The 72,089-nt window shown below is 37.3% G+C and overlaps 1 protein-coding gene and 2 non-coding genes across 3 annotated transcripts; 1 reads left to right on the top strand and 2 right to left on the bottom strand.

Moving 5' to 3' along the window:
• The first annotated feature begins 23,329 nt into the window (after window positions 1–23,329).
• Window positions 23,330–24,642, top strand: LOC107783127 (trihelix transcription factor ASIL2-like). The gene is given in 1 exon segment (NM_001325355.1): window positions 23,330–24,642. A coding segment is annotated over 1 exon segment (957 nt). The 5' UTR covers window positions 23,330–23,513; the 3' UTR covers window positions 24,471–24,642.
• Window positions 24,643–28,859: 4,217 nt separating this feature from the next.
• On the bottom strand, window positions 28,860–28,933 carry TRNAT-AGU (transfer RNA threonine (anticodon AGU)). The gene has a single exon. It is a non-coding gene; the product is annotated as a tRNA-Thr (tRNA).
• Window positions 28,934–31,403: 2,470 nt separating this feature from the next.
• Window positions 31,404–37,613, bottom strand: LOC107787315 (protein CONSERVED ONLY IN THE GREEN LINEAGE 160, chloroplastic). The gene is made up of 10 exons (XR_012704451.1): window positions 37,109–37,613; window positions 36,053–36,102; window positions 35,893–35,968; window positions 35,726–35,821; window positions 35,537–35,604; window positions 35,341–35,432; window positions 34,731–34,826; window positions 33,166–33,234; window positions 32,123–32,273; window positions 31,404–31,698 (listed from the first exon to the last, which is right to left on the bottom strand). It is a non-coding gene; the product is annotated as a protein CONSERVED ONLY IN THE GREEN LINEAGE 160, chloroplastic (transcript).
• Between the last annotated feature and the right edge of the window lie 34,476 nt (window positions 37,614–72,089).

A 72,089-nucleotide genomic window follows, 5' to 3' on the forward strand; every position in this document is an offset into this window, starting at 1 on the left:
TCATTGGGCGAAGGTTCATCATCCTTGTCGATGAGAGAGTATAAAGGAGGAGATAAAATCTCCACGACCGAAGTGGAAACAAAGGCGGGCACGACGGCAGGGGGTGTTAGAACAGAGATAGGATCAGCCGTAGTCTAAGCAGGGGTGGAAACTAAGGGTGTAGTGGATTTTTTATTCTGGAATGAGGACGTAGGACCTCTCGACCTTCTCGTAGACCCCCTGGCCGAAGTTAAGGAAAAATAGGAAAGAGGAAAATCAGCAAAGGTATACGGGCAAAGAAATCAAGTCATTGATGGTAGGGAAAAAGTTACCTGCCGAGGGAGGCGACAGCCTAAATCTCTGTGAGAAGCTCGACAAATTGCGTACCCCCACTATAAGAGGGAGAATCTGTCTAACCCAATCAGCAATATAGGTTATCATCTAAAGAGCTCGAGTAGTAGCTGCAGAAAGGAGAAAGCCGGTTAACCAACCCGTAATAAGGAGAACATTAGAAACAAAAAGTATGTAAGCTGATACGAGCACTCACGAGTAGGGTTCCAAGCATCGGGGGAAGTCTGTGGCAATGTACACTATATCTTCGGTCCTAACATAGAAGTAGTCAAGCTAGAAGTGCCGGCTAGCTTTATCGTCCATCCTCACCACCAAACATTTTCCTCCGCAGTGGAGATGATTCATCAAGGTCCCTCGGTATAAATGAGGGGCGAAGAGATGGATCAGGTGGTGCACTGTAATGTCGACGCCGACCAATTCGGTGAATTTCGTCAACATTATATCCACCTTAATGATATAAGGGGCGAGCTGTGTCGGGCACATGTTGTAATACCGGCATAAGTCTTCTATCAGTGACAGTAAAGGGAACGAGTAATCAATCAAGAACGAGTATGTGTAAAGTGTGCAAAAGCCGGGATGGTGAACCGGAACCTCGTCATCGCCCACTGGAATCAAGTCCGCGTGACAAGGCAGGCCGAGTCTAACCTTGAGCTCGGCTAATCGCTCAGATGTCATTGCAGATTTAAACCTCTATCACCACTTCCGGCGCCTTTTGGAAGTCCGGTTTGGCATCGGGATATCAGGGTATGATTTTCTCTACAGTTGGTAAACTTTCCTCCTCAGCGGCAGTTCCCCTATCCTCCCCCTGGTCAAGAAAAACAATAGGAAGTGGTGTTGCAGAAAGGAACGGAGTGATCTTCCATATGGATGTCTGATGGTTGCGAGGACATTGTTGCAGAAAAAAGATGTTGAAGCAAATGAAAATAACTTTCAAGAACAACAGGATGTTGCAAGGATTCGGCTTAAGAAGATGAATGAGTTTGGAAAAGTATAAAAATCAACAAACCATCCCCTAATTATAAGGCTTGGGGGTACCAGAATTGAAATGGCATGTCAAAATTAGCATGAAGATCGAAACGGTAGAACCAATAAAGGGTCACACTTGAATTAATGTGATACGTCGGGAAACGGCAAAATTATGACGCATGAGTGACATCATCTTCTTTCTTGGACCAGATGTCTACAACGGACCTCCTGTGAAATTCAAATAATTCAAAATGCGCGGCCCTCAGAAAGCCACGTTGCCCTATTTTCACGACCATGACCTATATAGCCAGCTCGATAAAATTATATCACAAACGATATTGTCTACTCATCGACCTCGTCTGCAAGGACGACCTCGATAAGCAGAGGGACTAACTGTATAGGCCAAAAATTATCTTTGATATAGACAAGCCACGTCACTACTATTATAGCCTTCATCAGCCACCACGTGCTATCAGTAAGGTCCCCACAAAGATCGGCCTTGGGGAGAAGTGGCCTTGAAGCGATTGAAGATGCGGTCGAAGAGTCAGCAAAGATCAAGGTCGCGAAGTCACCGTAGTTCAAGGTCGAGGTCGATCACTTTAGACAGAGTTATAACGGCTAGTTTTAAGATAAGACATAAACTAGAATATTCCAATAGATATTCTCTGCACATGTACTATTAGGATTATTAGGGACATGTTCCCTAGAAATAGAAAGAGACACAATGATAGGGGACATGAGATATTCATTTGTAAAATACATCTTGACTTTACAGAGAGAATCTGGTCTTATTACAAGCATACAAAAATAATATTTTTACTAAGAGTTTTGTCCACACTTTTCCACTAGATCCGAGAATAACTCGAATATTCAAAGGCTTATCAATCATCCATCATTGTCAGACAGAGCTTCCAGTGATTTCATCCTTTCTCGGGTGACTCACACGTTTTATTTATATAACTGTCATATATTGATATTCATCACTATTTAATGCTACATTTCTTCTTTTTGGGTCCTTGAATATTGTTATTATTGTGCACAATCATAACTTTCGGAATAGATATACGTGTTTGTTTGCCATAATACCGAGAATTTCGTCTTTAGGATATTATTATTAACCAAGATTAACCCTTATTTGTATAAATCTAATTAGTTGAACTAAGATTTATATTTTTAGTCAAACAACTAGCATTGCTTATTACGACTATTGTAGGTCCTGCACTCAAAATTTCATCGTATAGGTACAATGATAGGTTGATAATGAAAAATGGCAAGTGAATCTTTAATTTGATATTTGATGCAATAAACATAGTTTGAGAGCATAGTAATACGACAGATAAAAAATAAAAATAATTAGGGAGAATTTTATTTTTTTGGTGAAAGAAACATTTTATTGAACCCCACCAGACAAAGTTATTTACACGTGGTATATCCCTACCATAATCTATAGGCTATTCTATCTAGTTCAACACCAAAACTATATCTTCCTTGAGCATCCCTACTAGGTAGGTATGCCCAGTTAAATTCTAGTTCTACACTTTTGCATAGTTTTTGCTTTTTCCTATCTGTACAAATGATTGATCCACTCTATTTCTTTCCTATTCTTTCTGTTAGTCACTATGAGTTGCAGACTGTATTTGCTATCCTCTTTTATGCTCTTCCACATCTTTGTTGGCATTGGCACTTTCTGATTCCATAGAGCTTCATTCTTTGTTTGTCATATTCCATACATTATTGCTGGGATGATTGAGGTCACAAAACCTCGGCATATTCTCTATTTTATACATATTCCTATTTTCCTCCAAATGCTCTGCATATCTGGTTATTTTAGATTTATTCCCAACCAGTTGTATAGTTCTTCGATGCATCTTCTAGAAAGTTGGCACTCAAAGTACAGATGATGTACTGTTTTATCCTACATTCCACATAGTAGACATGTTCTCTCCTGGCTCAATCACATCATATGCAGTCTGTCTCTTGTAAGTAGTCTCCATCTCATGATCAACCAGCCTATAAAGCAGTGGTTTAAAATATTTAATCTATTCCAAATCCATCGTGCATATGTTCACTTAGGTGATGCTCCTCTTCTCCATTTGTATCCTTCATTTACTGTGTATCTATTCATTTGCCCCTTCCACCCTTTTTGTTCAAAGCCTGAAGAAAAAATTATTCTGATATTACATATCCTCTTCCAATACCATGCACTATCTTGTGGTGGATTGTATTGCCACCAATCCTTCCCCTTTATGTATATGTGATTTACCCATTTAACCCATAATAAAACACCTTTTTGCTCTATATTCCGTACATATTTTGCCAAAGCTGCTTTATTCCAGGCCAAACATTCTTATATTCCTAATCCTCCCTCTCTTTTTGGTCAGCAGACAAGGTCTCATGCTACCAGTAGTGATTTGTTTGTGACACTTTTCCCATCCCATAGGTAATTTCTACATATATCTATAATGTCTTTCATGACCCTTTTGGGAAGAAGGAATATGGATGCCCAGTATGAGTGCAAGTGTAGCAACACAGTGTTTACTAATTGAGTTCTCCCTGCATACGATAAGTTCCTGGATCCCCATCCCTTTATCTTTACTAGTATCTTGTTTATCAGCATTTCACAATCTACCGCACTTAGTTTCTTTGGGGATATAGGCACTCCCAAGTACTTAAATGGTAGTTTCCCTTTCTTATATCTTGTCATCTTACATATATCTTCTATCTCTCTTCCATTCATATTTGCACAAAAAATATTCGATTTATTTACATTAACTGTCATACCAGATGCATTTGAGAATGACTTGAGACCCTTTAGCATGAGCATTACTGATGCATACTCTCCTTTTCTAAATATTATCATATCATCTGCAAAATAAAGGTGTGTCAGCTTCTATCCTTTGCATTTTGTACGATAAGTAAAATTTTTCTGCTTAGTCACATGCCCCATGATTCGCGTAAAATATTCCATGCAAATCACAAACAGTAAGGGTGCTTTTATACATAGAGTAATAAAAAGGAAGGACATGATAGAGTGCTAAGTAGAATTGACAGGGTGATCACCAATAATGACTGGGTAAATAAATTGCCAGCATCTGAGGTTCTTTATATGCCAGCAGGAGTATATGATCACAGCCCTGCAATGATCAAATAGGAGGGAACATGTGCACCTAAGATGAGGATATTCAGAGTTTACAGAAGTAGAGAAACATGGAGATGAAAGCATGAAGAAGCTGGTAGAATGCCAAGAGAAAATACAAAAAGATCCCGGGAATGAAACATTAGGCAAAGAGGAGAAGGAATTAACAAAGAAATACATATACTGGAAGAAATCAAAATTAAACTACTTGCAGCAAAAGAGTAAAGTGCAATGGCTTAAATATGGAGACATGAACACAAGCTACTTTCACTCGGTGATCAAGGCAAAGTGAGCAGCAAGCAGAATATTCACAGCAAGTATCGGGATCCTCATCCCTGCATCTCAACGTCCCCTCAAGGACGCTACACTTCTCGATGGCCTGCACCATCTCATTGTCCCTCTTCTTCAACTCGTTCCTTAGGGCCTGCATGTCCCTTCCCTCGCGAAACCACCTGCGAAGATCCCGATACTTGCTGCGATACTCAAAATATTTATCATTCAGTTTCACGAAGATTTCTTTACGCTTCTTCTCCCTCTGGGCACTTTTCAATCTCCAAAATCACCGTCTACAAATATAAAAAGGAAAGAAAAAAAAGTCAGAGCAAAGGACGCCCTGAAAAATGGGAAAAAAGGTCGAATCACAAACACTCACCCTAAGAGCAAGGCCAGCAATGCTTCTCGACAAAGCACTGTCATCTATTCCTTAAGGGTCTTACCCTCAACTTTGGAACAAAGAGGACCGAGGACAGGACTGCCTCCTCGATGTTCACCAATAAGTCACGATCCATAGGGATCGCAATAGTCCAAGTGGGCCCCTCCAACCTTACCTCGAGCTGAGTAAGCCCCTCTTCAATCATCTTCAAGTCGTCTGCATAAACATCAGAACCTGACTCGTCGACTCTTCAGGGATGCATTTTTCCCTTCCGTCGGCAAGCAAAGAAGTATCAGCAGTTGTCTGAGAGGTCGAAGCCTCATCTCGCCGTGAAGGTTCAAAAACATCGGCAGTTGTACCCTCAGTCTCTACCCCCTCAGAATGAAGGGATACGTCTATGTTGACTTCAAGAGGCTTCAAAGCCTCGAGACTCGTCTTGATATCATCTCCCAAAATAATTGTCGTCGTCTCGTGCAGCGAAAAGTCCCCTTATGTTGTACCAATGGCCAGAACGACTCTGTCACTGGCATCCACGGACCTCCTCTTTTGAGGTTGGAGATCTCCATCACTGGTTGAAGGCTCATCATCCTTGTCGATGAGAGAGTATAAAGGAGGAGTTGAAATCTCCACGGCTGAAGTGGAAACAAAGGCGGGCACGACGGCAGGGGGTGTTAGAACAGAGATAGGATCAGCCGTAGTCTAAGCAGGGGTGGAAACTAAGGGTGTAGTGGATTTTTTATTCTGGAATGAGGACGTGGGACCTCTCGACCTTCTCGTAGACCCCCTGGACAAAGCAAAGGAAAAATGGGAAAGAGAAAAATCAGCAAAGGAAAAATGGGAAAGAGGAAAATCAGCAAGTGTATACGGGCAAAGAAATCAAGTCATTGATGGTAGGGAAAAAGTTACCTGCTGAGGGAGGCAACGCCCTAAATCTTTGTGAGAAGCTCGACCAATTGCGTACCCCCGCTATATGAGGAGAATCTGTCTAACCTAATCAGCAATGTGGGTTATCATCTGAAGAGGTCGAGTAGTAGCTAGAGAAAGGAGAAAGCCGGTTAACCAACCCGTAATAAGGAGAACATTATAAACAAAAAGTATGTAATCTGATACGAGCACTCACAAGTAGGGTTCCAAATATCGGGGGAAGTCTCCGGCAGTGGACACTACATCTTTGGTCCTAACATAGAAGTAGTCAAGCTAGAAGTGCCAGCTAGCTTTATCGTCCATCCTCACCACCAAACATTTTCCTCCGCGGTGGAGATGATTCATCAAGGTCCCTCAGTAGAAATGAGGGGTGAAGAGATGGATCAGGTGGTGCACTGTAATGTCGACGCCGACCAATCTGGTGAATTTCGCCAACATCATAGCCACCTTAATGATATAAGGGGCAAGCTGTGCCGGGCACACATTGTAGTACCGGCATAAGTCTTGTATCAATGACAGTAAAGGGAACGAGTACCCAATCAAGAACGAGTATGTGTAAAGGGCGCAAAAGCCGTGATGGTGAACCGGAACCTCACCGTCGCCCACTGGGATCAATTCCACGTGACCAGGCAGACCGAGTCTAACCTTGAGCTCGACTAATCGCTCAGCTGTCATTGCAGATTTAAACCTCTATCTCCACTTCCGGCGCCTTTTGGAAGTCCGGTTTGGCATCAGGATATCAGGGTATGATTTCCTCTACAGTGGGTAAACTTTCCACCTCAGCGGCAGTTCCACCATCTTCCCCCTGGTCAAGAAAAACAACCTCTAAAGGAACGGAGTGATCTTCCATATGGATGTGTGATGGTTGCGGGGACATTATTGCAGAAAAAAGATGGTGAAGCAAAAGAAAACAACTTTCAAGAACAACATGAAGTTGCAAGGATTCTGCGAAGAAGATGAAAGAGGAGCTTTGCTTAAGAACATGAATGAGTTTGGAAAAGTATCAAAATCAACAAACCATCCCCTATTTATAAGGCTTGGGGGCACCAGAATTGAAATGGCATGTCATAATTAGCATGAAGATCGAAACGGCAGAACCAATCAAGGGTCATACTTGAATTGATGTGATACGTCGGGAAAAAGCGTCATTATGACACATGAGTGATATCACTTTTTTCTTGGACCAGATGGCTCCAACGGACCTACCGTGAAATTCGAAGAATTCAAAATGTGCGGCCCTCAGAAAGCCATGTTGCCCTGTTTTCACGACCATGACCTATATAGCCAGCTAAAATTATAGCATAAACGATATTGTCTACTCATCGACCTCGTCTGCGAGGACGACCTCGATAAGCGGAGGGACTAACTGTATAGGCCAAAAATTATCTTTGATATAGACAAGCCACGTCAGTACTACTATAGCCTTCATCGACCGCCACGTGCTATCAGTAAGGTCCCCACAAAGATCGGCCTTGGGGAGAAGTGGCCTCGAAGCGATTGAAGATGCGGTCGAAGAGTCAGCAAAGATCAAGGTCGCGAAGTCACCGTAGTTCAAGGTCGAGGTCGAGCACTTTAGACAGAGTTATAACGGCTAGTTCTAAGATAAGATATAAACTAGAATATCCCAGTGGATATTTTCTGCACATGTACTATTAGGATTATTAGGGACATGTTCCCTAGAAATAGAAAGAGACACAATGATAGGGGACATGAGATATTTATTTGTAAAATACATCTTGACTTTATAGAGAGAATCTGGTCTTATTACAAGCATACAAAAATAATACTTTTACTAAGAGTATTGTCCACACTTTTCCACTGGATCCGAGAATAACTCGAATATTCAAAGGTTTATCAATCATCCATCATTGTGAGACAGAGCTTCCAGTGATTTCATCCTTTCTCAGGTGACTTATACGTTTTATTTATATAACTGTCATTTATTGCTATTCATCACTATTTAATGCTACATTTCTTCTTTTTGGGTTCTTGAATATTATTATTATTGTGCACCATCATAATTTTTGGAATAGATATACGTGTTTGTTTGCCATAATACCGAGAATTTTATCTTTAGGATATTATTATTAACCAAGATTAACCCTTATTTGTATAAATCAAATTAGTTGAACTAAGATTTATATTTTTGGTCAAACAACTAGCATTGCTTATTACGACTATCGTAGGTCCTGCACTCAAAATTTCATCGTATAGGTACAATGATAGGTTGATAATGAAAAATGGCAAGTGAATCTTTAATTTGATATTTGATGCAATAAACATAGTTTGAGAGCATAGTAATACGATAGATAAAAAATAAAAAAAATTAGGGAGAATTTATTTTTTTTTGTGAAAGAAATATTTTATTGAACCTCACCAGACAAAGCTATTTACACGTGGTATATCCCTACCATAATCTATAGGCTATTCTATCTAGTTCAACACCAAAACTTTATCTTCCTTGAGCATCCCTACTAGGTAGGTATGCCCAGTTAAATTCTAGTTCTACACTTTTGCATAGTCTTTGCTTTTTCCTATCTGTACAAATGATTGATCCACTCTATTTCTTTCCTATTCTTTCTGTTAGTCACTATGAGTTGCAGACCGTATTTGCCATCCTCTTTTATGCTCTTCCACATCTTTGTTGGCATTGGCACTTTCTGATTCCATAGAGCTTCATTCCTTGCTCGCCATATTCCATATATTATTGTTGGGATGATTGAGGTCACAAAACCTCGTCATATTCTCCATTTTATACATATTCCTATTTTCCTCCAAATGCTCTGCATATCTGGTTATTTTTGCTTTATTCCCAACCAGTTGTATAGTACTTCGATGCATCTTCTAGAAGGTTGGCACTCAAAGTACAGATGATGTACTATTTTATCCTGCATTCCACATAGTAGACATGTTCTCTCCTGGCTCAATCACATCATATGCAGTCTGTCTCTTGTAAGTAGTCTCCGTCTTATGATCAACCAGCCTATAAAGCAGTGGTTTGAAATATTTAATCTATTCCAAATCCATCGTGCATATGTTCACTTAGGTGATGCTCCTCTTCTCCATTTGTATCCTTCATTTACTGTGTATCTATTCATTTTCCCCTTCCACCCTTTTTGTTCAAAGCCTGAAGCAAAAATTATTCTGATATTACATATCCTCTTCCAATACCATGCACTATCTTGTGGTGGATTGTATTGCCACCAATCCTTCCCCTTTATGTATATGTGATTTACCCATTTAACCCATAATAAAACACCTTTTTGCTCTATATTCCGTACATATTTTGTCAAAGCTGCTTTATTACAGGCCAAACATTCTTATATTCCTAATCCTCCCTCTCTTTTTGGTCAGCAGACAAGGTCTCATGCTACCAGTGGTGATTTGTTTGTGACACTTTTCCCATCCCATAGGTAATTTCTACATATATCTATAATGTCTTTCATGACCCTTTTGGGAAGAAGGAATATGGATGCCCAGTATGAGTGCAAGTGTAGCAACACAGTGTTTACCAATTGAGTTCTCCCTACATACGATAAGTTCCTAGATCCCCATCCCTTTATCCTTACTTGTATCTTGTCTATCAGCATTTCACAATCTACCGCACTTAGTTTCTTTGGGGATATAGGCACTCCCAAGTACTTAAATGGTAGTTTCCCTTTCTTATATCTTGTCATCTTACATATATCTTCTATCTCTCTTCCATTCATATTTGCACAAAAAATATTCGATTTATTTACATTAACTGTCATACTAGATGCATTTGAGAATAACTTGAGACCCCTTAGCTTGAGCATTACTGATGCATACTCTCCTTTGCTAAATATTATCATATCATCCGCAAAACAAAGGTGTGTCAGCTTCAATTCTTTGTATTTTGTATGATAAGTAAACTCTTTTTGCTTTGCCACATGCCCCATGATTCACGCAAAATATTACATGCAAATCACAAACAGTAAGGGGGATATTGGGTCCCCATGTGTTAGTCCTCTTTTCCCATTTATTTTGCCATAACATCCTCCATTGAAATTTATGTTGTAGCTGGTTGTTGCGATACATGCCATAATCCACCTAATGAATAGACTAGGGAAATTTAGTGCATGCATCATTTTCTCCACAAACTTTCATTCAATAGAATCATATGCCTTTTTCAAATCCACCTTGATCAAGCAGTTTTTAGTAGTTTGCTTCCTATTATACAATCTGACCAAATCTTGACAAATCAGAATGTTCTACACTATTGTTTTCCCTGCCACAAAGGCACTTTGATTTTGTGAGATGATGTCTGGCAGTACCACTATCAATCTGTTACACAGCATCTTTGAGATTATCTTGTTTACCACATTACAACATGCTATGGGTCTATAATCTTCAACTGTTGCAGCATGAGAAGTTTTTGGTATGAGGGTGATCATTGTACTATTAAAAGCTTTGAGCACTTTCCCAGATTGGAACAATTCCAGCATAGCTGCAATGATATCCTCCCCTACAATGTTCCAGCTATCCTTGAAGAATTGACTGCCATACCCATCAGGTCCTGGTGCCTTTGTCCCTTCTATATCCCATAGTGCTTTTTTAACTTCCTTTTGTGAAAATTCTCTTATCAGCTGATTTCTTTGTTCTTCTTAGACAATTTGTCCTTCTTTGACTATGTGGCTTGCCGCATGATCTCTGTTCTGCTTGTCAGTGCCCAGTAAACTTGTATAGAATTCCTTGAAAGCATCAGTTACTGCATCTGTTGATTGGACTATTTCTCCTTGCATGTTCTAGATTGTGAATATTCTGCTTGCTGCTCTCTTTACCTTGATCACCGAGTGGAAGTGGCTTGTGTTCATGTCTCCAGAACCAGCTTAGTGCAAAGGTTGGATGACCTGGACCGCAGGATACGGTAGGCCGAAGGTGATATTACAAACATTAGTCGTGACTTTGAAGGAGACCGCCAAATGGCAGCCAAATTTTTCAATAAATTCGAGGTCCTCCAATAGGAGCGGACCGAGGATTTAGCCTATAGGGCACAAGAGTCATATAGGGTGACTACCATGCAGAAAACCATAGACAACTTGACAGGCCAGCTCAATATTGTCAATGCTGCACTACAAGGCCTACTTCGAGGAAGCGGAAACCAGATCGAGAGTGCTGTGAACCTTGCCCATGTGCTACAAAAGCTGAAGATTCCTGAGCCAAAATCATACAATGGAGCTCGGAATTCCAAGGAAGTGGAGAACTTCATCTTCGACATCAAACAATACTTCGATACCGTGGAGGAGTTAGAAGAAGCAAAAAAGATAGCAAATGTTGCCATGTATCTTCAGGGTGATGCTAAGGTCTGGTCGAGGGTGAAATACAAAGCCATCAGGGTCAGTGAAGACACTCTCGAGACATGGGCAGAACTGAAGGTAGCCATACGCCTACAGTTTTTCCCGAAATAGTGAGTAAAATGCACAGAGAAAGCTATGTGAGCTCTATCAGACCAAGTCAGTGCGGGATTACATGCAGGAATTCTCCAGACTCATGTTGAACATACGGGATATGGGGGACAAAGACAAACTCTTCACATTCCTGGAAGGGTTGAAACCTTATGCCCGTATGGAGCTGCAAAGACAAAGGGTAGACGCTTTACCCAAGGTGATCCAAGTAGCGGAATGCCTTGGGGACTATCAAGTGAGAGCTCAGAAAAATAGGCCTCAACTGCCTGTCCGGGGAGGATACAAAGGGGGCCGGCCTAGCAATGGTGGCCCTAGCAGAAGTGGAGGAGATCGGAGTGCAACCAAATCTAAGACTCCTTCCTTAGGCATCAATAATTCTGCTCTCACAACAACGATCGGGGGAGGAAGCCCCCTTCAGGATGCCATCATTGCGGCAGACCACATTGGACCAATGAATGCCCACAGGCACAGATGAACGCCCATCAAACTTATGATGATAAGACGGATGACGACACTGATGATGCTGACCAGACAGAACAAATAGGTGCCTTCAACGCACTTGTTTGTTCTATTTATGAGGCCTTAGAGGGAACCAGTGTTAGTATCCGTAAGAAGAATAACCCATGTTCAACCACTAAGAAAGGGAAAAAGAAGGCAGATAGGGGCCTCATCTTAACCAAGAGAAGACCTTGATATTCGTCGAGATGAAAGTTAATGGCAAGCCCATTCGGGCGATGATAGACACGGGTGCTACTCACAACTACTTAGCCTCAACTCGGGTAGAGTGTCTTGGTCTAGTTTGTGGGAAAGGGAAGGATTCGTGTCAAGGCTATCAATGCACCGCCTCCACCAGTGGGTGGAATAGCCAAAGGAGTTCCAGTGAAGCTTGGTCCTTGAGAAGGAAAACTCAGCTTGCGTGTGGTGATCATAGATGACTTCGAGATGATAGTTGGATTGGAATTCATGAGGCAGACCAACACCATTCCTATACCTTATGCAGACATTCTACTGATGATGGAAGCAAACAGGTCCAAGCCCTGCATTATCCCATACACAACCATAAAGATGGTCATGGAGAACACCCCGACCTTGCAGTTGAAGAAAGGAGTCAAAATACATTAACTTATGTTCCTGGATACCCTATGTATTGAAGATATTGAATGCTCTTCGGGTCCCATTCCTACACCCGTGAAGAAGCTTCTAAAAGAGTTTGAAGATATAATGCCACATGACATGCCAAAGAGACTATCGCCTAGGTGTATTGTGGACCATGAGATTGAGTTGGTGTCGGGTGCGAAGCTACCTACCCGAGCGCCTTACAGAATGTCACAACCCAAACTCACCGAGCTTCGGAGATAGTTGACAAAAATGCTGGACACGGGGATCATTTTGCCCTCCAAGTCCCCTTATGGATCCCCTGTGTTGTTCCAAAAGAAACATGATGGCACCATATGACTCAGTGTGGATTATCGGGCCTTGAACAAAATCACCATGAAAAACAAGTACTCTATCCCACTAATGGAAGACATGTTCTATAGACGGGGTGGTGCTATAATGTTCACAAAAATAGACCTGAAAATAGGTTACTGGAAAGTCCATATTGTTGAGGGAGATGAACACAAGACGACATGTGTGACAAGATATGGGTCGTACGAATTCCTGGTCATGCCATTAGGCTTGACTAATGCTCCAGCCACATTTTTCGCCCTGATGAACCAGGTCTTCCGAGAATATTTTGATGAATTCGTAGTGGTCTACTTGGACAACATTGTGGTATATAGCAAAACATTGGAGGAGCACCTGCGGAAGGTCCTAGCCCGACTGCGGGATCACGAATTATATGTGAAGCTATCCAAGTTCTGCTTCGCTCAAAAATAGATTGACTTCCTCGGACATGTCATTAAGGAAGGGCGGATCAAGATGGACTAATAAAAGATTCAGGATGTCACAGATTGGCCGCCGCCTAAGGATATCCACGCCTTGAGGGCGTTTTGTCCTATGCAACTTTAATCAGCGGTTTGTGAAAAATTACTCTCTCATTGTAGTGTTGTTGACAGAACTCCTAAAGAAAGCCACGCCATGGGATTGGAGTCCCAGGTGAGCAGTGGCCTTTAACGCATTGAAAGCGGCTATGTCTAGTAGCCTCGTCTTAGCCCTCCCTGATTTGGCCAAGCCGTTCGAAGTACAAACGAATGCCTCTGACTATGCTCTGGGTGGAGTCTTGCTACAAGAGGGGCATCCAATCGGTACGAGATCTGGAAGTTGAAGGATGCAAAATGGTGCTACGCCGCCCATGAAAAAGAATTATTGTTGTCATCCACTGCTTACGCCTTTAGAGGCACTACCTATTGGGAACCCCGTTCACAGTCAAGATAGATAACATGGTAGTTAGCCATTTCATGACCCAGCCAAAGCTGAATGGCTGACAGGTCAGGTGGTAGAAACTCCTAGCAATATTTCACTTCAACTTGGAGTACCGAAGTGGGAAGACGAACCAAGTTGTTGATGCGCTTAGTTGGAGGGCTGACCTAGCATCGATTTGCCTACTCACCATCCTAAGGGGGAGAGAAATGGCCACCACTATAAAAGACCAAATACAGGATCTACTCACCAAGGATCCTGCTCCACGGTATTTGGTCGATTTGGTAGGACATGGCAAGACTTACCAGTTCTACGTGGAAGATGGATTCCTAAAGGTGAAAGGGATTTGACTGTATGTTCCTAAAAAAGGCGATCTGCAAAGGACTCTTCTAATAGAATGCCATGATACTTTGTGGGTCGGCTACCTAGGTGAAGAACACACCATGGCGTTGTTGCGTCGTGCTTATTATTGGCGTCAAATGGTTGATGATGTTGCGCAGTATGTGAAGACTTTCCTAGTATGCCAGAAAGACAAGTCAGGTCGCTTGACACAAGCGGGACTTTTGGAGCCATTGCCTATTCTAAAGAGACCTTGGGAAAGCGTGTCTTTAGATTTCATCACTGGATTGCCCAAGGTAGGAGATCTTACAACTATCTTGGTTGTGGTAAATAGGTTTTCCAAGTATGCCACATTTATAGCAACTCCAAAATATATATCAGTCGAAGATACAGATCAACTATTCTTCTCTCATGTTGTCAAATATTGGGGTCTGCTTAAAGACATCGTTAGTGATCACGACTCTCACTTCACTAGCAACTTTTGGACTCAACTCTTTAAGTGTCTCGGGTCCAAGTTGAGCTACAGTTCAAGTTTCCATCCGCAATCTGATGGCCATATGGTGCGTTCAATGGCATGTTGGAAGAATACCTCCGCCATTTTGTTACCAGATCATAGAAGAATTGGGTGAAGCTTCTGGATGCTGCACAACTGTGTTTCAATTCAAAAAAGATCTCTAGTAGAAATAGAAGCACTTTTGAAATTGTTATCGGACAGTAACCGCTACTCCCACACACTATAAATGCCCCAAACATGTCGAAATCTCCTCGAGCTGCTAGTTTCTTAAAGGAATGGAAGCGAAATTTGGAGATAGTGCAGAGTTATCTTGTCAAAGCCCAAAAGCAGATGAAAAAGCATGCTGATCAAAATCGTCGCTTTGTTGAATACCAAGTAGGATACAAAGTGATGGTGAAAATCTCAAAGTGATACTTGTTTGCAGGGGTCTATGACCCTCGCCTGTTACAAAAGTACATTGGACCCTTGTCCATTGAGAAGCGCATTGGGAAAGTTGCATACCGGGTGGATACCCTAGCTTGGTGGAAGATTCCTCCAGTCTTTCATGTCAGCCTTCTGAAACCTTTTCGGGAAGACATGGAGGATCCTTCGCGGAGCCAACTCACAATACCCAATATTCAAGGCCCTAATTCAACAGGGAAAAGGCATGCAGAACTATTCTCGATGATCGAGTGATTCATGCTTCAAGGAAAGATCACCAATAGTTCCTGGTGAAATAGCAGGGATATGATACATAGGAGAATACTTGGGAGAGGGGAACAAACCTCAAAGCTTACAAGAGTCTGATCGATGATTATCTTGCAAGTAAGGTGTCTAGGACATCGCCAAATCAAGTGGGGGAGAATGTCATGGGCGGCTTTCCAACCATGCCCCATGACCCCTTGGACGCTCCTCATGGCGTCTTGGCAAGCCTCCCAACGCCTAGCGCCATGGACGGCCCCGTGGTCTTGGCAGCGCTAAGTGACAAGCGCGCATGTGCCTATGTCACCCTATCGATAGCCCACGCTAGCGCCCAACCACATGCAGATGCCAACAGCGTTGTGCGCACAGACAGCGCCGTGCGCGCAGACGTTGATGCTAAAGACAAGATTTCTGCCAATGGACCTACTTCTACTTTGTAAGAATCTAAGTCCTTTTCATCGTAAATATAGAGGAGTTTTACTTCATGTACTTCCATTATGTCTCTCTAGCTTAATTAGGTCAAGTCTTGTTACTTTGGTTTATTTTTTTTTAAGCATTATTAGGGGGGTCAAGCAATCAAACTTTCAAGTAAGCAAATAATTCTCTATACTAGTGTCCCTCCCTCTCGATACCGTGTTGCTTTCTGTAATAGATTTTATTAATGCAATCAAGTTTTCTTTCATTCTCACTCTCTTTTTTGTTCTCTCAATTGCTATTGACATTGGTTTTCTCATGCGGCACCGACAGTCTTGTCTAGCATACGGAGGGAAGCCCAGTTAGCGGATAGTAACCGCGGTGCGGACATCAGTTGCTTAGTCTTACATCGCTCTTCCAAGGAATCTCAGGAAGGCGTCGCGTATCGTGCCTTATACTTGATTGTGTGATTAGTTGTAGACGAGCTAGGAATATTTTCATTTTCTCATGTAAATTTTGTACACGTGATTTCAGAGTTTATAATACAAGGGTATTGACTGCTTGTCTTATTATTGCCCTTCTTTTCAAATTACATTTTTGGTTTATATTCAGTAATATTTACTGTAATGTGAACATTTTGGTTTATATTCAGTACAGGGGCGGCTCAAGAAGATTGGTGGCCTAAAGCCAATTTTTAATCTGGGGCCCTTCAGAAGGAAAAAAAATTCATCTATATTTTTAATTGAAGTCTATTTTTTTAGCTTTTTAAGATGTAAAGTTGTTAATAGTTTCTTTTATAAATAATTTAATCTCTCCTAAGATATTGTTGATCTTAGATAATAGAACCAGATTCAAGAAGTTTATAACTTGATATCGAAATAATTTTTGATGTACTAATATACTTGTTGAAACGCTTGAAACCTGAGGGGGGAAAAAAGGGGGGGAAAAAAAGAATGCGCAATATAGTTTTATTCAACGATACTCTTCAACTCTTGTTTTTAATAGAAAAAATAAAACTCTTTTCTTTCTACAAAGAACAATATAACTTATCGAGAACTTAAGCTTTTTTGCAGAATGTAGTACACATTTTCTGATGAGAAAGATAAAAAATAAGACTTGGACTATTGAAGATTCAAAAAAACGGATTCTAAAAGTTTATTACAGGTTTTTAGTGAAAAATGTAAAAGGAGAATAATAATATAGGTACCTCACTAATGATGTCAATCGTAAAATTTAAATAATGAAAAATTTTATATTCGCGACAAGGGTTTAGGGGGAGTGATTCTCTTTCTCCAATATTTGCTCAAACGGTTACATCAATACGAAATTTATTTATTTTTTTCTTTTAACATACCTAATATATGTAGACTCTTACTCTAAAGATTGTTGTGAGATGTATATGATCCAACCTACCTTAATTAGGTATATCGGGTTCGAGTCCCATGGTTAAAAAAATCCTAATAAAATGTGTTCTCTCTTTTGCTAGACTTTACACTGTACGAATCTAGATTAGTTAGAATCTTAATACAATTACGAGTAGAAAACAAAAAGAAAAATTTGGGGCCCTCAAAATTTGAGGGCCTAAAAGCCTTTGCTTTAGTGGCCTAAAAGCCCCTGATTTAGTAATATTTACTGTGATTTGAAGATTATGCTGATGGAGGACCTTTTTTTAGTCCTATACTTCTGGTTAGTGGTGGCAAAATGGATAAAAAAAAATTATTATTCATCTATATTATTCACTAAAATTTACCTTTAATTTGGGGTTGCTCAAGAAAATCATAAATACCAGTTTGAACCATGAAATTGTGTTATAGATGACATAAAAAGGTTAGATGGTTTGTACCCACAACGAACAACCCATTTGTGTTATAGATGACAATATAAACAAACTACATAGCCAAAAATTAACCACAACACTTGACCTCCGATCCAAATAGAAAGAAAAAGAACAAGGGAAATAATTAAGACTAAAAAGCTAATAAGTCATTACGTATTGCAAAAATAATATTAGTCACTACTGTCATTGAATTGATCAAAAGATTAGTCATGTGTTGGCGCAAATTAAACTGGAGCCCTACAAAACGGACATGCATTCTTTTGCAACAACCACTTCTGGACGCAACCTGCATGAAATTCATGGCCACATTGAAGTGTGCCAACGATATCTTCATCTTTATACTCAAGTAAACAAATGGCACATGTTTCTTGTTCCTCCTCATCATCTATATCCATTGCAAGAGCATTATAAGTACTTATTTCAACCTCAAACTTCTCTTCTTCTTCTTCTTCTTCTTCTTCTTCTAGTATTTCTTCATCCTCGAACTCGTCTTCTTCTTCTTCTTCTACTATTTCTTCGTGTGTGGGTAAGACTTCAGCATTCCTCCTTCTCAGCTGATCGTTGACGCAATCTACATGAAACGCATCTCCATATGGAAGTGTCACTATTAATATATCTTCATTCTGAAGTTCAAGACAACATATGAAACAATATGCTTGTTCCTCACCATCATCTATATGCATAGCACGAGCATAGTAATAAGTTGGTGGTTCCAAATATCCAAACATGTCGTGATCCACTAGTTCATTATTATTGTCTTCCTCCTCTTCATCTGTTTCTTCTTCATCAATTTCATCACTATAATTTATATCATGATCAAGAATAAGTTGTGGCACATAGTTATAATTCACACTCATTCGTGGCTTTCGAATAATAAGAGGCTGTTGTTGGTTCATTCTTTGCAAGTAAAAAACATCATCAGGTGGTAATGTACGAGTAGCAAAGCAAGAACAATATTCATGATCATGAGACATGTTTCTTGGAAGAAAAGATACTCAGGATTTTTGTTAGGTTTTGAGAAAACGAATACAAAGGACACTTTAATCTATCGTATTTATAGGACAAAGGAAGTATTACCGAATTTAATGGGGAGTAGGATTTTTAAAGTTTTTGTTTCCTTTCTAGCTTTACCCCCACGTTTCCTTTCCCCAACATGCTAGGAGTAGGATTTAGGTAAAGAAAATACACAAAATTATTCAAATATTTACTGCCAATGACAATTAAATTTTATTTACTAAAGTATAAAAAATCACAAAAATATTAAATTTTGTAATCAATATAAATATAGTTAAGTAATAATAGAATAGTAGACATCATATGTAATTACTTAATCATTACATGATGGTTTAAATATATTATTAAATATGTGTTAATGATATATGGATAGTTTAGTAAATATATCCGTTTTATGCAATTGTATTTATAGTCGAGACTTGAGAGACATATATGTTAATTTAATTAGAGAGTATACTTTAGAATATATAATTTTTTTAAGAATATTTTTGTTTTGAAAAAATAGTTTTTATGCTGCCATGCAGAAGTTATAGATTTCTGTTTCTTCTCCCGAAAAATCGATCATCCTACTATATATTCAAAATACTTTCTCTCAAAAGTGTGGTCATATACTTTTTTTCTCCAAAATAAGTACTCTTTTAAAGGGAAAAAATATAAGTATTTCTAGTTTCTACAAGCGTACCGTACGTCTTATAAGTATATGCGTTAGAGTTTTCATTCCTGCGATCAAATGTTCTTATAAACTCGGTATTATATTCACAATTTTAAACAAAAGAAACAGATAAAGAGACAATTATGAATGAAAGACGCAATTGAGTCAATAAAATCAAAGGCGGAACCCGGATTTAAAGTTAACGGGCTCAAACTACTATATGAAGTTAATATACAATAGTTTATGGGTTCACAATATAATATTTATAGATATTTAATAAATTTTTTAGTATAAATATAAAGTATGAACAAAAACTACTGGGTTCCAGTGAACCAGGTCTTCAAGCTCTACATCCGCCCCTGAATAAAATACCTTTTTGCTTGTAAATCGAGTTAGATCAAACAATCAAAGTTTTTCAGATCCCATGCTTTTATGATTCTTTTATTTTATTCTCACTAGGTGTCCGATATCTCCATTGGAGTCCCAACTAATACGAAAACGCTTCCTACTTATTTTTAGCTAATTTATGAAAGTGTCCCTTTTTAGGCATTTTGTTCATATTCTAATCTGTCATGTATGTACAAACTAACTAAATAGGGCAAATATTTGTAGTAAATTAATTATCATTCGAGGAAAAACTAATCCTTGCAAAATTGTTAAGTAGGTCAGGACGAAGCAAATTTGCATATCTTATATGTCCCTATCTGAGATAAATTTCAATTAACTGGGGAAAATAGAGGGTTCGTTGGACTAACAAAACTAATGCAAAATTAACATTTTTGAATACATCATTAGTCAACTATTCAGACCAATGGAAACTCCGAACTCGTCATGATGGTGATGATGTTAATTTTAAAAAGAAAATCAAGTTAATCAACTATGAAAAAAAATCAACTAATTAAAGGTAAAGTGAGTATTTTGAGAATTTAGGTGGACAGATAAGTGTCGGCTATTATAGAAGAGATTTCCACATAGAAATATAGAACTGGACCATTCTTTAAATTCTATATTCCTCGAATTTAATGTCCATAAATAACTCCGAATAGATAATTTGCCGTTAAATGGGGGGTTTGGTTGATTTTTGGCATGTCGAAATGGGCTAGTTAATAAATAGGCGGGTCAATGACCCACCCAAACATAACTTGGACTAAAATGGTGGGTTAAGGTGTGCTAAAATTTGGGTTATAGCCCAACCCACGCAACTTTTACCAAGTTTTAATTAAGGAAATTTTACCTCCTATAGCAAAGGTATACACCCTATTTATTATAAACCAAAATTATTTTAAAATATTATTTTCTATAGCTACTTTTTATATTTTATAGCAAAATAAGTATTTCATACCATTGAGGCATGAAATAAGGCATGAAATAAGCTATTTATGTTTTTCCTCTCTCTTAGACATCTGGACATACATATTTTTAAGAGATTGTCATTACTATATTCATGAATACATAGCGTGAATACATGTGAATACATGCGCGTACAGCTGGACTGTCCTGATTTTAGGCGCTTTTTGCTGCTGTATTCATGAATACAACAGCGCGAATACATGTGAATACACTATCGTAACAACTAAATAGTAGCTATAGGAAGTAATTATGTATATGGTAGCTATAGGAAGTTAATAGCCGCTAAACAATAGTGGTTTCTGAAAATTCCTCTAAATTTAATAGGTATTGTTTTCTTATAAATTGAATAATTATCAAATAAGATATTTTTTCTTTTGTTATGGTCATATATAATATCAAATAAAAAAAATTATTTTAAAGATATTCTGCAAAGTTACTCTTAGATTAATTTGGGTTAAAAATCAACCCCACTTTAAATAGAATAAAATGGATTGAGTCAAGATGAGTTGAATTTAATAAATAAACGGGTCAATAACCAGTCCAACCTTGAACGGATTGAACGAATCAAATGGGTTTGAGCTCAAATTGACACCCCTATTTGCTGTATATGATTTTTTCTATACCACTCCTTAGATTCTGTATTTAGTTAGTCCAATGAACTAAATGTTGCTTTTAGATGCAGATGCATGGATTTTTCTTTTTTACAATTAAATTTAGCCCCATAGGACTATTTTTTTTTTCTTTTCTGTGCCCATTGGACTTATGGAAGATAATTTTAATAGTGGCCTCAGAGAAGGCCATTTGTGCAAATAACCTCTCAAGTTCTCATAGTATAAAACAATTTTCGCTCTAAGGTGGTCAATTGCCCAAAACTCTTTAGACTCTAATAATACCCAATAAATTATAGAAATATGAGACTTTGTGGGATGGTCTTTAACTTTGGGAATCTTACTTAAATGTCCCAAATAAATTTCAACTTACCGACCTCTAACAATTAATCATATATTTATCAAAACTAATCAAGCACATATAAAAATTAAAAACCCAAATAAATAAGGTTCTTTCTCCAAGAATCAGACGCAATAATATCATTCCATATTTTTAAGCATGATTAGCAACATTAGATGCAAGATGGAAAAAAAAATTCATGGATGGGGTAGGAAACAAGGTGATGAAATAAAAAAAAAAAAAAATATATATATATATATATATATATATATATATATATATATATATATATATATATATATAATTCTAAATCAAATCGAAAAGAGACCTTTTTCAATGGGTATAGTTAAAATTCATTGAAAACATATAGATGAGTCAATATACAAATCTTGAGGAAGATTGGAGGTGATTTGAACTGATTTGGTATCAAAATTCATAGTTAAAATCGAGTTAAAAAAATTATTCTGCGACACATGTATCAAACATATATTACACATGTATCACACACATATGTATACATGGATATACATGTGATACACATTTGATACAAATATGATACATATGTGATACACAAATGATACACAAATGTGATATATATATATATATATATATATATATATATATATATATATATATATATATATATATATATATATATATATATATATATCATTTTTTTCATGTTTCATCTTCTAATTCGAATTTTCAATTCAAACTACCTCAAAACTCCTTCAATCATCCCAAAAATCGAGATTCAAACCCCTTAAGTTGTATCCAATCCAGCTAATTGGCTAATATTAGTAACATTTGGCTAATATTAGTAATATTTAATGAATTTGCCAATTTTTATCATAAGCTAATAAATTGACATAGTTGATAAGTTCTCTTTAACTTTTGACCTCCTTTGATCCATATGTATAACATCAAAGTCAAAAGTTAGAAGTGTTGTCTATGAGGTAAAGGAGGGATAATGCCTATTAAGTTTGAAGTTCTTCACTTGGATAAGCAGCGATAAAAATTCGAGACCATCCACTTTGATGGCTCTTCGTGCATTTCATCCAATAATACCGCTCACTCCAGCCAAGTCTAACCCAAATCGGCTTCAATACCTCAAACCCCAAAGCTCAAACTCAAACATGGGATAAAGTAAGAAAAATAGTCATTTTCCGAACTTAGCCATGGATTCAAAAGTCGTCGAAAAGTAGCTAATTTTTTTGGAATTTATAACCGTCTCAACGGTTTCTAACTTAAAAAGATGAAACTCCATGACAATATCGCGGACAAAATCTAGGACACTGTCATGAAATATTACTTTTTTTTTAGTTTAAAATCCTTGATATCATGGATATAAAAAATAAGGACATTATCTAAAAAAAAATTGTTTAAATTCGAAATCTTTTGACACTAATAGTTTGTTTGGCAAAATATCTCTAAAATTGAAGTGTTTGGCCAAGCTTTTAGAAGGAAAAAAAGTGTGAATAGAATCAGATATAGTTTTGGAGAAACAGAAAAAAATAGCTTCTTTTCAAAAGCACTTTTGAGAAAAATATATTTAAAAATATTTTTTAAAAGTTTGACCAAACACTAATTGTTATTCATAAGTACTTTTAAATTAATTAATTAAACATAAATTACTTTTCAGTACTTTTGAATTTAGTGGTTTTGAGAGAAAACACATATCAAAAATGTCTATTTTCCTAGTAACTTTCAAATATGGACTATTTTTCAAAAATTTGTTCGAAAAGGGGCTGGCCCATACAATTTTTACTCAAACTTGCCCACCCCGAACACCTCACCCTACTCCCCCCCAAGGTCACCCTCGTCGGCATATTTTTGTCGATGTACCGTCGACCCAACCACACTGTATACTTTTCACCCTCCCCCTCTTCTTCTTCATTTGCTAACCCTAATTCCTCCACCACCGTTCACCAAATTCAATTCCGCTGTCGCCGTCTCACCGTCGACTCCGATGTCCGACGACGATCTCGTCGCCAGTCCCTCCTCAAATAACAATTCTTCGTCTCTGCCTCCGTCTCCATCACCTCCACCGCCCTCAACCAACACCGAACTAGCTATTCCTCCGCCACCGCCGACGATCCAGCCGGCGTCAACTCGACCGGCAGCTTTTCCCGCTCGTGAGGACTGCTGGTCGGAGGCGGCGACTCATACTCTGGTCGAAGCGTGGGGGTCCCACTACCTGGAGCTAAAACGCGGTAATCTCCGGCAGAAGTACTGGCAGGAGGTGGCTAACGCCGTTAACGCCCTTCACGGCCACACAAAGAAGCAATATCGCACAGATATACAGTGCAAAAATCGCATCGATACATTGAAGAAGAAGTATAAGATCGAAAAAGCTAGGGTTTCTCAATCCCATGGCCGGTACGTCTCCCCGTGGCCGTTTTTCAACGGCCTCGACGATCTAATCGGCGACAATTTCAAATCGTCGCCGGCTCCGGTAACAGTCGCTCCTCGCCGGAAGACACCTCCGATGCTTCTCCCCCTGCCTTCTGCCGTGCCGGTTGGTCCACGGTCAAAGCGGCCGGCGGCATCCATGGAGGACACCGTTTCCCGGAGAAATTTCTCCGCCATGGCGGCAGCCGCTGCAGCTGCTGCCTCTGAGGAATCGGATGAAGAGGAGGAGTCGGAGACTTCAAGTCCGGCGGCCATAACTCTGGCCGGCGCTCGAAAGGAGGAGAGTGGAGCATTGGCAGAGGGTTGTAGTAGGTTAGCTGAGGCAATAGGAAGGTTTGCAGAGATATACGAACGGGTTGAAGATGCTAAGCAGAGGCAAATGGTGGAATTGGAGAAGCAGAGAATGCAATTCGCAAAGGATTTGGAGATTCAAAGAATGAAACTCATTATGGAGTCACAAGTCCAGCTTGAAAAACTTAAACGCGCTAAGAGCAATTCACAAGCTGGTGAGTGACTATGTATGATTCCTTGTGGGAGACTTTGCTGTTTCTTTCATTCTGTTTCATTTTAGATAGCAACCCAATTGATACTAGTGCGTGTATGTACGTATTTATGTATGTATTGTAAAAAGAGGCTTTGAATTTGAATGTTAGTTACCAAGATATATGAAGTTGTTTCTTATGCAAGAAGTTTGTTGACATTTAATGTTTGGGAAATTTCCAATTGATTGATAATCTGAGGCGGATCTACAATTACCTATAGGTTAACGGGAACTCAATAGTGTTTGCCCAGACCCTGTTTATGTATTAAGAAATCCATTAAGCATTTTTAAATATTAACTATGAACCCAATTTTTATTATATATTAGCTTTAGTTCGTTGTAGAAATGCATAAACTTCAAATCTTGAATCCACCTCTATTAATAATGATGGTATGTTACTCTATTAATAATGATGGTATGTTGTCTTAGGAGCAGTTTATTTATCGTATCTGCTTTTGGCTTTGTTTCTTAGTTTCTCTTTTTTCCTTAATTTGGTTCTTCCAGAGGAAAGATAAATTAGGATTTGTGTAAGCCAGTTTGGGTTATCCTGACTTCTCCTTTGTAGTTACCTCTTGTAGCATGCACTAGTATTATTCTTTTGAATATGACTGAGGAAATTAAACCTGAAATAATCTCAAGGTCTTGGGAAATTTAGGAGACCTGATAAGTGAGAATTAGTGGTGTAACAGTCCTTCGGTTCTACCTGTATGTGTGCGAGAAACACCAGAATGAAGTTGACAATTATAGACAACAGATTCAGGGACCATGTCTAGCAAAGGACGGAATTTGGCATTCCTTCAGTCTTTCCTGAGTTATTCATTGAATCTTGTCTCAGTGATAGAACTTATGTAGAACACATCGTAAATGGGTTAGTTGTCAAGAATATTTGACATTGATCTCACATGTCTTGACTATTCCATAGTTTTTGGGAAAAAACAGTATTGCATTATTTGACATGAAAATTAGTAAATGATGTTCTATTTAGAGCAAAATCCATATGGTAGATGCAAGTTCAAGAGCGCTCATTGTATCTCTAAACCAGTTAACCTCTTGATTGTTAGTAACTTTTTCTTTTTTGATAACATGAAATAATTTTATTATGAACGGAAAGTTGGATAGCCTTGCAAAAATATGGTTCCTTACAAAGTACACCCAATGTTTTTAGACTGCCAGACTGGAACCTCATGGGTGAACCAAAAAGTGGCTATTCCTCAAATGCACAAAGTCAGACCTACTACACCAACAAAAACTCTCCTTTTCCTCCCCTTCCTTAGAACCCATATAAGTGCTAGTGGGCGACATCCCATGCTCTACGACTTCGTTTCCTTCTTCCTTAGGCCTCTAGCTGTGCAGTGCCGACTTCAACTTTCCAGCCTCAAAAACTAGTGGAAAAAACTTTCTTGGATAGTTGGTTTCTTTGTGTCAGGAATCTGCTTTTGAGGGCTTATACAAGTTTGCACAGAAGGTCATATTCTACATTCATTAGCTTTGTAACTAAACTGCTTAGATAATAACCTCTTCGTTTAAGTATATGTCTCTCTTTTTACCAAAAATAATTACCTTATGTATCTTACTAGATAAATTCTTTTTGATCTTATTGGTCATAAAAGAAATGAAATGATCTTTTACCAACTTTTTATTTTTTATTTTTTTCTTGTTGATTTGGCATAGCGATATGCTTTTTTGTTAAGCTTTTTCTTTCCCATTACCCTCACTAGCCACGCTATGCATCCCCCCAAACAATCTGGTATTGAACTAAATGGTAAATAATGATCAAAACTGTAATTTTCCGTCAAGTACTTCATTGGACCTGTATACTCTTGTCTTGTTGGGTATAAAGGACACGGGGAGCTGCCTTGGGTATCTCCGAGGACTTGAGCTAAGGGATTGTTTACTGAACGTCCCATACTTTACCTATCATTCGGTGAAGTGCCCCCTTCCATTTCTTAGGGCTCGTGAGCCGCCAAGTACCAGTCTCGCAACAGTATTGGCGCAAAAGGATCGGTCATTCACTTGCAGATCGTTCGCGAGTCGAACTCGCTATCTTGCCACGCCTTCCACTCACTCGCTTGAGTCGGACTCGATCACTCTTTTAGTTTGGAGGGTCATTCGTTATTCACTCTCTTGCTATTTATTACCCGCATGGAGCGCAGCAATCAAGATGGAGGGTCATTCGTTATTCACTCTCTTGCTATTTATTACCCGCATGGAGCGCAGCAATCAAGATGCATATTATCATATAGAAAAAGGCGAAAGATGGAAGACAAGAAGCTCAGTAGCAAGGCCATCTCATAGTCACCACTTGTATGTCGTTTCAAGCTTCCAAAACAAGCAGAAAAACACGTTGTCGGTTCAGCAGCTCGAAGTTCATCTGTGATCTTATTCTTCTCCAAGACCCGATGCTTCATCTGCTTGTGCTCTGTCTAACCGCAATGCTTGTCTGGCCTCTCCAGCCAAATTGAGAAATTCTGAGAGAAATTCATCCTTCGTTCTATCTTTTTTTTCTCACTTGTCCGTCCAAGTGGTCGACCTTGCCATCAAGTTGGGTCACTCGATCCTTGAGTGTTTCCTTAACAACATTTTCAAGAATGAAGGTCCGCGCGACACTCGGCATTAACACATTCTTCCTTTAGACTAATTTCGATTTGTTCGATTCAATTTCATTTTCAAGAATGCATTTTTACTTACACTTTCTCTTATAATTGCCACATGCAAATATATAAGGCACATTATTATGAAGGCATTTTTTAATCGTATTTGTTAAACAGACTGATTAAAAGAAGCAGATACGCACTTTTCCTTGTGTTCTGGAACATACTGATAAAGTTTGTCATTAGCATTAAATTTCGGTAGTTTCAACACACATTAATAGTTATGGTCTTGAGACTATGTACTTCTTACCTGGGGAATGGTTGATGTAATGGCTGCAAAAATTGTTTACATGAGCCACTAGGGATCTGAGATAACAGTCAGTTTAAGCTTCACAAGACGGCTAATAAGAGCAGTGAAGATCCTATGCATGTGGATATGTGCGAAAAGTTTTACTCATTGAGAAAATATATTTACTTAATAGTTATAAATGTGCATCTGCTTGCGTATGTAACTACGACTCATAGATGTTTATTGCTTTTGTAACTACGTTTACTCCATTTCTCTCTTTTATCAGTACTAAGTCAGAGGTTGATGGTTGTAAGCATAAATCATCTTATTTTAACAAGTTAATTTGCTATTTGTCTCATAGTAATCTTAGAATTTCTACTGAACATTCTTGTACTGTGTTGAAGTCCTCAAACTTAAATTCTTTTCTCCCACCCTGACTGGTCTGGCACTGTGATGAATAGCTTCAGTTTATAGTTGATTTTCTCCTTATTCTTATTGTAAATTTACAACAAATATTATTCTATTTAGCTAACATGTCCTGCTATATCAAGATCTTATTTCTCTTAGGGTTGGGTGGCAATGTTTTGAAGGAATAGTATACTATTGTTGAGCTTTATTTGTGAAATTAGCAATTGATAGGTTCAGAAGTTTCAATGGTGCAATCTGGCTCCTAAATATTGGAGAAGTTTTAAGAAAAGAAGAGAATCCTTCCCTTTTTGTTGCCTCCCCCCACCCCCACCCCCCTCCCCCCCCCCCCCCCAAAAAAAAAGAAAAACAAACGTTTTGTTCCTATTCTTACGAGGTTAGCTTGAAATTGCTCTTAAATATTGAGAAGTTCACAAATTTCTATTTTTATGAGCAGATGGTTACTTGTAGAAGGAATGTTGACTAGAAGAGTGCATTTTTCAACGAATCTTTTGGAGGTGATACATATATTTTGGTTAACCTCGCCAGGAGTATACAAGTAATGCTATAGTGAAGACAAGCGGTAGATGTAGTTGAAGGCTTTATTTGGTCTACTTTTGTTTTGAAGCTCCTTCAGAATCTTGATAAAGAGCTTGTAATTTATTTCTCTGTAAATAAACCATTTTATTCTTGTGCTTGGCGAAATTATTGGCCTGAACCAGACCACGTCGAGGATATCTTTTGACTTTAAAGGTGTTCTTTTTTTCTTTTCTTTTTTCTTTCTTCCGATGAGTAAAGAAAAATGTGTTTTGAGCTTTGGGCATATGACGGTGACTCTCTATGCACGTGTGAATGGAATCATTACTTTGAGCTTTGGGCATAAAATGATAAAATAAATGCATATGTGATGGAGAAATTTACTGATGAAAGCCAAAACCATTGGCATCTTTATGAAACTTGTGAAACGAATACCCACGCAAGGAAAAAAGCCTTGTAGTTTTCAATGTCCTGGCGATCTCATTGGGGAACGTGAGCAAAGATCAAAAGCAAAAAAGAACGACGCATAATTTCTACTTCTGCTCTCGTTGAGAGTCGAACTCAAGACCTCCCGCTTACTAAACGGGTGCTCTAACCAACTGAGCTACGAGAACTGTTAGTTAGAAGGAACATCAAAATTATATTTGACCTCATTTTCTTAGGATGCAATATTGCTTTGGGTGAAAGGACATACCATTTCTAAAATTTTTATAACATAAAAATACTTTCAAACTAATCACAAGATTCATTAACCTAAAAAAAAAAAGATTGAGTAACTTTGATTTTCTTAAATTTTGTATACGTTTTTGTAAACTCATTCGTGTAGCAATAATATCACTTCATCTTACCCTGAGATTTCTTGTACACACATTTGCCTATTGACCTCTTATTCAACTTAGAGAGAATTGAAGTGAATAATTAGAGTGCAAAATCAACTATTCTTTACCAGAGAAAAATTACGAACATCATTTCCTCTCACCTTTTTTGCACTTTCCAACTATCAAAGGCCTCTAGAATTGCCCCTTTTCGGCTTCTCATAGCTGTTCCCAACAAAGAAGAGATGAGGAACGTAAAAACATTATGCAAATCGTATGGATAAATGTATATTTTTAGTCACTTCTCAAAAATTTTATATATATATATATATATATATATATATATATATATATATATATATATATATATATATATATATATAATATACATATTCTATATTCCTTTTGGCCAGAGAATGCAATTAGTTTCGGCTGACCTTTATATTTTACCCAATTGTAGTGATACTCTGAGCACAAGCTCAGACTTCTAAGAAGATGAAATCATCAATTTGTTTCGGCTGATTGGTCAATTTTGTATTTTGCCCGATTGTTGTTGATGTTACCCCTCCCAATTTGTTTTCCCAATAATTTGGAAGCATTTTTTGTTGGTCCATGGCCATTTATAGAGTCCGTTTGGCTTAGCTAATTTAAAGTAGCCGATAAACATTAAGTGTTGAAAAGAACTTTTAAGCGTTGAAACTTATTTAATAAATAAGAGTTACGTGTTTGAATAAAAGTGCTGAAATTTATAGTAAGCAGTTTAAATATTTGATGAAGAAATGTCGATAAGCAATTTTTTTGTTAGAATGACTTAAACATCCTTAATATTACTCATACTAATCTCTATTTTAAAAAGCGTTTCTGGGGCGAGCCCCGGGGTGAGGCGTACCAAAAATGCCCCGGGGCGATGGTGTGGGGCGAAAGTCTCAAGAGGCGTATGCCCCGCAATTTGAGGCGTATGCCCGGGCGTTCGGGGGCGCGTTTTTTTAGTAAGGAGTAAGTCTTAGAGACTTTTTCAAATTAAAACAAAATTTGTTGAATTAGTCTTTCATATAATACCCAAATTTTCAAAAGTCAGTTTGGTAATTACTCAAAAGGTTTAAAAAGGAACTCAAAAGTATTAAATTTAAAAGTAAAGACCTTTTTATTGATTTAAGCTCTAATTCATGGTTTTCCCAATTTTTTATCTTGTCCGTTAGTCTGCTAATATCTCCCAAAAGCAACGATTTTTTTTTTTTTACAAATACAAAGAGAACTACATTTTTCTTCATAGCAGCAAATCCAAAGTTTAAATTGCAGGTTAATCATCCTTTTTGTTCCTGCATATAGAAAATTTTATTCTTTTAGATTCAAATTACTTGTGCTTGTAAGTAACGTATAATAGATTGTTTGATTAGGTTTTTGTGGGGATGGAGCACACGTATATATAGTTTTCTTCAATTTTTATACAATTTTACATGTTTATAAATATTAACTGTCATTATATTATTTTATAAAATATTAAAAATTAAATACCTATGGGGCTTACGCCCCGCTGAGGCATATATAAAACGTCCCGCCTTACGCCCACGCCTTTTAAAACACTGATACTAATAAGGCCAATTTTTTACAAGATTCTAAATTCGAAATTGATTCAAATACAAAAAAGTGTCTCATTTTATTTTTAATACAAAATAATTAGATAAGATCATCTTTTATAAATATAATTTATTATATGATAAGCTTTATGGTAATAATAAACTAAAATTTTGATTATAAGCTTAGATAAATATTAACAATTTGACCAAAGTTTATTAGTGAAAAAAACATATTGTACTTAGTAGTACACAACCCCAACCTGCCAGTAACATATCGAAGATAAAGGCAAAAAGTCTCTTTGAAGGATTCCAATTAGTGATTATAATACCCAGACAAACATTTCTTTTTAAACCATTCCAGTAGTATTTCTTTAGTGATTAATGAATTTAAATGATCACGGTATTATACCCCAGAGGGAGAGACCACAATCGATCAGTATATATAAAACTCACGTTCTTTCTTACATAAACGAATTTTGGCAACTAAAGGAAATGAAGAGTGATTTACAACAGAGATACTTTTTATTGTAAAAGATATTCTTGATAGTAAGGGTATTTAGGGATAGAGAAGTAAAAATTTGGTCAATTTAAAAGTGCTTATAAGCTGAAAAATCATAAGTTACTTTTGACTTATTTTAGCTTATAAGCACATTTAATTTTACCAAACGCGTAGATAAGGAGAAAAGTGCTTATAAGCTTAATCAAACACCCTCAATATGATTTAGTGCATGACCGCATCCATAAATTAATAAATTTATCATGACAATGGTGTCCGGGACAGCTATAACAATAGATACATTTGCCCTAACCTTATCCATTCTAAGAATTCAGAACCTAAAATTACCAACACTCATACACTTATCCGCAACCACTTGAATTCTTTGATATTTCCCAAGACAGCACAGACGTGAGAGCAAAAAGATGTTCTTGAATGCTAGTAGTCACTACGTTCTTGAATCCCATTTTGCAGAACCTGAAATTCTGTCTCTGCAATAAGTATTGGAGAGGCAAAAGATAAGAAAACGAAAGCAAACTCAAAATAGAGGGACAAAACAATATTTATTGCTCCTTTTAGTTAAAACTGGATAAAAAGGGCAGCGCGGTGTACAAAGCTCCCGCTATGCGCGGGGTCCGGGGAAGGGCCGGACCACAAGAGTCTATTATATGCAGCCTTACCCTGCAAAAGGTTGTTTCCACGGCTTGAACCCGTGACCTCCTGGTCACATGACAACAAGTTTATCGGTTACACCAAGGCTCAACTATATCTCCCCGATGCTACAAGAAAATTCATCATTTGCTTGAACTACACACCTAAGGTTAAAACGAGAAGATTGTTGGGAAGATATATACCTTAGTAAATTAACATTGAGGTAAAAATTATCATTTGCTAAGCTGGAGTTTGGAGCCATACCTATTAAAATTATGTTTCTGTCTTCTTTTCTACAACTGTCGTCAATGCATCTTCGATAGCTTGGGCAAAAGTTGCAATCTTGTAAGTGAAGAATCCAACTAGCATGGGTATCAAGTCAAGGTGCATGAACCCATACTCCGCCTCAAGAATCCTGAAAAGAAACCAAAAAATTAAGTAAGCAAAGGACACTACACTTAATGCAATGTAAAAGCATCAGAGCTTGCTACAGAAAAAAATTCAAGGAATTAGTCTGTAAATGATTCTTAGGTCCATTGAAGCACTAACAAGTTCAAGCTATTTCAGAATTGTTGGTAATGTCCTTTTTAGTGGTGTTACAGCTATTACTGGACAAGTCTCAAGGTGCTCATATGGAACTGAGTGAAAATTGCACTTCGACTTTTGGTCATGACTTTTGGCGCGGTCATAAATTTATGTGTAAAACTTCACTGAAATTGTAATAAATAGTAGACATGAACCCACAACTTAAAAAATATAACGGGTTCAATGCTAAAAATCTTAAAAGTTGAACCCATAAAGTTTAAATCTTGGATCCGCCTCTGCTCAAGTTGAATGAAGGTGATTATTCGGAACTGAATGAAAACTTCATTTTTGACTTTTGGTCATGGAAAATATCCTTGGGACATCTCAAACTAGAAAAAAACAGAATAATAATTTTAATGCCATTACATTAGATTAAAATTCAAGAGTCAATAACTTGCCTCAGCCTATGTCCAAATCTGTTGGCTGGATTAACACTGCTCTGTAAATATTATACTTTGGCAAATAAAAATTTCTTTAATTACCAAAAAAAAAAAAATTGCCTCAGCGTACTATATTCCATTTTTGTTCTCCGATTCATTAAGTGATTAACTTCTATACTTGGTAAACCAAAAAGTATTAACCAAATCTTGAAAGTAAAAGATAGAATAGAAGTAACTGAAGTCTTTATCCATGCAGAAAAGTAATAAGAGAAGTTTTCCATGAAACAATTATTCTATCCACATGTGCTTTGATGCAATATGGTGACAGTGGAAGATCCGTACCCATTCCACCGGTTATATATCATAACCAAAACAACAGGAACCAATAGCCTCGGCTGCCCAGCTGCTCCCCTGCAAGTAAAGCTTTCTCGTCAGTTAATTCATCATAGCTCAAGCTACTCCGTTATGGCATATGACTACTATTCACATGTCAGTTGGGGATAAGTAATGATGCATTTCTTGGATTTCTAATTACCACCCGGTTTGTTACTAACTTAAGACCCTGGAATTAAGAAATTGTACACAAAGTACAACTCCAATGTGAAAATGTAATTGCAAGTCTGCCAAAGTATGAAGAGTAGGAAGATGTCAAAGTCTCACAGAAGTAAACCTAAAAACATCTTTTTACCTATTCTTAAGCAAGGTTTAAGGTACAAAGAGGGGGAGAACATGACAGTTTACTCATTAACAAACTGAGAGTACCCATCATACATATATAAGCCTATTAACTAATAATGTTTACCCAAACATTTTTCTTTTCAAATTTTCATTTGAGCAAATAAAATATCTTTATTTTATTTGTGGAACATTATAAAATTCTGGTTATAACATTATGGCATATGACTACTATTCCCATGTCCACTACCAGACATTTTTAATTGTGTTATATTTCATTTATTATGTTATTCCCTTGAATAGCAGAGCATAGATATCTTAATTGTCTCAACTTCGCACGACAATTTTGTCTAATCAAACTTCAACTTCATTCTTATATGAGGGTCAAAGTTCCGGTGCATATATTCCATCTTACTACTTAAAACCCTTATCTCTAGAGTACTTCTCCATAGTTCAAAATTTTGGTAGACTCCTTAGCTAGTTTCGTCAATTAATACAAATGTCATCTGAACTAGCATATATCATGAAACCTTATCTTGTATACTATGGTTATCTCATTCATAACTAGGATAAATAAGAAAGGGATCAAGGCAAATCCTTGGTGTAAACTCATGGTTATAGGAAACTCCATTAGTTTACACCAAGAATCTTTTTTAGCTTGTATGTGTTGTTAACAACTTGGAAAAACTCATACTAACCCATGTACCTTAAATTATTGGAGCCCAAATGGTCAAATAGCTTCATAAATGATATGATAATTATAGCACATCCATGACGTAGCGCACATATACCATGCAGAACATACAAGAATGACACAAAGCTAGCCTGAATTAACTTTCGCTCGTAGTACCCTAACTTACTAGTGGATGCAACACTTTTGGTGTGAAAAGTTTGAACCCAGTCTCTTCCCCCAACCGCCCCTTGTTTCCCTGGGGTGTCAGAGAAGGAGACAAAGCAGAAAGAGAAACATAGGACCGAGAAGCTTAACGAACAGATGTGTTGATACTTCATCCTAAAGGTATCTACTCATTAAGCAGAACATTTTTTTTCCTGCTTAAGACAATAAAATTGCAATATGGAAATCAGATTCAGTTTCTTAAGCAAAAGCAAATTAATATGGAATCACATTTCGGCTATGATTAAGAAGGAAGATAAAAGAAAACACTAATATATTCGACATAAACATGTAGAGAAGGAGCCATCAGCTAAAGATTGAATCATGAAAAGCATACTTGATAAGCGCTTTGGGTCCATCAGTCCTTATAGAATCAACGCTGTTCCCCAACATATGTATGTACATCAATGAACCAAGTAGCCCAGCTCCATAACTGGACAGACGAAACACATAACATTTTATCAACACCAAACATATGCATGTACTTGAAAGAACCAAGTAACCAAGCACCGTAACTGGTCAGATTAAAAACATAATATTTTACTAACATCAATTTTCAAAGCTTCATCGCATATGTGCAGATACACCAGCTTAATTCAAAAGACTATTTATTCCTCAGAACTATCTGGAAAACGTAAATTTATATAAGTAAAACAGAAATAAAACAGTCCTGGCTTGACAAAGGATATGCAAAGAATACTAGAAGATTTGGTCATTTCATTATATTGTATGAAGTTGCTATTTGATCGATAACAACATCAAGATTTCCTTCGTTCGCAAATACTACCAAAGTTAGAAACCTCAAGGGACCAAAATTTCCCAACTTAAGGAAAGCTAGCTTAATGGATAAGGGGTTGGGTTAAACTACAACATCGTCGGAGTCAGACCATACATTAATTCAGAAGAGCTGAAAAGAACCAGAATCTGTAGAAAGTCAACTAGTTTACCTAGCTGCAATTTCAGGAGAATAAGAGACATATGCTGAAAGTATGCCAACACCACCAATCCCAAGGGTGAGGAACTGCATTTTGTCCTTCAACTGCAGAGACAAGAAAACAAATAATTCAAAAGTGTGAACTTGTACAATGTCAACAGATTTCAATCAAGAGCATGATTCATGTGGAGTAAACACTAAACAAGTACCTTAAGATACTGCTCCACTGACTGAGCAGCTAAAACCTTTGGATCCCCTTTTCCCGGAGTAACACTTCCTGAGGGATGAAAAACTCAGAATTACAAGGTTGAGTACAATATTTCTATATCTCAGAAGGGAAGACGTGTTGAACAAAAACTATCAAAAAATTAGCTCCTTAAGCAGTTCTGGTAACATACACTACCCCCAGTTGCAGCCTTTGCAGCCCTATCCCACTTCTCCTGCTCACGTCGTGTTGGTGCTGGTCTCCATCTTTGAGATGCACTTACACTAGCCTGAAATCACGATGAACATAAGAAGCCAAATGCCCAAATAGCTAAAGCCAAGTGACTTATAATAGACATACCTGAGTTTCCTCGACTGTGGGGTCTAGAATAGGTTTCGAACGGGCTATTAGCTTCTCAGTCAAGTCAACATCCAAACTACACTATCAAAAAGCAATTACTTTAGAGGATGAAGGAACTCATATATCTCAATTCAAAAGAAAGGAGGAACAGGAGTCTCACCTGTCAAGACTCATGACTCTGTTTAAACTTAGAAATCCAGATGACTCTTCCTGTTAAGAGATCAAGCTGATATTAAGTCACAAAGTAAATAAAGCAACCATTTGAACAGAAATGGTAATAAACCAAATGCTCATAATTCTACCCTCTAAGTAAAACAACATTTTCAGACTACACAGAACTAAAGAGACAAACCGGAGTTTCGTATAATTCACTTAAAAATGGAAATGTAAACCATTCAATAACTAACACTGCTTTATTCCTGACATGCAGAAAGACAGGAAATATACCAATAATTTGAGCCCTGCCGACTAAGAAAGATTCCTCAGAAAATATTAAAATTAAACACAGAACAACACAACAGTGAATCCGTAAAGCAGTTCAATCAATCAATCAATTAACTATGCCTCAATCGTTGGAGTCAGCTACTTGAATCCTACCATTCTACTCTATTCGGGCACATCTGATTCCAATACTAAATAATTGATCTTTTATGACAAATCAATGGTCCTCTATGCAAATGATATTTTAAGAACAGCTTGTAGTGATATCAATGAAATGATAGTTGCTTTATCATTTTAAAAAAGGACAAATTACTTATCCCTACAAATGCAAGTGTAGCAAAAATATCTAAGTTGCAAGGCAGTTCAAATTCAATTACCAAAAGAAAAAAAACTAAAAGCTCGACAAGCAAAAAGGGAAGTTGTTTCAAGAGCAAAGGGCTTTCACCTTTTGTAATAACATTTTAAAACCAAACAAAGATAATAGAATTAAGAAAGTACTCCCTCTGTTCCAATTTATGCAATGCACTTCCTTTTTAGTCTGTCTCAAAAAAATATACCTTTCTAAACTAGAAACATCTCACTTTAAACCTATCCATTTTACCATTAACAAATAATTTATAACGACATAATCATTTATGTCTTGTTATAAACCACAATTTTTTCTTTCTTTCTTAAATTTGTGCCGAGACAAACTGCATCACATAAAAATGGGAAGGAGGGAGTAACTAATATTGACAATTTCAAACTTAGAATAGCTAATATATAAAGATTGAACCTTTTTAGGAGCAGAGCGAGAAGCAGTATCATTTTCTTGAGGATCCTGAACATACTTTTTCATACGACCCATGAATTCTTTATTCCAAATAAAATCATCAGAAGTAAGAGGGTCTACATCCTGACCCCAGTATTTTCTAAGCTTAGTTGTAGTAGGTGGGCCCCCATAATCACCTGGAGCATCCCCAGTGGACCATTTCATAGGCTTCTTTTTAGGAAGAATCACTTTTGTTTGCCTTGGATGTGGTTGTGGGGATTGTGTTGGGGATAAATTGTGTGCAGATTCTTGAGATTTTGGTGTGGCTGTTGAGGTTACTGAGAGATAGTAGCAATTTAGAACTGCCATTTCTTTGGTTCAATGTGTGTGTGTGTGTGTTTCTTTGGATTTCTGGGAATGGAAGAATCTGTGTTGAATGATTGTAGTGTGTAACTGGTGCTGATGACTATTGTGTTTTTGGTTCCTCTTTTCCTTTCTTTTCTTTTCTTTTTTCTGTGTGTTTTTGGTTGTGAAAATAAGTGGTAGGGAAAGTTTGCTTACTTGGACCGTTTAGGTGGATGAATAAATTTTGTGGTCCATAATATATATGATCTTTTTCGGAAGATATAAGGAAGTAATTAATTTTTATTTTTCAAAGTTATTTTTGGAGTAAAAATTCTCAGAATATCCGTTATATTTATAATAAATAAATTTAAAAAATAATAAAGGTTAATATGGTCAATTGTTAATTAATGTTAAAAGTTAACTTAATTAATATGCGTAAAAACTGTCAAAAAAAATCAATTAAAGTTGTAAAAGGGTACTGCATTGCCTATTCGCACAAAATCTAGTAGTAATTCAATTAGAAGAGGCGCCAATTAAAGTGAATAATACATATAGCTAAGTGCAAAAGTTTATGTGCAAGATATATGTCTCGACCTATTTATTTGGTGCAAACATTAAGTGCCAATAAATTTAATAATTTTTTCATAAATTATTAATCTATTATTAAAAAATTATGCTTTTATTTAAAGTTCATCCTTACACTTTTTAATTACGATTTTTTTCTTGAGAACACTCGCCTCGTCGATTCTTTTCCTAACAACAATATGCTTTTCAAAGTAATTAGCAGCACTAACTTTGAAAAAACGAGAGAAAGCTTTTCTAGACTCTGGAGCATACATTTACAGGTTTATATCTCGCTAATAGAGAATGCAGGGTAAATTTAACAAATGAACATATAATTTGATTTACCAAAGATATAATTTTATTTTCTCACATAAAAATCATAAAACTTTTACTAATTCGCACAAAAATCATAATAATCGAAAAACATAACTTTCCGGTAGTATGTTCTTGGAGTACAGTAGGTTCTTTTGGTTTTTATTTTCAGTCTAATAAATAATAAGCCAACTAAAATAGGAATGACCCACCCCCACCCAATAGCCATATATATAAACTAAAATAATACTAAAGTGAATCCTTCAAAATACAATACTTCCATATTTTATTTTTCTTTTCAACAATTTTATCCAAATTGGTAGCATTTATATTTCAAGTGCTCTCTAATTATAACTTTTATTTATTTATTTATTATTGTCAGAATCTCATACTATTAAGAGAATTAGCACTGAAATAAGATAACATAGAGAGTAGATAGAGAAACCTTAAAGACGGGTCAGGTTGGGTTAGATCATTCCTATTTTAAGGGGAAAAAATATAAAATTGATCCAATACTCATATACATAGATTAAATAATACTACAAGTAATTCATTTTAATAATACACACATATATAAAAATATAATATTTTATCAACTATTATTTTTTAGAACTGCTAATATATATATATATATATATATATATCCTATTTTAATTAGCTTATTATTTATTAGACTGAAAATAAAAATTAAAAAATCCTGGAATAAGAAAATACTACCAGAAATTTGTGTTTTCCGATTATTATGATTTTTGTGTGAGTTAGTGAAAGTTTTATGATTTTTTGTGTGAAAAACAAAGTTATATGACTTTAGTGGAAAAAATATAATTATATGATAATTTGTGAAATTTATTCAGAAAATGCAAGGGGCATGATGTAATATTCTAGCACTGAATTTATCATTATGAGCATCTTAGCTAAAAATATTGGGAAAATAACATTATATAACTGCTATTAAAATAATAGTTGAAACCATTCGAATAAATAAGACATTATAAAGAGCATGCATACAAAAAAGTGTAATAGTGTGGATTTTCTATTAATATAAAAAAGAAACCTGAGTAGTCTTCTTACTCTTTTCTCTGAGTTTTCCTAAATTTATCACCAATAACTTTATATATGAATCGGTATTCTTAAATATAAAATTAACGTCTCTTACCGTGTTATGTGAAGTAGTAGATAGTTATTAGTTTGGCGTTGAAAATTTTAGAACTTTTTTCTAGTACAACAGCAAAACAGAAGCGTCGAAACTAACTAGTTTGACAACACAAATAATATAAAACCAGCTTAAAAACTAAATTTGAGTAAAAAATACAGTACTATTACATTACATAAAGATAAAACCCTTTTACGCAAACACTAGTCCAAGAACTTAATCAAGTTAGGCAATTAAACACTCATACATAGTACATAAAAGACTAGTTGAACAATGTAAAGTAAAAATTGTACTAAACTATAAACAATAAAATTCAAAGAAGCCCAACATGTTGAACATAAGGAAATTCTTTCACAAAATCAAAGTTATATTTACAGATTTGAAGCTACGAGTTCGTGATTCTAATATATCTCAGAATTAATCCAATTTTTTCTCAAGAAGTACCCCACTCGCCCTTATAAGTCCATTCTTAATGAGCCCTCAATAAGTCAGGTGAATATTTAAGTTCTTCATCAGTTGTAGGAAAGTAAACAATGTAGTCAGACCCAATCTTCCCGTAAATGAATTCAAACTGCCAGCCTTCATTGTCAAATACATCAACTTCGTCGTATAAATTAAAGCCGCCCACGGGGTTTGCAATATGAGGTGGCACGGGACGAGCTTCTGAGACAGTGACAATCTCCTCTAGTAGTTATGATTCATATTATGTCAATAGAGTCTTGTACTTGACTTTATAACGTGAAGTGTCAATGGGTGAAACTATAGTTGATTCGTAATAGGAGCCAATGAAGCCTGATTCTTCGCTTTCCACCTCTACTTTGTCACCCTTTTGAAACGCCATGATTTTAATAAGATGAATGGAAACTAAAGTGAGGGGACTTGTGTATAGGAGCAAAAGTTGTTTTCCTATAATGTCTAGGAGTAGGTTTTGGTGATTTTTTTACCCTTTCAGGTTAGGAAAAGGAACAAATATTTGATGGGATGATCTCGACCAGTTTATCTCTCTCTACTTCACTTTTTAAAACAAATATAAATAGTATTAATAATTCTTTCATATTTTAACATTTTTTATCTTTTAACTTCTTAAATAGAGTTAAAACAAAGGTGGTCAGTACTCGGTAGATATTGAGAATTTGTAGTAGCTTCGTTGCAAAGATTGAATAATAAACTACATTGAAAACAATGTTTGCAGAATTCGGCCATTAATAATATAATTAAAGTTAAACTTCTATGTTTAGTTAGTAACCTCATAAAGTGGAAATCAACCTAAGAAGTTAAAATGACTTTACAAACAAAAGAAACATGATATATCATATAATTTCGAATAGTTGAGTGACCATTTGAGTAAGAGAAAATGGCCAAAATTTATCCTTTTATTTTCGGATATTGTCTACATTTAACATCCGTTATACTATTCGGCCAAATTTACCCCTACCGTTATACTATCCGGTCAAATTTACTCCTACCATCAGCAAACTTTTAAAAATTACTCCTCAGTCCGTTAGGTAACCCAAAATCTCCCAAATCCCTTTTAATTGAAATCACTTGTTCTTCTTCTTGATTCACTATTTTCAGAAAATTACTATTAATGTGAATGCTAAAGGTATTAAACTATATAAATTATTCATGGATATTTTTATTTATCATTGCACACACTTCTCTTCTTGTGATAATGAATTTGGAATTGGTTTAAAATATTTACTAATTTTTCAATCATATACACACTGCAGAATTCAGTGGGTCTATTTATTATGTATCATATGCAGCTGCTCATTATGTATGTACATATATATTCAAATATATTTTGTAATTGTCTAGTTAATATAGAGTTCGGTCAACTAACTTAAGAGTGCACAATGTGTAGGCATTTGATTAAAGCAAAGTTTAATTCGATAATGTAAAGTCTCCAAGGAACTTCAACTTCTATCACTAATACTTACAAAGTTTCCATACCTTTGTTGCAACGAATTTATTAAAGCTCGGGTAATACATTTAAAATTTAGACAAGCTACTTAATTTAAATTTTTCAGTTTACTATATATTATATTTCATAAATAGAGAATCCAAGGGCCATGATGTAATGTTCTAACACTGAATTTGAAATTGTAAATCAATTAAGAATCTAAACTAAACACATTCGAATGATTAAGACATTGTAAGAGAGATGCATTAAAAAAAGGTGTAATAGCTTAGATTCTATTAGTAGTATCTAAAAGAAACCTGAGTCTCTTACTCTTTTCTTAATCTTCTTTTGTTTTCCTAATTAATCACCAATACTTAAATGGAAAATTAACGTCTCTTACGGTGTTATATGGAGTAGTAGATAGTTCGGCACTGAAAAAGTTAAAATCTTGTAAAAATCAACTTAAAAACTAAATTTACATTTAAAAAAATAGTACTATTATATTTGTAGGCATATAAATTTTATTGAAATTAAATTCATAAAATAATTGAGACTATATATATTTTAAAATTCAAGATATATTAGTTCAAATAAATTTATTGGGCTAATATAATTGGATTAATTATAAGTCCAATATATATGGATTAAATAAATAAGTCTTAATCCATTTAGTTAGTCCATTTAGTTGGGCTACAAATGATGAGCCCACTTCATTAGGCCCAATATGCCATCTTCCTAGAGGCCCAGTTTGGTGCCACGTGTCAAATGACGTGGCACGCCAAGTCAAACAAAAGAGCCAATGAGATCATGCCATGTATCAGAATGACAAGACATGCAAAGTCAAAGTAAAAGGCCAATGAAATCGCGCCACGTGTGCAAGTGACATGTTCTGGCCAATCAAATGCGGTCATGTCACACTTCAATTTGATTGGTCGGAAAGAGTTTGTACTTATCATAACTCCTCCCTTTCACAACTATAAATAGGGGTATTCATAACCGAGAAAAGACACTAGAAGTTATAACAAGAAGCAAGAGGGAGCTCCTGGATCAAACGCTGCGGATTTCTCTAAAAGCTACAAGCATTCAAGTATTCTAAGGATTAAAAGATCAAGACGAAGATTCAAGAACAAGTTGCAAGCCCTTGGATTAAAAATACGTCAAGATCAAGATCAAGTTTCAAGCACTTGGATTAAAATAAAATAAAATTCAAGATTAAGCTCGAATGCTCTTTTATTTACTATTGAAAAGAAGAATCAGAGGATTCATAGAGATTATACACTCAAATTACTTGAAATAAGATACTATGATTGTTGCAATATTTTTTGGTCTTGATTTTATTTTATCGACGCAATTTATTGTCTACAAATTCTCCGAACTTAATCTTGAATTTTATTTTATTTTAATCCAAGTGCTTGAAACTTGATCTTGATCTTGACGTATTTTAATCCAAGGGCTTGCAACTTATTCTTGAATCTTCGTCTTAATCTTTTAATTGCTTTAGAAAATTAATTTTCAGCTTTTTTTTTCTAGTTTTTACAAAAATATTATTTTAGAAAATATTTTTCAGTTTTTTCTAAGGCAGTTTTTTTGTAAAAAAATGAAAAAAAAATATTTTCGCTTTTTTTCAATTTTTAGTAAAAATAATTTCAGTTTTTTCTAGTTTTTACAAAAAAAAATATATTTTTCGTGTATGGGTAATGAGTCTTTTTAATTAATTAGGAGATATTTAGAATTGACCGACAGGACGATAACACGTGTCCCTCCGTTTAAATGAGGGGTATATTTGAACCCAAGGTATAACTGTAGGGGTATAAATAGCCCAATAGTATAACGAGAGGTATTTTTAGACCATTTTCGAAAGTAGAGGGGCATATTTGGCCCTTTGCCGTTTTACAAAAGGTTGTTATGGTAGTTATTGTTCCTATTAAGCCAGAGGTGCCATATTGCGAACGGAAATATGTCATTCCAAGTAAGATTCAGGTGTTCAGTATTGATGGAAAAGTTTTTGAGATTAGTGAGCCAGTGGTCAGAGTTGTTGTGTAGGTACTAATTAATATCTTTCCAAAAGCTTTGCGCTATTGGGCAATCGAAGAAGATGTGGGTGATACTCTCCTCAACACTTTGGCAGATTGAGCAAGTTGTGTCTATGTCAAGACCGATGTAATGGAGATAGGATTTGGTGGGTTGGCGTCTATGAGAGTATTGCCAAGGGAAGAACTTAATCTTATTGAGAGTATTTAATCTCCCGATCCATGGAACCCTGTAGGTAGTGAACGTTGGTGTGGATATGAGTTTATATACTAATTTTGTAGAAAATGACCCATTGGAATTGAGAGCCCAAAATGGTATATCTCTGGAACTCTCAAGATTGAAAATGTGGATAGAGAGTATTTTGTTTTAGTAATGTATGTGGGGTAGTTCATATGAAATTTTGGATAGATCCCACTAGTTGTCATTCCAAAGATTTTTTACTTTTAGTGAAGAGTCTGATTGGCTTAGGGGTCCTCGAATTAGGGTGTTCATCGGAGGAAGGTTGGGGATCCATGCTGAAGACCAGCAGTTGTTGTTTCCCGGTCCAATTATTCAAGATAGTCCTTTGGAGCAGTATTTCCAACTTGTTAGAATGTTGGCCCAAATGAAGGAGTGAGAGGTAGGTGTAACGACCCGACTTGTCGTTTTAAAAATTTAAACCCCGTCTGGCGGCATAAGGCCCTGAGCAGCTTCTTATTATGTGTATTGACTTGTGTGCGTGGTTGAATTCAGTTACCAGATGATTTGGAGTGATTTGGGATACTTGGTCCTCAAAATGGAAGCTTAAGTCTTAGGATTTTTACCGTAGTCGAAACTGTGTGAAGACGACTCCGGAATGGAATTTTGATGATGTCAATAGCTCCGTATGGTGATTATGGACTTAGGAGCGTGTCCGGAAAATTATTTGGAGGTCTATAGAGGAATTTGACTTGAAATGGTGAAAGATGAATTTTTGAAAAGTTTGATCGGGAGTTGACTTTTTGATATCGGGGCCGAAATCCGATTCTGAAAATTGAAATAGCTTCGTTATGTCAATTATGACTTGTGTGCAAAATTTGAAGTCATTCCAGATTGATTTGATGTATTTCGGCACAAGATATAGAATTTGAAATTTCAAAGTTTATTAGGGTTGAATTGGGGTATGATTCGTGGCTTTGATGTTGTTTGATGTGATTTGAGGTCTTGAGCAGGTTCGTGTTATGTATTGGGACTGGTTGGTATGTTTCATAAAGGTAAACCATGTGGAATTTGACGTATTATTATCCAGAAATAAAATTTTGGAATAAAATTTTAAGTCGACGTATTATTATCCAGAAATATTTTTGATGAATTTTAATGAAGTTGTACAATTAATTTGGATAGATTTGAGTTATCCGGAGGTCAATTCAAGCAAGAAGGCTATTTTAGAATATCAGCCTAACTTCAAAAAGGTAAGTGTCTTGCTTAACCTCGAGTGGGGGAATTACCCCTTAAGCATCGAGTCTTATGTGTCATTTGTGAAATATGAAAAGCCGTGTACGCGAGGTGATGAGTACGTACTCGGGATTATATGTGCAAATTTTTATTGGATTAAAATCTTAGGCATTATTGTTTAGTAAATTGAGTAATCATGGATAAGTATTAAATCATCTATTTGCCATGCTTAAATCCTTGTTGATTGAACTTGTTTTTATATAATAATTTGATGTGATTGTTATTTTAATATATATGTAATTCCGTGAGTTTGTTGGTTTGATAATTCTGGAATTTAATTTTATTTTGAATTTTTCCTTTGCAAATAATTAATTAAGCAAGTTTAAGAAGAAGCGTTAATATAATTATCTAAATTTGGATTAATGAAGGCTTTGATTTATGTTGAATAATTTCTATCTCTGTTGATTGTTTTTGTGGTGTTATACACATTGTGTGGAGTCTTCGACTATTTTTTGTGAAATTTATTGATTTGGTTGTATCTTTGGAATTTGGTTGTAGCCATTGGGCAAATTGTGATATGAATTTATTTTGTTATGTTGTCGTGATAATTTCCCATATAAATTGTTATGTTGTGTGAGTTGTTATTTTGAGGATATAAGCGTGGCATTTCACTGTTGTTATTTTGAGGATATAAGCGTGGCATTTCACTGTTTATATTATGTGGGTATAAGGGTGACATTTCATTGTTGTTGTGTTTGTTGGAATATTATCTGGGCGGAGCGATAAGGGTGGCTATAGGAGCGATAAGGGTGGCTATATATTGAAATTTCAGTTGGCACAATGTGCAAAATACTTGTGATTCGGAGTTGAGGACGAGATCCTCACATTTTATATATGATGTAAAATATTCAAACCGGGCTACAAGTCGCGGTAGAAGTTATATAAGGACTAGGTCCTTGTGGTGAAATATTTTATGAGTTTAAAATTCTCCCTTTGTGAAATGTAATTTGTACAATAATATTAATAGAGAGTCATGGATGTTAGGCATATATGATAATCTTGTATATTTTCTGTGCATATTCAGCCATTTTCGTGCTGTAAATATTAAGTTTTAACCTATAAGATGAGTGCCCAGGTGGCGTTAAATGTGACTCGTTAAATCGGACAAATAGTTATGAGGTCTTCATGCATCACATTATGTTGTCAGTGTTGTGATAAATTTAAAACGAGGTACTGGTTAATATGAGATTAACTGATGATGCTGGAATTAATTATGAGCAGCATTTAAGACCTGAGATGTGGTGATGAGCATACATATGATGTACTTCATGTCCTGATATCATAATGATAATGCAATTCTTGTAATGTTGAGATCATTGTTATTGATATATACCTTGTGGATGTGTTGTTAGGAGTCGTTTTGGTGTTATTCTGGCAAGTGGATAGGCCCATTTACGGGGGAGACTCTGCCAAACTTTTATGAAAAATTTGGGAGTTAGAAACAAAATTGGGATATTGATATGTGTGAAAGAAGAGATAAATTATGTTATGTGTTTGAGGACGAATGATCCTAAGCGGGGAAGATGTAACACCCCAGAAATTTTTTGAAGTACTTCCACACTATCAAGAAAGTTGATGTGTGCGTAGGCACGAGTTGCTACAGCCAGTTGAGACTAATACCGTGTATTGATGAAAAATCAAACTTTTCTGAAATGTTTGAAGTGTAAGAAATTGGTCTTAAGGTTCACAAATATGGATAAAAAAAATAATCTCAAATGAGATGGTGTTGTCGGACTTACCTCCAATGCAGTAACGTGGGACCAACAGTGAGTATATGTATAAAAGTAAAAATCATCAATTCGGTAACCTCAGAATAATTATTAGCACGTTCGAGGACGAACGTTTGTTTAAGAGGTGGAGAATGTAGCAACCCGACTTGTCATTTTAAGAATTTAAGCTCCGTTTGGCGGCATAAGGCCCTGAGCAGCTTCTTATTATGTGTATTGACTTGCGTGCGTGGTTGAATTCAGTTGCAGGATGATTTGGAGTGATTTGGGAACTTGGTCCCCAAAACGGAAGCTTAAGTCTTAGGATTTTTACCGTAGTCGGAACTGTGTGAAGACAACTCCGGAATGGAATTTTGATGATGTCAATAGCTCCGTATGGTGATTATGGACTTAGGAACGTATCCGGAAAATTATTTGGAGGTCTGTAGAGGAATTTGGCTTGAAATGGCGAAATATTTAAATAAGCAAGTTTAAGAAGAAGCGTTAATATAATTATCTAAATTTGGATTAATGAAGGCTTTGATTTATGATTAATAATTTCTATCTCTGTTGATTATTTTTGTGGTGTTATACACATTATGTAGAGCCTTCGGCTATTTGTTGTGAAATTTATTGATTTGGTTGTATCTTTAGAATTTGGTTGTGGCCATTGGGCAAATTGTGATATGAATTGATTTTGTTATGTTGTCGTGATAATTTTCCGTATAAATTGTTGTGTTGTGTGAGTTGTTATTTTGAGGATATAAGGGTGGCATTTCACTGTTGTTATTTTAAGGATATAAAGGTGGAATTTCACTTTTGATATTATATGGGTATAAGGGTGACATTTCATTGTTGTTGTGTTTGTTGGAATATTGTCTGGGCGGAGTGATAAGGGTGGATATAAGAGCGATAAGGGTGGTAATATGAGCGATAAGGGTGGCTATTGATATTGTCTGGGCAGAGCGATAAGGGTGGCTATAGGAGCGATAAGGGTGGCAATTGGAGCGATAAGGGTGGCTATTGTCAGGGACGATATGTGATGATGTGGGATTGTGGCGTTGATGATTTTTATTTGATGTTGTCATTTTCTTGTGTTTATTTTAATACCTTGTGCAATTTGTCTTGTTGTTGGTAAATTGATAACAGTCTGATTTATGTTGAAATTGAGAGCATGTGGCTATTTTCAGGCGGATTATAAAATAAAATATGGGCACGAGGTGCCGTGAGTAAATAATGAGGATATTTGGCATGTGAATTGTCCGTGCAATTGTGATATGAAATGTGGGCACGAGGTGCTGTGATGAAATGATAATGATATTTGGCACGTGAATTGTCCGTGCAGTTATGATATGAAATGAGGGCACGAGGTACCGAAAAAATATGATGATTTAACTATGGGCACGAGGTGCCGTGAAAATATAAAAATGGGCTGACACCCGTATTTTTATGATTATGAAATGAGGTGTCACATGGTGACTTTTTAATTGAAAGAACTATATTCAAAATATTTATTTGGAAGGATTTTTATTCAAAAAGAATTATATGAAAGAATTGTATTTGAAACATATTTATTTGAGAAAATTATATTTGAAAAATAATTATTTGAGAAAAATTATATTTGAAAGAGAGTTATCTGGAAGAATTATATGTGAAAGACAGTTATTTGAAGAACTCGATTTAATTGGGTGTAGTTGTATTTATTAATTATTGAGTGATATTAATGGTACTCTTGTTGTCTGTTGTGCATATCACTGGTTGTTTTGTCCTACCCTTATTGTTATTTGTTTCCTATTATTTTGTATAATATATATTGCACAAGTTATTAGACTAGTGAGTGTCTTGACTGTTCCTCGTCTCTACTCTATTGAGGTTAGTCTTGATACTTACTGGGTACCGACCGTGGTATTCTCATACTACACTTATATATATTTTTGTGCAGAACTAGGTATTGGAGATATCGGACTTGAGCAGAGTTAAAGCGGGATCGCAAGGATTCAAGATAGAGCTGCTTGGTCGTCGCAGTCCCTTGGAATCTTTTCATTTCATTGTACTGTTAATTTTTAATCAAACAGTATTGTATATTCGGTCCTCGTGATCATTCCACGTATTCAGTTAGAGTTCGTGACTCGGTACTACCAGTCTTGGGATGTTGTATGTTCATATTTATTCCGCTGTTAGTTTTATTACTTAGTTTTAAAAAAAATATCTTCAAAATAAAATTGAAAACGGCTTACCTAGTCTTAGAGACTAGGTGCCATCACAACGCCTGTGGTGGGATTTTGGGTCGTGACAGAAGGATTCCTTTAATTACTATAATTACTGATGAGTGTTTTGGCGCAAATAGATGTAGGGTTTGTGAAAAGGCGCCAAGAAAGATTAGAGAGTAAGGTGATGTTTGTTTCTTTGGCTTTCCTAATGCCTAGTCCACCTTCATATTTTTGCAGAGTAATAGTATCCCACTTGATATAGTGACTTTTCTTCCTTGAGGTGGTACTTCCCTAAATGAAATCTCTTTGAATTTTATTAATCTTTTTGAGTACTGAAATAGGGAGAAAAATATATTGCATTGAGTGGTTCGGGAGTGAGTTTAGGGTAGACCTGGCTACGGTAGTTCTACCTGCTATGAATAGGAAGTTGGTCTTCCAACCAGCAAGCTTGGAGGTCATATTATCGATGATGTAGTGGAGATCAAATGCTTTAGGTTTATGAGGGAGAATAGAAAAACCCAAGTATTTGCCGAAATTAATACTACTTTTGAAATTGAGGATGTTGGCTAAGTGATACTTGGTGCTAGTATCACAGTTCTTAGAGAAAATGATTTTGGATTTGTTAGTATTGATCTTTCAGCCCGAAAGTTGGCTAAAGAATGTGAGGCAGTGCTTGATAGATTGAACGGATTTTACATTGGTATTTGCCGCAAGTGTTTGGTCATCTGCATAGAATATGTAAGAGAGCAAGGTCCCAATATGATTAATTTGAATAGGATCCCAATACCAATATTTACCTAGTGGGTGATATATTTCGAGGGTAATTCCATGTAGAGGATAAAGAGGTACATAGACACTGGGTCTCCTTGTCTGATGCCTCTAGTTGGATTGAAGAAAGATATTTTTGATCCGTTGACTAAAATTGTGATTCTAGAAGTACTGATGCAGCTCATAATGAGTTTGGTGATACATGGTGGGAATTTAAAGAATAAAAGTGCTCTGTAGATAAAGGACCATTCGAGTTTGTCAAAATCTTTTTCAAGGTCTATTTTAACTAGGAGTTTACCACGACGACCTCTAATTTTTTGGAAATGGTTAATAATTTCTTGAATAACGATTGCATTATCACTAGAGCGTCTGCCCTTGAGAAAGCTAGATTGGTAGGGGCTATGAGCTTGTCAAGGAAGGGTTTTATTCTATTTACGATGATTTTAGTAATGACCTTGTATATAGTGTTACAAAGTCCTATGGGACGAAAATTGTTGAGGTTGTTCGCATTTTGGAATTTTGGGATTAGGCAAATGTGAGTTGAATTGAGCTTCTCAGGAATAGAAAGGTTTTGAAAAATATCATGGCAGTATGACATGATAGAGTTCTTGATAATATGTCAATATTTTTGATAAAAAAAGGGTGCATACCATCAGGGCCTGGTGCTTTGAGGGGCTTGAAGGAAAAAATAGCACGAGTAATTTTGCAATCTTAAAAGGGACAGTCTAGTTGAGTAAGATCAATAGTGTCAAAATTTGTAGGAGAATTTAAAATATTTTCCAAGGGGTTACTATATGGTCCATTTGGAAAGTGTTTTTGCTGTGATGCATGATTGAGAATTTGTGCCAGGTCATTAATCCAATTACCCTCACTATCTTTACAAAAGGCTATATTGTTAGTTATTCTTCTATTGACCACATTAAGATGGAAAACTTTTGTGTTGACGTCCCCGCCGTTAAGCTAATTGATACGGAAGCGAATTCAATAGTCTTCTTCAGTTTTTAGAAGGTTGTTATATTCGGTGATAAGTTCGCTTTCAACCAGCTGAAGAAATTGGCTAGTAGGGTACCAAGGGGAAACTTGAATTCCATTCAACCTAGCCAAAATTTGATTTTTTTTTCCTGCTCATATTACCAAAAGTTTCCCTGGACCATACACTAGCATTGTGTTGGAAAATATCAGGGGCTTCAATGAGGGGTTTCCTATGGTAGCTATCTCTAACACTATTTGCAAACTAGTAGTGGTAACACCAGAAGATTTCAAGCCTAAAAAGTTTATTGCTAGGGAGAGGGTGTCATGACCCAAAATCTAACCATGGTCGTGATGGTGCCTATCGTGTTACAAGGCAAGTCTACTTCCCAAAATATTACTACTAAATCGATTATAAGAATTTAATAAAATATTTTCAACATTTAAATTTTTTATAAACTAAATCAACTCTAAATATAATATAGAAAAATATGAAAACGAGCTCCAAACATCGGGGTGTCACTAACTCATGAGCGTCTAAATCTATGAACTAAGAAATGAAAACTTTCTAACTATCAATACAGTCCAAAAGAAGAAATGATAAAAGGAGTAAAAAGGTCCTACGGACGCTAGCAACTACCTTGAAATCTCCACAGATAGCCGGCCTGAACTCATCGATCGCCGTGCTCAAACTCGCCTGAATCTGCACATAAAGTGCAGGGTGTAGCATGAGTACAACCACCTCAGTATTAACAGAAATAACTAAGGAACTGAGCAGTAGTGACGAGCTAAGTAAAATATTCCAATTATTTATTTTCACAATTTAAAAATAAACAGAAAAAAACAGGTAAATTTCCTAACTCAGTAAATGCCACAAAGAAGTTTAACAGATAAATGCAGCAACAACACAAATAAATACAACCTCACAGCAGTGTCACTCCATCACTCATCACTCGTACTCAGCACTCAATACTCAAAACACTCAACACTTTGCGCTCACTGGGGCTGTGTACAAACTCCGGAGGGGCTCCCAAGCACTAAGCACAGACAACTCACGTGCCATCATATCAATACCTGGATCCGCACGGCCAACTCACGTGCTACGCGGACAACTCACGCACTATGGTATCAATACCTGGACACGCACGGTCAACTCACGTGCTACATGGACAACTCACATGCTACACGGACAACTCACATGCTATGGTATTAATATCCTCACAACTAGGCCCTCGACCTCACTTAATCATGTACTCACTAGCCTCACCATCATCAACAAATAAGGGAACACAACCCACATCAAGTATCACAACATATTAGCAAATAATAGAGACTGAGGTAAACATGTACAATAATTTCTATGAGTGAGTACAAATAATGTGAGCGTGAATAAAGCCTAAGCATGATCTTTAACATAAGGCAAACAAGTTCAACAACAAATAAACACATAATCACAGATAATAGCCATTAGGCCGCATAGCCTAACGGGAAGGACCAAGTCTCAATCCCTCGCGGTGCACACCCACACACTTGTCACCAAGTGTGGGTATCACTTCTAAACAATCACGTGATGTCAAATCTCCGGGTTTATACCCTCAAAGCCAGAGTTAAAACTATTACTTACCTTAACAATGTAAAACTCCTACTCCGGGATGCCCTCGTCTCCGGACTCGGTCTCCAAATGCTCTGAATCTATTCACAATCAGTACAATACTATCAATACGCGCTAATAGAATGAATTCCACAAGAAAAGCTACAAAATTACACCAAAATCCGAAATTGGCTCAAACCCGTCCCCGGGCCCACGTCTCGAAATCCGACAAAAATTACAAAACTAGAAAGCTCATTCACTCATGAGTCTAACTATACCAAATTCATCAATATCCGACATCGTTTGTTCCCTCAATTCCTTAAATTAAACTCTTAAAAATTCCAAGCCCTAACCCCCTACTTCCACTCCAAAATCCTACTGATTAATGATGAATAAAGCCATAGATTCATGAATTTTATACCATTATGGGTTAGAATCACTTACCCCCAACGTTGCTCCTTGAAAACCTTCAAAACATCGCCTCTCTCCCGAGTTTCTCAAATCCAAAAATTGAAAAGAGAAGACAAAACCACGAGTTGGGGCTTTTCTTCCCAGCACAATCGCACATGCGACCTCTTTTTCCGCTTCAGCGAAGCCGCACATGCGGAAATTTTCATCGCAGGTGCGGAACTCATATTTGCGGCCCAAAGCACGTGCCTGCGCGTTACTCTTCGCATCTGCGAAGCCAGCCCAAAATCCTTCTCTCTGCATCTGCGCTCAAGGCCTCGCGCCTGCGGGCTCGCAGATGCGGCCAATTCTTCGCACCTGCGTTCCCAGCCTTGGCCTTCCATTTCCGCATCTGCGGCTTCCCCAAACGCACTAGCGGCCTCACGCATGTGACTCCTTCTTCCGCAGGTGCGGAAATAGTAGTATCAGCAGCTTCAGCTGCATTTTCCAACTTCGATAAAACCGTTAACCACCCGGAATCACCCCGAGGCCCTCGGGACATCAACCAAAAATACCAACAAGTCATATATCAACATACAAACTTAGTCGAACCTTCGAATTATTCAAAACAACATCAAAACACCAAATTACCCTCGGATTCAAGCCTAAGAACTTCTAAATTTTCAAATTCGGCAACCGATGCCGAAACCAACCAAACCACGTCCGAATGACCTCAAATTGTGCACACACATCACAAATGACACTACGAACCTACTCCAACTTCCGGAATTCCATTCCGACCCCGATATCAAATTTTCTACTGCCGACCGAAATCGCCAAAATTCTAATTTCGCCAATTCATGCTTAACTCTACCATGGACCTCCAAATCACATTCCGGACACACTCTTAAGTCCAAAATGACCTAACGGAGCTAATAGAACCATCATAATTCAAATCCAAGATCATTTACACATAGGTCAACATCCGATTGACTTTTTCAACTTAAGTTTCTACTTAAGAGACTAAGTATTTCAATTCACTCTGAACCCACTCCGGTCCCGAACCAACTAACCCGATATAACATAATATAGCTGAATAACACAAAAGAAGTAAAAATGGGAAAAATGGGGCTATAACTCTTGAAACGACCAGCTGAGTCGTTACTTTCTCCCCCTCTTAAACATACGTTCGTCCTCCAACGAGTCTAACAAATGATCATACCCTAAATCACAGCATCTGAAGCAATAATGTCTGGCCTAGCTGGAAGGGCATAGAAACGGGCCTGACCACCCCTTGATCTGCATCCCCCTCTCGGGTGACCCATAGCTGACTGGGCTCCACCCCTTGTTGGCTGAACTCCACCTCTAGCTGGATGGGTGGGTGGTGGAGGAACTGGTGTTGGTGTCGTTGGCCGAGTACTCCACAGTGGAGTCCCACCCAACAGCCTAGGACAATATCTCGCAATGTGACCGAAATCCCTGCACTCGAAACAACCCCTCCTCTGACGAAACTGCTGCTCCTGATGCCCAAAAGAATTACCCGATGATACCTGAGCGGGCGGGGCATAATGAGAATCATGCGCTGGCAATGCACTAAATGATGACTCACTCTATTGAAACTGGCCATACTAAAATTGACCTCCCTGAGGAGCACCACTGAAACCACCCTAACCACGAGGCCTCTTAGCCTCCCTCTCAGTCCTCTCCTTACCTCGAACCATCTTAATCTATTGAGCAATGTCGACAACCTCATCAAAGGTAACCCCAGATACTCTCTCCCTGGTCATAAGCAATCGAAGCTGAAAACCGAGGCCATCTATAAACCTCCTGATCCTCACTCGGTCTGTGGGAATCAACCAGACCGCATGATGAGCTAACTCAGAGAACCGCATCTCATACTGTGTAACAGACATCTCACCCTGGCGAAGCTGCTCAAACTGCTTGCGCAGCTCCTCTCTGTGGGACTCAGGTACAAACTTCTCCAGAAAGAGAATGGAGAACTGCTACCAAGTAAGGGGTGCTGCGCCAACAGGCCTACATTTCTCATAAGGCTCCCACCATCTGAGTGCTGCCCCAGAAAACTGAAAGGTAGTGAATGAGACCCCACAAGTCTCCAAAATACCAGCAGTACGGAGTATCCTCTAACACCTGTCCAAAAAGTCCTGAGCATCCTCTCTCTCTGTACCACTGAAAGGTGGTGGCTGGAGTCTCCCAAACCTCTCCAACCTACGCTGGTCATCCTCAGGCATAGAAGGAACCACATAATCCTGAACAACTGCAACCGGCTGGGCTGGTGGTGCCTCCGTGTCTGAAGTCCCTGAATAACCTGCTCGGGTGTGCGAGCGACGAGAGTCTGAGTGCCTCCCCCAACCTGAGAAGTGGATGTCGCCGTCGAGATAGAGAGCGCCTGAGCAAGGCTGGTACACACTGTCAGAATCTGAGCTAGGGCCTCCTGAAGGCCTGGAATCACAATAGGCACAGGTGGTGCATCAACAACTGGAACCTGGTCCTGATCTGGGACAACCGATGGATCTGTAGGTACTGCCCCAGCTGTTGTACGGGCTTCACCTCTGCCCCTACCACGGCCTCTACCACGGCCTCGGCCTCTCGCGGCCCTGGCTGGTGGTACTGGTGGCTGGCCCTCCTGACCGGTAGCACGAGTCCTCACCATCTGTGAGAGAATGAAACAACAAATGTTTAGTTACTAGAATCAACAGATTCGCACGACAAGAATTCAAGAATGTGTAGTTTTCCTAAAGGTTCTGCAGCCTCTCAAAAAAAGGTACAGACGTCTCCGTACCGATCCGCAAGACTCTACTAAACCCGCTCATGACTCGTGAGACCTATGTCACCTAGGCTCTGATACCAACTTATCACGACCCAAAATCTAACCAAGGTCGTGATGGCGCCTATCGTGTTACAAGGCAAGTCTACTTCCCAAAATATTACTACTAAACCGATTATAAGAATTTAATAAAATATTTCCAACATTTAAATTTTTCATAAACTAAATCAACTCTAAATATAATATAAAAAAATACAAAAACGAGCCCCAAACATCGGGGTGTCACTAAGTCATGAGCATCTAAATCTATGAACTAAGAAATGAAAACTTTCTAACTGTCAATTCAGTCCAAAAGAAGAAATGATAAAAGGAGTAACAAGATCCTGCGGACGCTAGCAGCTACCTTGCAATCTCCACAGATAGCCATCCTGAACTCAACGATCGTCGCGCTCAAACTCACCTGGATCTGCACATAAAGTGCAGGGTGTAGCATGAGTACAACCACCTCAGTATTAACAGAAATAACTAAGGAACTGAGCAGTAGTGACGAGCTAAGCAAAACAGTCCAATTATTTATTTTCACAATTTAAAAATAAACAGAAATAAACAGGTAAATTTCCTAACTCAGTAAATGCCACAAAGACGTTTAACAGATAAATGCAGTAATAACACAAATAAATACAACCTCACAGCAGTGTCACTCCATCACTCATCACTCGTACTCAGCACTCAATACTCAAAACACTCAACACTTTGCGCTCACTGGGGCTGTGTATAGACTCCGGAGGGGCTCCCAAAGCACAAGCACTAAGCACGGACAACTCACGTGCCATCATATCAATACCTGGATCCGCACGGCCAACTCAAGTGCTACGCGGACAACTCACGCACTATAGTATCAATACCTGGACACCACGGTCAACTCACGTGCTACGCGGACAACTCACATGCTATGGTATTAATATCCTCACAACCAGGCCCTCGGCCTCACTCAATCATGTACCTCACTAGCCTCACCATCATCAACAAATAAGGGAACACAACCCACATCAAGTATCACAACATATTAGCAAATAATAGAGACTGAGGTAAACATATACAATAATTTCTATGAGTGAGTACAAATAATGTGCGCGTGAATAAAGCCTAAGCATGATCTCTAACATGAAGGCAAACAAGTGCAACAACAAATAAACACATAACCACAGATAATAGCCATTAGGCCTCATAGCCTAACGGGAAGGACCAAGTCTCAATCCCTTGCGGTGCACACCCACACGCTTGTCACCAAGTGTGGGTATCACTTCTAAACAATCACGTGATATCAAATCTCCGGGTTTATACCCTCAAAGCTAGAGTTAAAACTATTACTTACCTTAACAACGTAAAAATCCTACTCCGGGATGCCCTCGTCTCTGGACTCGGTCTCCAAATGCTCCGAATCTATTCATAATCAGTACAATACCATCAATACGCGCTAATGGAATGAATTCTACAAGAAAAACTACACAATTAGACCAAAATCCAAAATTAGCTCAAACCCGCCCCCCGGGCCCACGTCTCGAAATCTGACAAAATTTACAAAATTAGAAATCTCATTCACTTACGAGTCTAACCATACAAAATTCATCAAAATCCGACATCGTTTGGTCCCTCAAATCCTTAAATTAATCTCTTAAAATTTCCAAGCCCTAACCCCCTACTTTCACTCCAAAATCCTACTGACTAATGATGAACAAAGCCATAGATTCACGAAATTTATACCTATATGGGTTATAATCAATTACCCCAACATTGCTCCTTGAAAACCTTCAAAAAATCGCCTATCTCCCGAGTTACTCAAATCCAAAAATTGAAAAATGAAGACAAAACCACGAGCTGGGGATTTTCTGCCCAGCACAATCGCACATGCGACCACTTTTTCCGCTTCTGCGAAGCCGCACCTCCGAAAATTTCCATCGCAGGTGAGGAACTCACTAATGAGCCCATATTCTGCATCTATAGCCCAAAGTGCGTGCCTGCGCTTGCGCACCTGCGCGTTACTCTTCGCATCTACGAAGCCAGCCCAAAATCCTCCTCTCCGTATCTACGCTCAAGGCCTCGCGCCTGCGGGCGCGCAGATGCGGCCAATTATTCGCACCTGTGTTCCCAGCCTTGGCCTTCCATTTCCGCATCTGCGGCTTCCCCAAATGCACTAGCGGCCTAACACATGCGACTCCTCCTTCCGCAGGTGCGGAAATAGCAGTAGCAGCAGCTTCAGCTGCATTTTCCAACTTCGATAAAATCGTTAACCATCCGGAATCACCCCGAGGCCCTCGGAACATCAACCAAAAATACCAACAAGTCATATATCAACATACAAACTTAGTCGAACCTTCGAATCATTCAAAACAACATCAAAACACCAAATTACCCTCGGATTCAAGCCTAAGAACTTCTAAATTTCCAAATTCGGCAACCGATACGGAAACTAACCAAACCACGTCCGAATAACCTCAAATTTGTCACACACATAAAAAATGACACTACGAACCTATTCCAACTTTTGGAATTCCATTCCGACCCCGTAATCAAATTTTTCACTGCCGACCGATATCGCCAAAATTCCAATTTCGCCAATTCAGGCCTAATTCTACCACGGACCTCCAAATCACATTCCGGACACACTCCTAAGTCCAAAATCACCTAACGGAGCTAACAAAACCATCATAATTCAAATGTGAGATCGTTTACACTTAGGTCAATATCCGGTTGACTTTTCCAACTTAAGTTTCTACTTTATAGACTAAGTATCTCAATTCATTCTGAACCCACTCCGGTCCGAAACCAACTAACCGATATAATATAATATAGCTGAATAACACAAAAAGAAGTAGAAATGGAGAAAATGGGGCTATAACTCTCGAAACGACCGGCCGGGTCGTTACATAGGGTTAGGTTTAGTGATATTGAGAAGTAGGGGGTTATGGTCTGAGTGAGTTCTGGGAAGATCTGTTATAGTTGCTTCAGGGTAATTCTTTAATCACAGTTCATTAGCTAAACATCTATCGAGTCTTTCCAAAATTAAACTGTTTGATCTAACTCTACTGGTTGTCTAAGTGTATCTAGCTCCTTTGAAGCCTAGGTCCATTCATTTACAATGATTAATGCATGACCAAAAGCGGGAAGAACGGTTAGGGTTGAGAGGTCTACCACCCCACTTATCCCCTTGGGAAAGGATTTCATTAAAATCTCCCCATACTAACCATGGCCCTAAATAGTTAGTGGCTATGGAGCGTAAGTTATCCCATAAAATATTACATAATTTGGCGGAAGTGCTAGCATAAATAATATTTATAAGCCAAAGAGGGTGATTTAGTTGTACAACTAGGTTCCCAAACCAAAGAATGACTATACCACCTGAAAGTGCTACTGCAGGGACTTCAAACATGTCTGAGAATTGAAATTCATCACAGAGTGGGGAGTAGTCGTCCATCTTAGTTTTGAGTAAGCAACCATGCGGGGGTTATGGGTAGTGAGAAGATTCCTAAGGTTCCTCTTGAATTTGTCATTGTTGGCTCCTCTAATGTTCCAATTCACTAAGCTGATAGGCCTATTCATATGGGTCATTGTGTGTGGTAGCTCCTCCAGTAGGAGCTGAGTGTGTTTCCTAAATGACGGGCTCAACACTACTGCAAAGTTCCCCATTACCTCGAGAAGTGGATGACGGATGTCTATGGAGCATTCATAGATAGCCATTGAGCATTTGAATACAAATTTCCTGTCCTCCATTTCCTGGAATAACATGAGAGATGCTTCTCTTATGCTTGAAATTTCTGTGAACGATCCCCTGTGGTGAGGTATTATGAGTTCCTCTACCATCTCTTCCTCCATTTCTTGCTCCTCTTGTTCTGGTTCGTTGTAAAGGGGTTGTTGGTGATGGATATCTAATGGGATCGGGTGGTGTTGGGGTATTGGCTGCTAAGTAAAGAAGATTGGGTTGTTCGTTACTTCTTCCACTAGAGTGAAGAAGGGAAGTTGGTAGATTAGCTCCGTGTTGTTGAGAGGGTTGTAGTGATTGAGAAGGTTCCATTAGGCTTACATGTTGTGGAAGAGGGCTAGTGCCATGGACGGGGCTAGTGGATCTAGTATATTGGCTAGCCACATATGATTGATGTAATTGCTCATGGCTAAGGCTATCCCCTCCGAGATAAGATGTGCATGGAGTTATAGATTTTGTAAGACTATCCAAAGGGTGGGAAGTTTTCCATTGTTTGTTTCTGAAGGTTGGTCGAGTGAGTATGCTTGGTCTGCGATATTGGTTTGTTTGAGTGTGGTAGATAAAGAAGGAGAATTATCAGTGTTGGAGTGTTAGTTTGGTGCCAATGATTGCAAATCTTTGGTAGAAGATCTTGTTTGCATGGGGTTATGAGAAACTTGTTAGGAAGGGTTAGTGTCGATTGGTTGGTCTATTTGCATTGACACTTGTTCATTCGAATTTGCCACGTGTTTTGACTTTGGTTGGTCACTTGGAGGTTTTCTTGTGGGGTGGTATTTGCCTTAGTAGTCTGATTAGCTGTCCTAGGGTTAATTAGTAGGCTAGGGTTTTGAGTATTGCATACAACATCTCTGCCACGTAGTTGAGTAGGAGAAGGTGGAGAATTTTGGGGAGAGAGTGCCATTATTGGAGTTAACGTAAGGTCTGAGAGAGAATGTATGTCTCTCTGCCCATCCGTTTGCATCCTAGAATCAAGGAAATTAAAATCATTATTTTTTAAGGAAGAGAATTTGTTTGAGATGGGAATGGATTTATTGCCCATTAATATAGGAGAGGAATTAATGTCCTTTAAATAGGAGACAACCTAGAATTTATGGTGGAATTTGAACTGTTGTCAGTGTAATTAAAGGCTTTGTGGCTTCGAGAAGATGAACCATTAGAGGTATTACCAATAGTCTGGTTTTGGGAATCAGAAACTTTAGTAGGGTTAGGATTTTTTGCTTTAAAAAATTGTCACGACCCAAAATTTCACCACAGACGTCGTGATGACACTTAGTCTCTAAGACTAAGTAAGCCGACTATAATAACAATTCAAGTTTTTTTAATCTAATACAAGTGTCAAAACCAACAGTGAAAATAATCAAACAACCTCCCAAGACTGGTAATACTGAATCATGAACTCTAACTGAATACATGAAATGATCTCAAGGATCGAATACTCGATACAGTTTGAATAATAATTAACAGTACAATAAAAAGGAAAGACTCCAGGGGACTGCGGCAACCAAGCAGCTCTACTTTAAATCATTGCTATCAACACACTAACTCTGTTCGAGTCCAATATCTCTAGTACCCGACTCTGCACAAAAATATGCAGAAGTGTAGTATGAATACACCACAGTCAGTACTCAGTACGTATCATGACTAACATCGGTGGAGTAGTGACGATGTATAATCAAGACACTTACTATCCAAATAACATGTGCAATATAGCATATAAAAATGATAGGAAACAAATAGCAATGATAGCAACAATAATCAATCGAGGATATAAACAACAGGGCAACAAGAACACTATAAATATTGCTCAACAAATAATGAATACAAGTACAATCAATTAATAAAGTTCTTCAAATATAAATCTTTCACTTATAAGTTTGTCAAATAATAATCTTTAGAATATAATCTTTTCCAATAAATAAATTTCGAATATACTCCCTTCAAATAAATATCTTTCAAATATGATTCTTTCAAATAAATATCTTTCGAATATAATTCTTTTAAATAAATATCTTTCGAATATAATTCCCTCAAATAAATATCTTTCGAATAAAATTCTTTCAAATAAATAGTCACCCTGTGGCACCTCATTTTATAATCAAAATATACGGGTCTCAACTCGCTTTCATATTTCCATGGCACCTCGTGCAAATATCTTTATCATAACTGCATGAACAACTCACGTGCTAATATCATCATCATTTATTCACGGCACTTCGTGCCTACATTTCAATTCACAGCCGCATGGACAATTCACATGCCAATAGTAATTTCATCATATTTCTCCGGCACCTCGTGCTCACATCATAATCCGCCCGACAATATCCACCGGTTCATAATTTCAACGTATATCTGACTATTATCAAATTTAGTGAATTTATAAGATAAATTGCACAATATTTAAAAGAAGTCACCAGGAAATCACAATATCACATAAAAATCACCAACACAATATCCCCATATCACCATATATCATCCCTGACAATAGCCACCCTTGTCTATCCTATAGACACCCTTATCGCTTCGCCCAGACAATATCTCAGCATATAACCACAGTGAAATGCCACCTTTATACCCACATAATATCAACAGTAGAATCCCACCCTTATCTGCCGCATAACAGTAACCCAAATCACACAATAATTTACACGGATATTACCACGATAATACAAAACAACAATTCATATTATAAATTGCCCATAGGCCACAACCAATTCCAAAGATACAATAAAATTAATTAATTTCACAGCAAATAACTCAAGGCTCCACACAAAGTATATAAAACCTCGATAACAACAACAAAGATGGAAAATGAACTCAGCGTAAGACGACATCTTCTTTAATCCAAATTTTTGATAAATATATAAATACCTCAATTTAAACTTAATTAATTAATCATTTATAGATAAAAAAATTCATAATATAATTATTTCAAAGAAATATCAAATCAACAAACACACACAATTCACATGAAAATCCAAATGGAAATTACACCAAATTATCATACAAATACAAACTCGACAAACAAAGAATGAGGCATGGAAAATCAAGGATTTACTAAATTCCAATAATTTTTTACTTTAATACATAAGAGTGTCTACGAATTTTAACCGATATAATTTGTACATATAAACCAAGTACGTACTAATCACCTCGCGTTCGTGGTTTTCAATAACACAAATTTCACATAAGACAGAATACTCTTTATCTCCCGGTTGGAGACTTCCACTTGCCCACTAGCTTGTGGTTGATAGGGAGCCGTGACCTTGTGAGTAACACCATACTTTCTCAGTAAAGTGTCAAAAACTTTGTTGCAAAAGTGTGACCCCCCATCACTTATGATTGCACGTGGAGTACCAAATCTTGTAGAAATATTCTTCTTCAAGAAAGCCACTACACTTCTCGCCTCATTGCTGAGTAAAGCAACGACCTCAACCCATTTGGACATATAATCCACCGCGACCAGGATGCAGATGTTTTCACAAGAGCTCACGAAAGGGCCCATGAAGTCATTGCCCCAAACATCAAAAATATCAATCTCCAAGATGGTTGTAAGAGGCATTTCATTTTTCTTTGAGATTCCACCAGCCCATTGACATTTATCACATCTTTTCACCAAATCACTAGCATCCTTGTAAAGAGTAGGACAATAGAAACCACAACTAAGCACTTAGGTCGCCGTTCTTGCTCCACCATGATGACCATCATATGGTGAAAAATGACAAGCCTCAAGAATATCACATTGCTCTTCTTCCGATACACACCTCCTAATCACCCCATCCGTACAAATTCGAAAAAGATATGGTTCATTCCTATAATAATCTTGATAATCTCTTTTGAGCTTCTTCCTTTGGTTTGAAGAGAACTCATTCAGAATGATTCTACTCACAAGAAAATTTACCAATTCTGCGAACCATGGCACCTCTTCCATTGAAATTACCAAAAGTTGCTCATTGGGAAATGAGTCATTGATTTCAAGGCCATGATGCGGCCTCCCCACCTCCTCCAAACGAAACAAGTGATCCGCCACTTGGTTTTCACTACCTTTCTATCTTGGATATCCTCTACACCGAAAAGTCATCCATGAAAACTTCAAGGTAATCCTCTACCATGTCTATGAAAATAGCCATCATACACCATTGAAACGTCACTGGTGCATTGAACAAACCAAATGGCATTCTCTTGAAAACAAAAGTATCATAGAGACATGTAAAAGTTATTTTCTCTTGATCTTCCAGAGCAATGAGAATTTGGTTGTAGCCCGAGTACCCATCAAGAAATCAATAGAAAGAACGTCGGGCCAATCTATCGAGCAATTGATCTTACAAAGAATGTGGAAAGTTATCCTTCCTTGTCATTTTGTTAAGCTTGCGATAATCCATACAAACTGTTACAACCCATATTCGCGTATGTTAGATCACGCCATAAGTTAGTCAACATAAATCGGAGAAGATATTATCTTTTAGATGATAAGAAATTAATCCTATTGGTCTAAAATGATACAAGGGTGTATAAGAGTGATTAACAAGTATTAGAAGTTAAACGAAATAAGGATGTCGTAACCCGTTAGGGTAAAACTAGAGGTGCTTAATATTCTTAGGAGGTCTTGTTTTAAGGTATTTGAATCATATAATGTCCATATTATAAGTCTTGAAGTCAAATGAGTAATGAAACAAAAGTAGACAAACATTGTCGCAACTTACGTTCATAATTTTACTTAAGCTTTAGGTAAAATGTTATTAAGCTTTTCTCCCAATTTACTTTGAATTATGGGGTTATATATCTACCTAGTTGAATATATATGAGTCTAGTTTCCAACGTATTAAACCGTTCGTCGATACGACATCAGAGTAGAGAGATATTCACGTTTTCGCGAGACTGCGCAAGCATGTCTCTATGGGACCCACATAAGCGGTTGAGATATATTGATATATATGAGACGCCTTAAGCCCGTTTTAACTCATTATTTCTCACTCTATTCAGACCGTAGACACCTAAAAGCTCTCTATCAAGGTTCTATCATGATCCATGACCCAAACAAAGGGCAAACAACATAAATTAAGTGTCGGGAATCCCGTGGCGCTAGTATGTTTCTTGTTCTTCTTGTTGTTGCTGATTTTTGTGTGGTTACAGATCGTGTAGGAGGTTGTTTAAAGTGGTTTAAGATATGAAAAATAGTCTCTCAAGTTTTTAATATCAATCCTAGATGATTTCAAGTCTTCCAAAGTGATTCTAGTGCCGAAAACCCCCAATTGATATCTAGTTTCACTTCCTTGTTCTAGTGGCAACATTGGAAGGATATTTCGTGGTGAATTAAGGTCAAATTAGAGTTGTTCTATCTGTTAAAATGTAATGAACCTCTTACTCTACGTGTATTTAAGATTATCCAAGTTGCGGCTAAGTCGTTGAAGCTAGAACTTGTGAGATATCTATCGAAAGGCTTATTACTAATGTTGTTGGTTGGTGGACTATTTTGGGAGGCTTGATATGATTATTATTGATGTTGTTTGGGATTTTTGGTGATTTTTTAAAATTGTGGAAAGTCATATAAATAGGGGAGGTGTTGTCCGTTTCATCTTAAAATAGGTTGCGGTGGATATATAATAGTTATGATGCTTAAAGGATAACGATAGTATCAGTTCTCTTATTGTAGACGAAGGAGTCGTGATATCTGCATAGATTGAGGTTGGGCAGTATATAAAAGGTATATGAGTCTATCCCTTTCCTTCTTTTGCATGACTTCGATTGTACATAATGTAGTGAACGAGCTTCCAAAGATACTCCACTCTTAAAAGCTAGCAGTACTTACATTATTTCCCTTCTTATGGAACAAATGATGCTGATGTTACTTCTCTTATTCTTATAAGATCCATGACAAAGAGTTAGTCCTAATAACGTGTACGGAGGTTACCGACCATAATATATATATATATATATATATATATATATATATATATATATATATATATATATGTGTATATATTTTACTATACCGAGCAGCGCTATTGTCGGCCGGGTACGACACCTATTGTGCAACCACTGATCAGTTGGATTTTACCAAGCTCCACATGGTCGGGTACGATTCTATCGAGCCTTATGATGGCCGAGTATGTTTTTTACCGAGCCTATTATGGCTGGGTACGATATGATGATGATAATGCCCACAGAGGCGTATGTTTTAAAAGTATATATATATATATATATATATATATATATATATATATATATGTGTGTGTGTGTGTGTGTGTGTGTGTGTGTGTGTGTGTGTGTGTGTGTGTGTGTGGTACCCAGATATTACAGGTTGTATATTCTCTATCCCTGTTTACATTATTGTTCTTATTTATGCTTTCTTGCCTTACATACTCAGTACTTTATTCGTATTGACGTCCTTTTTATTTGTCGACGCTGCATGTTCTACTGCAGGTCCTGATAAATAGGTAGACGTAGATCCCCCACTACAGTAGGCTGCATAGTTTAGCGAATATTGGCGAGATCCATTTTCCGGACTTGCCGTGGTCTTACTATGCACTTTTGTTATAGATAACTTGGGTATGTCGTGGCCCAATTCTGGCGATGTTGCAGCATTTATGTTCCTTTAGAGGCTCATAGACATGTGTCGACTCATTTTGCACACTCTCTGAACTTTTTAAATTCTTGTTAGTGCGACCATGTTCTGCAGCCGCACAAATTGTGTGTGGTCCGCATTTCTCTTCAATCTACCTCTGAGCTTCAACCCAGATCTGCTGCTGCAAGGAGAATTCTGCGGTCCGCGCTTTCTTCTGCGGCCGCAGAAATACTTCTGCAGACCGCATCGTTGGTTTGTTGCGCCCCTTCTTGCCTTATGAGCCAGAACACTCTTTTTTGAGTTAGATTTCTTCATTTGAGTTCAAGTCTTCAACATTCCTGCAATTTTTCCACTTTCATTAGTTTTGGAAACATAAATTAACACTTTCGGAATAAAACTAAAGTAAAAAGGTACTAATAAGTGGTCAAAATCCACACTTAATATACGCGCGTCGTGCGTGTACTTATCTTGATGAGTAATTTTTTTAAAAAAAAATACATAAATATTAACAACAAGAACACATAGCCATTGAAAATGTAAACTCTTTTTTGGTTTTTGAAAAGTTATTTTATGTTCATTCTAGGAAACACAAATGTGGTTAGTTAATTGGCGTAAGACGGTTTTTTTCTTTCTCGCAAGCAAAATGCAAGTTTCTCTATATGAATTATTTTCGTCAAACTAAAAAAAAGTTAATTACTATTGTAAAAGTAAAATACAGCAGGTTACCTTGTAATCTCTAAAGTTTTTTCTCTCATAATTAATTACCATAACGTAAGTCTTCTTAATCACATTCAACTCAAAGCAACACACTCTTAGTCAAAGAAATACTTACCCCATAGAGATAAAGGAGTTGCTATGAACATTGAGAGCAGAAACCCAAAAGAAGAACAGGAAATTCATATCCCCCCTAAATCTCCCGATATTACCAATGAAATCAACCCTTGTAACCAAAATATTCAAGGATCATCATTCAAAGAAAAACTCCTTGCATACGAATCATTGGCAGACCCCAACACCCTCCACCTTGACACCAACACAATTAATGTTTTGCTGGATACCACATTCTCACAATCTATGGAACCTATGTAATATGAGACTCCAAGCCCCACAACCAACAATACTACCAAAGGCATCAAGGAAATCATTCTAACGGGGGAGGATCAAAATCGCATGCACTCCCCTTGGAAACACTCCCTTATAATTAAGTTGATTGGAAAATGAATTCAACACCAATACCTAAGAGAAACAATCTCAACTATGGAAACCAACAGAACCCTTTCCATTAATTGACCTAGGCCATGACTATTTTGTTATCAAATTCATTAAGGAAGAAAACATGATACAAGCACTACAAAATAGCTCATGGTTCATCAATGGAAACTTCCTCTCTGTTAAACAATGGGAACCAAACTTTGTGGCTGAGAAAGCAAAACACGTGCACACTGCAGTTTGAGTACGCCTGCCGCAATTACCTACAGAGTTCTACGATGGCCTAATACTCCAAAAAATTGGGAACTCCATCGGAAAACTCCTAAAAATAGATGCATGTACCAGTGCTACTCTAAGGGGTCGTTACGCGAGGCTTTGTACGGAACTACCTATGGATAACCCGGTCCAATCTTGTATACTCATTGGATCCCATCTCTAACAGTTAAAATACGAAGGGAATAATACTTTATGCAAGAATTGTGATCGCTTGGGTCATGTACAAATCTCATGCCCTCATGGTAGAAGTAGTTTACCTTCGTTAGTAGAACCTATCAATGAGAAAAATAGCACCTCTTCAGAAAACCTCTGGCATACGGTCACCTTCCCCAAGAGAAGACACCAAAACAGACCTACATACTTGGAGAAGCAGCCATCCTCACAGGTGGAGCAACGACTACGACATCCACCAGATTCAAAAGCAGGTATAGATGTAAAAATCTTTGATGCAACGTCAGGTAAGTACCTAAACACTCAAAATTTATTTTTGTAACACCCCGAAAAATTTTGAAATACTTAAGCGCCATTAAGAAAGTTGATGTGCACTAATTATATTATTTTATGTACATACGAGGACTATTAATATGATGTATATTAATTGGATATGATAATAAGTATATATTATAAGTGATTTGGGGTCTAAGGATAGGCCTAAGTCTAAGTCAAGTTGGAAAATTACATGATAGACTAAAGTTCCAAATGAGTACGCACAAGATAAAACTTTGGATGAGCATATCTACATATGTATAAGGATTTATGTGATGCGTAACCTATAAAATGAAAGATCTTTGAGTCTAGTTTCTAACTCTTAAAACCGTTCGTCATTTGGATACTCCTACAAGAGGTTATGACCAACTTACCAAAAGCTAGCTGACATTTACACTACCACACCACACCGCCCCATGCGCCGTGGCTGTGCAAATTCTGTTATTTTTTTTATAACCCGACCTTTTTCCCACTTCATTTGGACGGATTTTAGAGCTCTTCTCCACTCTCTCAAGACCACCAACTCCTATCTTATTCAAGGTAAGAAAACCCCATTATCTTGGTGTGAAGTTCTATTATTTCTACACTAGTATTGATGAAATCTACACATAAAATACATAGATCATCAAGAAATGTCCTCAAGAATTTAAAGGAGGGTATTGCAAGATTTCTTCCAAAAGGTAATCCTACACCCTTAGACTTACATGTACGGATTTATTATGTGAATATGAGTATGAATTATGTATTGGAACTCTTGATATGGTGATTGGAAGCCATACGTTCCCAATTTAAATACATAATTATTGTAGAGATTGAAAGGTGATTATTTGATAAAATTTTGTTTGTTCGGTGTGTATGGATGGTCATACATGTGATGTTGGAAGTTATAAATTATTTAAGAATGAAGGTGGGATAAGTTATTGAAAAATAGTGGTAGTTGGATGAACTAATTCTATGGTTATGAGATTTAGAGATTTATGCCTACTAGGTGTTTAATAAAATGTCTAAATAACTTAAAGTATAGCAATCTTGCTAATATTGGTGCAATTATGTTGCATTGTTGTAGATTGAAATTTGGTTAGTGTGGTGGACCATCGTAGTATTATTAAGGGGCGAATTTCAGATTTGAGCCGTCCGGAGGTGGTTTCACTCGCGAAAATCATTTAAAGTATTAGATTAGCTTCACCAAGTAAGTATCTTACCTAATATTATGTGGGGGAAATTATCCCTTAGGCATTGAGTCTTATGTGGAATTTGTGTGATTGAAAACTACGTACACGAGATGACGAGTACGTACTTGGTTTATATGTGCAAATTATTTCGGTTAAAATTCGTAGACACCCTTATGTATTAAAGTGAAATATTGTTGGAACTTAGTAAATCCTTGATTTGCCATGCCTCATTCTTTGTTTATCGAGTTTGTATTTATATGATAATTTGGTGTAATTCCCATTTGGATTTTCATGTGAATTCCGTGTATTTGTTGATTTGATATTTCTTGAAAATTATTATATTATGGATTTTTCCATCTACAAATGATTAATTAAGTAAGTTTAAATTGAGGTATTAATATATTTATCAAAAATTTAGATTAAAGAAGATGTCGTCTTACGTTGAGTTCATTTTTCATCTTTGTTGTTGTTATCGAGGTTTTATATACTTTGTGTGGAGCCTTGGGTTATTTGCTGTGAAATTAATTAATTTTGTTGTATCTTCGAAATTGGTTGTGGCCTACGGGAAATTTATAATATGAATTGTTGTTTTGTGTTGTCATGGTAATATTCGTGTAAATTATTGTGTGATTTGGGTTACTGTTATGCGGCAGATAAGAAGACATTCCACTGTTGATATTATGTGGGTATAAGTGTAGAATTTCACTGTGGTTATGTGTTGGTATATTGGCTTGACGGAGAGAAAAGGGTGGCTATTAAAAGGAGCGATAAGGGAGGCTAATATATGAGAGATAAAGGTGGCTATAGAAGAGACAAGGGTGGATATTGTCAGGATGATATGTGGTGATGTGGGGATATTGTGTTGGTGATTTTTATATGATATTGTGATTTCCTGGTGACTTCTTTTATATATCGTGCAATGTATCTTATAAATTCATTAAATTTTATAATAGTCAGATATACGTTGAAATTATGAACCGGTGGATATTGCTGGGCGGATTATGATGTGGGCACAAGGTGCCGGAAAAATATGATGAAATTACTATTGGCACATGAATTGTCCGTGCGGGTGTGAATTGAAATGTGGGCACGGGGTGCCATGAATAAATGATGATGATATTGACACGTGAGTTATCCGTGCAGTTATGATAAAGATATTGGGACGAGGTGTCGTGGAATATGAAAGCAAGTTGAGACCCGTATATTTTGATTATAAAATGAGGTGCCACAAGGTGACTATTTATTTGAAAGAATTATATTCGAAAGATATTTATTTGAAGGAATTATATTCGAAAGATATTTATTTGAAAGAATTATATTCAAAAGATATTTATTTGAAAGAATCATATTTGGAAGATATTTATTTGAAGGGAGTATATTCGAAATTTATTTATTGGAAAGGATTATATTCTAAAGATTATTATTTGACAAACTTATAGGTGAAAGATTTATATTTGAAGAACTTGATTAATTGGTTGTACTTCTATTCATTTTTTGTTGAGCAATATTTATAGTGTTCCTGTTGCCCTGCTGTTTATATCCCCGGTTGATTATTGTTGTTATCATTGCTATTTGTTTCCTATCATTTTTGTATGCTATAATGCACAGGTTATTTAGATAGTGAGTGTCTTGACTGTACGTCGTCACTACTCCACCGAGGTTAGTCATGATACTTACTGGGTACCGACTATGGTGTACTCATACTACACTTCTGTACATTTGTTTGCAGAGCCAGGTATTGGAGATATTGGACTCGAACAGAGTTAGTGTGTTGATAGCAAGGATTTAAGGTAGAGCTGCTTGGTCGCCGCAGTCACCTGGAGTCTTTCCATTTTATTGTACTATTAATTATTATTCAAACAGTATCGAGTATTCGATCCTTGAGATCATTTTATGTATTCAGTTAGAGTTTGTGACTCAGTATTACCAGTCTTGGGAGGTTGTTTGAATATTTCCGATGTTGGTTTTGACACTTGTATTAGATTAAAAAAAATGGCTTGAATTGTTATTATAGTCGGCTTACTTAGTCTTAGAGACTAAGTGCCATCACGACGCCTGTGGTGAGATTTTGGGTCGTGAAAAGTTGGTATTAGAGCCCTAGGTTCATAGGTTCTACGAGTCACGAACGAGTTTAGTAGAGTCTTCCAGATTAGTACGAAGACGTCTGTACTTATCTTCGAGAGGCTACATAATTATTAGGAAAATTTCACTTCTTTCATTCCTGTCGTGCGAAATTTATTAATTTTGGAGTTTGATCCTTTTGTATTCTATCACATATGGTGAGGACACGCACTACCAGGTCAGCTGGACAGACACCCGCGCCCCCTGCTAGACCCGCGAGAGGTCGGGGCCGAGGTAGAAGCCGAGTAAAGGAACGTGCCACAGCTCAAGCACCTGTCAGAGCAGCAGTTAAGGAACCACCAGTGGCTTTAGTTGGGGGGACAGGTACCTGGGGCACTTGTTGTTACTCTCGAACTTCAGGAGACTTTAGCACAGTTCCAAAACATGTCTGGTACATTAACTCAGGTGGAACTGATCTCAATTTCACCAAATATTTCAATGATTGGAGGAGTAGCTCAGACTCCTACAGCCCGTACTCCAGAACATCAGATTCACATTGGTCAGGTTCATGGGTATAGTACCGATACAACCTGTTATTCCTGTTCAACCTGAGATCAGGCCAGAGGCATCAGAAAAAGAACAAAAGAGACTTTAGAGGTTTAAGAGGTATGACCCACCTACTTTTAGTGGCACAACTACAGAGGATGCTTAGGGATTTCTAGAACAGTGTCACTGTCTGCACCATGGGTATTGTGGAAGTAAGCGAAGTTTCCTTTACTATATTTCAATTATCAGGAGCAGCGTATCAGCGGTGGCAAGTTTAAGAAGAGGGTAGACTAGCCAATGCAGCACCACCAACTTGGGCTCAATTTTCGGAGATGTTTTAGAAATAATTTGTTCATCAGACTCTCCGAGACGCGTGGCACACAGAGTTTAAACGGTTACGTCAGGGCACCATGATAGTGTCAGAATATGCCATCAGGTTAAGTGAGTTAGCCCGTCGTGCACCTACTTTGGTTCCAACCGTCATAGAGCGGGTCCACAGATTCATTAAGGGGCTCAATTATGATCTTAAAATATGTATGGCTTGAGAGTTGCAAATTGATACTCCATTTCAGCAAGTAGTGGAGATTGCGAGGAGGATTGAGGGTGTTATAGGTGAGGAAAGGGAGTCTAAGGAGGCCAAAAGGTCTCGAAGCTCTGGAAGGTTAAGTGGATTTTACTTTTCAGCTATGACCCATTATGGCGGAGGCTTGAGCAGTCGTCCAACTCAGTCCGCACA

This window comes from Nicotiana tabacum, chromosome 21 (assembly GCF_000715075.1).
Source record: "Nicotiana tabacum cultivar K326 chromosome 21, ASM71507v2, whole genome shotgun sequence".
Classification (NCBI taxonomy): domain Eukaryota; kingdom Viridiplantae; phylum Streptophyta; class Magnoliopsida; order Solanales; family Solanaceae; genus Nicotiana; species Nicotiana tabacum.